We start from the raw sequence: 71,692 nt of genomic DNA on the forward strand, positions 1-71,692 counted from the left end.
TCTATAATGGAACCTGACCAGGGAGAAGGCAGCTGGGAGGGCCAGCTGGGCCCTCCAACCAGCAGTGTCCACCATCGACCAACTGCCCTAGAACTACACCATGCTGGGCATTTGGGACACTGTTATGAGCAAGAGTTTCCATTTTTCTTCTCATGGGACCTTCATGCTAGTGGCAAGAGACTTTTTTTTTTTTTTTTGAGACAGAGTTTTGTTCTTGTCACTCAGGCTGGAGTGCAATGGTGTCATCATGGCTCACTGAAACCTCTGCTTCCTGGATTCAAGCAATTCTCCTGCCTCAGCCTTCGGAGTAGCTGGGATTACAGGATTGCACCACCACATCTAGCTAATTTTTGTATTTTTAGTAGAGATGGGGTTTCACCATGTTGGCCAGGCTGGTCTGGAACTCCTGAGCCACTGCACCCAGTCAAGAGGGAGATTTTAAATCAATAGGGAGAATTGTGATGAATGCCAGAAGGAAGAATGTGTGTGACGGGGAGGGGACCTAAGTTATTGTCTCACATTTTAACACTTTCATAGGCAATAACTAAAAATGTAGAAGCTTAAAACAACACACACCTTAAAGCCAATTTTGGCAAGCTAGGAGTTGAGCCTATTTAAGCGGGTCCTGTGCTTGGGATCTCATGCTAAGCAGCTGGGCTGCATCCTCATCTGAGGCTCCCCCAGGGCAGAATCCATTTTCAGGTCTGCTGAGGTTACTGGCAGAATTCATTTCCTCAGACCCGCTTGGCAAGGGGCCAGCTTTTTGCTTCCTTGCCTACGGGGCCCCTCCAAAGGTCTTTCTCAGCACAGCATCTCCCTCCAGCAGCACCTGCAGGTGGAACATTTCTCTCTAGTGTGTGAAGGTGATGCACTGTGACAGTGACATCCCATTGCTTTTGCCAGGGCCTATGGCTTAGAAGCCAGTCACCGGTTTTGCTCGTATCTAAGGTCAGGAAGACTATGCAAGGGCATAGGTCATTGGGGGGTCAGTCGCTTTAGGGTGTGGCTGCCACCACAGAACTTGGTGAGAATTTAAGGGTTGGTAGGAGCTGGCCAGGTACAGGGGTGTGGGTGTGTCAGGCAGGGATGAGGGCATGGAGGGGGACGCAGAGGCCTGCACCCTGGAATGTCCTTTCACTCCCTGAGGTTTTGTTCTCCTGATCCCTGAGTACATCCCAGAACACGGTGGGGCCCTAGCAGGGGAGAGGTAGGGAAGCCTGTGTTGTTCATCTGGGGACCTTGTTAGGCAAATCAGATTAGGGGCCAGGCTTTCAGTGGTGGGTGCGAGCGTGGGAGTGATGAGTGTGCAGGTGTGTGTGGGAAGAGCGATGGGGATGGGGTCAGCCCCAGCCACCATGAAGACCTTAACCGTGCATCCACCCATCCCAGCAGCCTCCCTGAGTGAATGCCTTCAGGGTGCAGGTCCTGTTTTGCACATGGAAGTGAATCAGAGTGGGACACTGCCTTGCCTTAGAGAGGTCACACTTCTCCTTCTTCTTCTTCTTTTTTTTTTTTAATTTGCAACAGAGTCTCACTCTGTTGCCCAGCCTGGAATGCAGTGCTGTGATGTTGGCTCACTGCCAGCTCTGCCTCCCAGGTTCAAGCAATTTTCCTGCCTCAGCCTCCTGGGTAGGGTAGCTGGGATGATAGGCACGCATTACCATGCCTGGCTAATTGTTGTATTTTAGTTTCACCATATTGACCAGGCTGGTCCCAGTCTCCTGGCCTCAAGCAATCTGCCCGCCTCAGCCTCCCAAAGTGCTGTGACTACAGGCGTAAGCCACCACACCGGGCGAGAGGTCACACTTCATGCCAAGTGGGTGGCAGCGACTCAGACAGCACCCCAGCTGGTGCTGGGAGTGAGGGGTGCTCAGCGTCCTAGGAAGGCAGAGGGCTGCATGAGAGGTTCGGGGAGGAAGGACTGGAGGAGGATTTGAGATTTTCACCTGAGCAGCTGGGTGGATGGAGGGGCTGTTTACAGAGAATCACGAGAATGTGGATGAGCAGGTTAGGGCACTAATAAACCACTCTGTTTTGGCCGCGGACAATTTGAGATGTTTCCCTGTGTCCAGCTGGGGCTTTGGGAAAGGTCAGGGCTGGGCATCTGACTGGGATGGATGTCTCTGGCAGGCAGCAGAGCATGTGGATGGTTTGTGAAGCCCGGAAGGGCATGAGATTTCCTGTGGCAGTGCCCACTGCAAATGGAAGGGCATTTGGCCTGAGCCCAGACACATACAAGTTTGGCAGAGTAGCTATGGAAGTACAGGAAAACCAAGGGTGTGGGGGCACATGAAGCAGGAAGCTCAAATAAGATGAGGAAAGAAGTTTTAAAGACGATCAGGGCTGGGGACAGTGCTTCATGCCTGTAATCCCAACACTTTGGGAGGCTGAGACGAGAGGATAGCTTGAGGCCAGGAGTTTGAGACCACCCTGGGCAACATAGGGAGACCCCATTTCTATAAATAAATAAATTCCATTGGTACTTGGCATTTCAGGCGGGGAACAGCAAACATATGAAAGCTCTGAGGCAGGAAAGGGAAATGATTAGTGCTCGCTCCTGGTTCCATTATCAGGAGCATAAAGAGATGCAGAGACATTTCAGGTACTCCTTGGCCGAGCTCCTTCAGGGAAGGCCTAAGTTCGCTTCTACTTCCCATCTATTAATTTTTTTTTTTTTTTGGAGACAGAGTCTCACTCCGTCCCCCACGCTGGAGCGCATGCAGTGGCACCATCTCAGCTCACTGCAACCTCCACATCCAGGGTTCAAACGATTCTCCTGCCTCAGCCTTCCCAGTAGCTGGGACCACAGGTACGCGCCACCACGATCGGCTAAGTTTTTGTATTTTTAGCAGAGATGGGGTTTCATCTTGTTGGCCAGGCTGGTTTCGAACTCCTGGCCTCAAGTGATCCACCTGCCTCGGCCCCACAAAGTGCTGGGATTACAGGCGGGAGCCACCGCGCCCGGCCCTACTTCACTCCTAACGCCCACCATACGTGCTTCCAAATGTTTGCTGAATGACAAGGTGAAGGAGTGAATGGGACTATGTGACTTCGGGCAACAGGCAATCCTATTCCTTGGACCTCAGTTTCACTTTTTGTAAAGCAAGCCTGTCTCTCGCTGTCTGCCTTAAAAGCCTGAGTTCTGGGCTTGAGATGAGCGCGTCCTGTAGAGCAGACTGCAGGTGGACGTTGAGCTGGGTCTTCTAGGGGGCCAGGATCCGGCCAGCTCTTGGGTCCGGTCCTCCCGCGGGACCTCGCACGCCCAATCCCAGCGCCACCCCGCCCAACTTCCCTTTGTTCCCCCAGGCCCCGCCCTCTCCGCGCGGCTTGCTCCCCATTGGCCGGAGGGGGCCCTAGGCGCCCGGCTCCGCTGGGGGCGGGGGGCGGGTCCGTGTGCACCTGCATGGTGTGTTTCCTGGCCGCAGCCCCGCGCCAGCTGCAGCTCCTTGATCCGAGCTGGATCCTGAACGGGGAACACGGGCTGAAGCGGCGCGGCGGCCCCTCCCCGGGGCTCCATTGTTGAGGCTGCCGCGTCTCTGTCGGCTGCTCAGCTGCGCTCCAGTGGGCCCAGGCTCCGCGGCGAGGAGCGAGCGATGCGAGGCGGCGGCCTGAGGTGAGAGGGCGCGACGGGCGACGGGTTCTCCGGACCGGGCGGGGTTCTCTGCCCTGGGCGTGGCGGCTCCGAGCTGGGCTCCGCAGAGTCCGAGTTCGGGATCCGGAGTCCTTGCGCCTGGGCTTTGTCTCGGCCTCGTGTGGCACCGGGGGCTTCGCGCCTGCTGCGATAAAGCATGGGCCCGCGCGGCGGTGCCGGTCGCCCTGCGGGTGGGAGCCGGTCCCATGTAAAAAATGCAGTAATGGACGTCCATGTAAATAACATTCCCATGCTTTAATGAAGCATAATTTCTTGACATTGCAGTTTCTAAGTGCCCTGTGTTGAGGTCGGGAAAGCTAAAGGGCAGTCAGAGGTCAAGGTCAGCAAAGCACCACCTTTGACATTTGAAATTCAGCAGCAGGTATCACAGTGAACCCCATTCCAGCATCCAGGAAGTTTCTCTGCCCTGCCTCTCCTCCAGCCACCTCGGAATCTGTGTCTGCAGTGTTGGTCCTGCTTTCCTCTCTCTCCTCTGCCTTTTCCTTCTCTTCACCAACTTCTACCGAGTGCCTCTGGTGTCCCAGACAGTGGCAGTGGGAGGACAAAGACTAATAAACCCCGCCCTGGTCCTCAAAGAATTGATGTTTTCTGTGCAGACATTAAGTTACACTGTCATATATAGTGCTGACAGACATTGATACAGATTTCCTGTGAAGTGCAGAAGCACCATCCTAGAAGCAGCGATGCAGAGGCAGCACTGGTGACTCACACATGGAGAGCTGGAGTTCTTGGTCTAGTGGGATAAACTGACCTGGACATCATTTCAGTGCAGCGGAGTGAGTGCTGGGATGGGCTCCCTCGGGGCATCCGGGGCTGGGTTTGTCTGGTGTTTAGTCTCCTGCTTGGTACTTAGAGTTTATCAGTAAGATGAGCATTGGGAGGTTTCTAAGTGAAAGGAAAGGCAATCACTTACCTGAAACCTGAAATTTGTAGGTGTTCTGGGCCATTTATAATTCACTGAATCTGTTTTGTCAGAACAAGTCTATCATCTATTGTTTTGGATGGAGTGTGGCCAGCCCTGTCTTGCGATGTAAGGAAGTTCGGAAACACCTGTCAGGTGTCAACACGGTGCCAGACACTCTTCTAGGGGTTTCCACGTAAATCACTGTATTCATTTCTGTTGCTGCTTTACCACATTTCCACAAATTTCGGGGCTTAAAACAATTGAAATTGTATCATCTCACAGTTGTGTGGGGCAGAAGTCTGACGTGGGTGTCACTGGGCAAAAATCACCATGTGGGCTGGGCTGCATTCCTCACTGGAGAATTGTTTCCAAGCGCTTTTGGCCAAACAGTTCCTTGTGGTTGCAGGACTGAGGTGTCTATTCCCTTGCTGGCCATCTGTTGGGGGCTGCCCTCAGCTCCTGAGGCCTCTATCTGGTCTTTGCACGTGGTCCCATCAGCTCAGGACTAGCTAGGCCAGGGACCTGGTCAGGCTCTCCAGTTCCCCTGTGTGCATTTCTCTTCTTCCACTCGGAGAAAGTTCTATGCCCTATTTAAAAATTTTTTTTGAGATGGAGTCTCACACTGTTGCCCAGGCTGGAGTGCAGTGGCGTGATCTCAGCTCACTGCAACCTCTACTTCCTAGGTTTAAGTGATTATCCTGCTTCAGCCTCCTGAGTAGCTGGAACTACAGGTGCCCGCCACAACGCCCGACTAATTTTTGTATTTTTAGTAGAGATGGGGTTTCACCATTTTAGCCAGGATGGTTTCCATCTCTTGATCTCGTGATCTGCCTGCCTTAGCCTCCCAATGTGTGGAGATTACAGGCATGAGCCACCGTGCCTGGCCAGTTCTATGCTCTTAGAGGCTCATGGGATTAGATTGGACCTCCCTGGATAGCCCAGGATACTCCTCCTAAGGTCTGTGGCAAAGCCCTTTTGCTGTGTGACATAGTCACAGGTCTCAGGGGTTGGAATCTCCCATCACAGTTACTGATCCAGTTACTACAGCAGCCTGGGAGGTGCTTTTCATTGCCTCTGGTTAACAGATACCAATTTTTTTTTCATTTTTGCAAATTGGCAGGAACATGAAGATCATTTTTTTTTTTTTTTTTCCCCAGACGGAGTCTCATTCTCTTGCCCAGGCTGGAGTGCAGTGGTGCAATCTTGGCTCACCACAACTGCCACCTCCCAGGTTCAAGCAGTTCTCCTGCCTCAGCCTCATGAGTAGCTGGGACTACAGACATGTGCCACCAGGCCCGGCTAATTTTTGTATTTTTAGTAGAGACAGGGTTTCACTATGTTGGCCAGGCTGGTCACAAACTCGTTAACTTGTGATTTGCCCACCTTGGACTCCCAAAGTGCTGGGATTACAGGCGTGAGCCACCACACCCAGCCATGAAGATCCTTCTTAAGTGAAAAAACCGTTCCTCTGACTTGATGTGAGGCTGTTGGTAAGATTGATAGCAATGGAGACAGGTCCATCAGAAATGGAGCTAAACTTTGTGTTTTGGAGTATTTTGATGGCCTGCCCTGATTATGTAAGTTTTGCTAAGAAGTCATTAAAGTAATTCCTCTACTGGAAGAAACACCCATATGGGGGATTTGGGACCTTGCCTTTTCAAGTTTTACACAAAGGACTCTTCATGGGTGAAAAGTACGTGATTCCAGGTCTATTTCTAGAATGGAAACAGCTGCATCAACCCAACAGCGACTCACATTCCTGAGTTTGAGAGAATCTGACTATTTCAAGGCTGAAGCCAAAAGCCCAATAAACAATGTTTGTACCTTTATTCATAGTTAGGACTTAGGTGCATCCTGTGGTCAAGAAAACAACTGATGGTGGTCAAGTAGTTTAAAACCAAGCAGGACCTCATTTTATCATGTGGGTGTTTTTGATTTTTTAAATGAAGTTTTTATTTTCCTGTGCAACAAATGACAAGCTCTGACTTGAAATACATTTCCTTTAATAAACCAGAATCTGGGGCTGGGCGCGGTGGCTCACGCCTGTAATCCCAGACTTTGGGAGGCCGAGGAGGGCAGATCACGAGGTCAGGAGATTGAGACCAACCTGGCTATGGTGAAACCCTGCCTCTATTAAAAATACAAAAAATTAGGCGGGCATAGTGGTGGGCCCCTGTAGTCCCAGCTACTCAGGAGGCTGAGGCAGGAGAATGGTGTAAACCCATGAGGCGGAGCTTGCAGTGAGCCGAGATCATGCCACTGCACTCCAGCCTGGACGACAAAGCGAGACCCTGTCTCAAAAAAAAAAAAAGAAAAAAAAAAGAAACCGGAATCTATAATCCTAACGTTTTTAACCTGGCTTTCAGAAATTTATGAAGTCCCCAAAATCCTGTGCAACAATTTTGTGTATATGCATCCATGTGTGTTTATGGGGAGATGATTTATAGCTCTCCATACATTTTCAAAGTGGTTGGATTCCAAAAAATTTTAGAATACGCCACTTGGGCCTGGTGTAGTGACTCACATCTGTAATCCCAGCACTTAGGGAGACTGAGGCAGTAGGATCCACTGAGATCAGGAGTTTAAGACCAGCAACATAACGAGACCTCCACCTCTACCAAAAAAAAAAAAAAATGCTGGGCGTGGGGGTGCATACCTGTGGTTCTAGCTGCTCGGGAGGTTGATCACCTGATCCCAATAATCTGAGGCTGTGGTGAGTTAGAATTACACCATGGCACTCCTCCCTGGGCAACAGAGCAAGACCCTCTCAAACAAAAACAAAAAACTGTATCACTTAATATACTATTGTTGTTGGTCAAGTATCAGATTTTGTTTAAAAATTAAATACTCTTTCTTTTTTTTTTGAGATGGAGTCTCGCTGTGTCACCCAGGCTGGATTGCAGTGGCATGGTCTCAGATCACTGCAAGCTCTGCCTCCTGGGTTCGCACCATTCTCCTGCCTGAGCCTCCTGAGTAGCTGGGATTACAGGTGCCCACCACCATGCCTGGCTAATATTTTGTATTTTTAGTAGAGATGGGGTTTCACCGTGTTAGCCAGGATGGTCTCGATCTCCTGACCTCGTGATCCACCCACCTTGGCTTCCCAAAGTGCTGGGATTACAGGTAAATACTCATTTTTGCAAAGTTGTACAGGCATACAGCTCTAAGAGTCAGAAATTAACAAGGCTTACAACAAAACCCAGCAATCCCCCACCTTACCCTTCTCCACCCTGATCCCTGCTCCTTGGAGGTTACTGTGTTTATGTTTTAGCTGGTTCTTCTAGATTGTGTGGAAGACAAGGATTCAGGTTGCTTACCCTCTCCCCTCCTCCTGTTGCCCACGTTTTTCTCCCCCATCCTCTCAGTATAATTATTGTGATAGTGAGGCCAGGCATGGTGGCTTGTGACTTATCCCAGATTTTTGGGAGGCCGAGGCAGGCAAATCACTTGAGGCCAGGAGTTGAAGGCCAGCCTGGCCAACACAGTGAAACCCCGTCCTACTAAAAAATACAAAAATTCGTCAGTTGTAGTGTCGCACACCTGTAGTCCTGCTACTCAGGAGCGTGAGGCACAAGAATTGCTTGAACCTGGGAGGTGGATGTTGCAGTGAGCTGAGATCGCATCATAAGCTGTATACACCACTGTACTCCAACCTGGGCAACAGAGGTCGATGCTGTCTCAAAAATAAAAAGTATCGTGATAGTGGGATACATAGTACAATAGTGTATATATTTAGTATTCTTCCTGGTTTTTGGCCCAGAGCTTCTAAAACCCTTGTAATTTCCTGAGTGATAGGAACATCATTGGTTATAATATTTGGTCTTAGGTTTCAATACCTGACACAAGAGCTTCTAAGACTTTTGGAATCTCTGGGGTGATAGGAGTGTCTTTTGTATGATAATGAGATGACAGGTGGCTTCGGGCCCCTGGACAGGATCAGGATTGGGGCTGGTTGCCAGAAAGATGAGTCATGAGTAAAGAGTTGGACATACCAGCCCCACCCCTACCTCTGGGAGGGGAGATGAGACAGGCTGGAGATTGAGCTAGTCACGGTTGGCCAAGGACTTCATCATGTCTATGTTATGAAAACTCCATAAAACCCTCTAAATACTGGGTTTGGAGAGCTTCTGGTTTGGTGAACTCATTTGGTGCTGGGGAGGTGGCACTTCCAGGGACGGCATGGGAGCCCCGACCTCTCTGCCCTGTGGTGTGCCCTGTGCATCTCTTGCATTTGGCTGTTCCTGTGTTCTTTTCTTTGTAATAAACCAGTAAGAGTAAGTAAGTGCCAAGCACTTTGCGTCTGTCACCTCTCTTACTTTTTCAGCAACACTGTGTGGCGGATAATGTCCTCATTTTGCTGGTGACAAAATGAGATTGATGCCTTGAGTAACTTGCTCAAGGTCACCTAATAAGTGGAATTCAAGCTCTGACTCCGAAGCCTGTGCTTCTAACCAGCATGCTGCATAGCCGCCTGTTTATTTGTTAGTTTTGGTGTCTTTAGGGCCTGACACCAAGTTGGTCGTTGTGGCCTAGAGCTGTTATAAGGGAGCTTTTAGCAGCCCTGCTGAGAACAGAGCCAGCACCTCCGGATTGGCAGGGCAGGGGCTGTTCCTGCTGGGAGCTGCAGGCCATTCCCTGTGGCCCTTGGCTGATCTTGCTCATCCACTCCCTCCCTCATTCAGTAGGTCCTGAGTGTCTCCTCTGTGCGGAGGAGAAGGAGGCAGCCTTCCAGCCCAGGTGGGGCCTGCAGGTACACACAGGGAGAGGCAGCTGTGCACTGAGCTGGCTGTCGGCTGGGACAGTGTGGCTCCAGAGGTGGCGATAGAATGCTCTGGGACGGCAGAGGGAGCACGTGCTTGTGAAAGGGAGGAAGGGGCAGGCACCGCAGAGGAGGTGTACTTGAGTTGGACTTTGAGGGAGGAGTTGCATTTCCACAGTGGAACCGAGCAGCTGAGGCTTTCTCAGCAGCTGAAGATTACAGCCAGCCAGCCTCAAATGTTCAGCTTTTCCTGAATTCTCTTCTTTACAACACTGCAGTAAGTTTTCAACAGAGATGAAGCAGTCACCTCCATGTCATTAATGTTCTGCAAATCCTGTGTGTAGTTTTCAATGCTTAGCAGATGGGGGCAGTCTGGGCCATAAGAGAAGAGCCTGTGTGTCCACCTATTGGGACAGCAGTCAGGTGTGGCACAGGGCAGTGATCACTGCCTGCCCCTGAGGAACTCAGTTGTACTTTTATGTGGAGAGGCCAAAGAAAGCTGTGGTACAGGGGGCAGGAGACATTTCACCTCCAAACCAAGGCACAAAATACATAGTCTGTGCCCTGCATGAGAAACCGAGCAGAACCGTGTGCTGATTCCCACCCCTGCCTCCCCTCCTGAGAGCGAACCGTCCATTGTACTATGGCGGAAGGCATTTCTGAAGCCTCTGCAATCGGAGTGATCTGTCACTTGCCCATTGAGCCTTAGGGGCAGCAACCAAGTGGTGTGGCTGAAACACAGGCCTTGGCCAGACCGGGTTGGATATGTTGGTTCTGCCACTGATTGTGAATTACAAAACCTTGGAGAAGTCATTGTCTTTCTCTGTGCCTCTCGTGTAAGATGGGGAACACTGCGGCCATTGCAGAAAAGCAGATAGGTGGAGCGAGTATGAAGTGCTTTGTGTGTGTGTCACACGGTGAATGAAATGGCACTGATTGACATTATTGATAGTAATGACAGGATTCATTCAGGAACAAAACCGGTAAAGTAGGCCAGGTGCAGTGACTCACGCCTGTAATCCCACCACTTTGGGAGGCTGAGGCGGGAGGATCATGAGGTCAGGAGTTTGAGACCAGCCTGACCAATATGGTGAAACCCCATCTTTACTAAGAATACAAAAACTAGCTGGGTGTGGTGGCATGCCTGTAGTCCCAGGTACTTGGGAGGTTGAAACAGGAGAATCATTTGAACCCAGGAGGCAGAGGTTATAGTGAGCCGAGATGGCGTCACTGCACTCCAGCCTGGGCGACAGAGTGAAACTCTGTCTCGAAAAAAAAAAAAAATCTGGTAAAGTGTTTTACCCAGCCTAGGTATGTGTGGCAGAGCCAAATGAAAGCTTAGAAAAAGATGACTTGAGAACTAGCCCAGCAGAAGAATCAGGCGGGATGTGTTGTTACTGAGTAAGTGAAATTTGCACCTGCTTTCTCCCAGGCCTCGTTGAGTTGTGTACAACAGAGAGCTCAGGTGTTGGGGGCAGTTGACCGGTTGAAGAATGCATTGCTATCATGTGAGGAACATTGGGCTTTGAAAAAGCAGAACTGGATCCACGTTCTTGCCTGGTAACTCTAATTATCATCTAGTTTGTAAAGGGGAATGCAGTTCACTGAAAAATTCGTATGACAGTGGGACAAGGATTGGGCCTCTGCATTGGTTTGTGTAATATAGGTCACATGAAAGAGCATTTAGGCTGCAGGGAGACTTTTCATCTCTATAACTTTACTTTCACAGGACAATTCCATCATGATTTGAAGATTTTGGAGTCAAAACTTCATGGTTCTGGTATGTGTTTCGGGGCAAATTTATGCATACAATTTGCTTAAATATTTCAGATGATACAAGAATATATGTGTGGTGTAAAAAGCTGAAATTTGCATTCCCCCTTCTCTAGAAGTAACCATTGTGAATAGTTAACTCTGTATTCCAGCTATTTTGTATATTATAAATACACTGTGAACATTTGAGTGTATATATACATGTATGTTACACACATTTTTAGAGATGGAATATTGCTGTGTTGCCCATGCTAGTCTCAAACTCCTGGGCTCAAGGGACCCTCTCGCCTTAGTCTCCCAAAGTTTTGGAATTACAGGCGTGAGCCACAGCGCCTGGCCTGCATGAGTATATTTACTAATTGCTAAGTTACTCTGTTCAATACGTGTCTATTGAACTCCCCATGTGCCAAGCATTGTTCTGAATACCTTATATGCACCAATTCACTTAATTTTTAGAGCAGCTCTATTATTGTGGCCCTTTTACAGTGAGGAAACTGAACCACAGAGAGGCTGGGGACGTTGTCTAACATCACACAGCCAGTGCTGTTGGAATTGAGGTTTGAACCCAGACAGCTGGCTTCAGATCTCTTAGCTGTTATCATAGATGGCACACCCAAACCTTAGGGCCACCTCCCAAGCCTTGCCTCCGATACGGGCTTGCCTGAGCTCTGCAAGAGCCATGTACGTGAGGTTTCTTTCCTCTTTAAGAACACAAGTCTTGAAATTGTCCCAGACCCTGGAAGGACCTCTTGAGGACCAAAAACAGGGATTCTTCAAGCCTGCCCCAAGGGCCAGATCTCTGATTTAGCTACTTGGAAGGTAGATGTAGAAGAGAGTAATTTTGCCAGAACAAAATGTCAGGATGCCTGGGCTGACTCGGCCAGATGCAGTGGCTCATGCCTGTAATCCCAGCAATTTGGGAGGCCAAAGCAGGTGGATTACCTGAGGTCGGGTGTTCGAGAGCAGCCTGGCCAACAAGTTGAAACTCCGTCTCTACTAAAAATATAAAAATTAGCTGGGCGTGGTATCGGGTGTCTGTAATCCCAGGTACTTGGGAGACTGAGGCAGGAGAATTGCTTTAACCCAGTTTACAGAGGTGGTAGTGAGCTAAGATTACGCCACTGCATCCAGCTTAGGTGACAGAGTGAGACTCCGTTTCAAAAAAAAAAAAAAAAAAAAAAAAGAAGAAGAAGAAGGGGGAAGGAGAATGGCTGGGCTAACTCATAGGGTAGAGACCCTACAGCGGCCGTAGGACCTTGGCAACTTGGGTGGAAAAGAAGGAAGGAAGAGCTTCACCCATGGCGGTGACCTGGACTGCAGAAACCACACTAAATATCCACATCCTGGAGCCTGGCCACCCCATTTGCTTCTCTTCTCCTTGGGTAGAGGGTGTGGGGAGCTTTCTACCCTGGAGGCTGAGCAGCGCAGCTTCTAACCAGGGTAGGCGTTTGTCTGTCCCTGGGAATACAGACAGCATTCTCATAAGCAGCCCAAATACTCCTGAACAGCTTTTTGTAGGGTGGGGCGGGGCGGGGCAGAGGGTGATTTTGACTCATAGGTACCTTTTCCACTTTCACTGCTGATAACTGTGTTACAGATTAAAGTTTTGTTTTTGATACTGAAGAGGGCTTAAGAGAGTGAGCTATTATGGCACATCTAAGTCTGCTAAAATAGAACCACGGGGTAGAGTAGGAAAATCTCTTCTAAATTATGGATCATATATGGTGAACATTAGAAGCCATGTGTACCTAAGTTGAAAAATCAAAACATGTCTTGTATTTGGGTGACCCCGGTAAGTCTGGATGCCACTGCGCCTTGTGTGAACACAGGATGCTGAGGTGTAGGGACCAACAGGCTTTTTCTGGACATCTTGTGCTTCTCCCTTGGGGTAAAGTGGGGCGGCAGTAGGAGCACACAGCTGTTGGGTCCCTAATATTTGTCAGCTGGTTTACATGTGGGATTCCATTTAATGCAATCTTGGAGGTAAAATGATTTTATTGAAGATGAAGATAGAGGCTTAGAGAAGTTAAGAAAATTGTTCAATGTCAAGTCATTTGTTTTGTTTTGTTTTGTTTTGTTTTGAGGCAGAGTTTTGCTCTTCTTGCCCAGGCTGGAGTGCAATGGCGCGATCTCGGCTCACCACAACCTCTACTTCCCAGGTTCAAGTGATTCTCCTGCCTCAGCCTCCTGAGTAGCTGGGATGACAGGCATGCGCCACCACGCCAGGCTGATTTTGTATTTTTAGTAGGGACGGGGTTTTTTCATGTTGGTTAGGCTGGCCTTGAACTCCCAACCATGAGTGATCTGCCCAACTCGGACTCCCCAACTGCTGGGATTACAGGTGTGAGCCACCACACCTGGCCGAGGCCATGTAATTTCTTAAGTGGAAAGATGAAGTAATTGATGAACTCAGAAGTTTGACTTCAAGGCCCTTCATCTTTCCATAACACGTGGTTCCTTCCCTGGTTGGTGGGAGTGACTGAAGAACTCAAGGAAGCTGTGTTTTGTGGAAAGAAGACCTGAGGGGTGTATGGTCTTTCCAGGCTTGGAATCTGCCATGCTGGGCTTCTGAATTGTATAGCTTGGCCATATAGAGAGAAGCCCCTCATTTAAGACTTATTCTTTGGGGGAAATAAAGGAAGGCCGCCCGCATGAGACAGGCAGAGGTGATTTTCTCAGAACTGCTGTGGCAAGAGAGTCGGCACCATTACTTGCGTGTGGCAGAGACTGACATGCAAGTGAGTGGCTGATGAAGAGTGGAGAAATTTCAGGATGGAAAAGAACGGCTCCCAGTGGAGGCTGTTGTGGGGACTGGAGGCGGCTGTGCAGAAGTGGGTTGTCCTATGTGATTGGTTAGGGGCATATTTGGCTTTCTCTGAATGATCCTAACTGGAAACAGGGGCCAAAATTAGGGTAGCTGTCAGTTTTGAGTCAAGTCCTGGCCACATGGACAGAGTTGTGGTTTAGTTTCTGGGTTGTGGAGAGAGAGCAGTCTGGCTTCCTGTCTGATGTGCTAGCCTGGCTGGCCTCCTGGCTGTTGACTGTAGATAGGGGATTGGTTTCCTGGGTGGGCAGCTACAGGTTGTGGTCTGAGTTCTGTCTTTATACATATGATCAGGCATGGTCTGTTTGTATATTCAGTCCCTCATTTTTCTTGTCAGTAAAAATATCAAATGACAAATTGGATACATTGGGAACTTTTTAGATGTCTGTGTCCCCTGGAGGAAGTTTTCACGTTCACATTTAATCAGAATGAATATATACAATTGGGCCATTGATCTTGAAGATTTAAAATAGGAAATCTTCAACAATACTACCTCGTTGCCATTGCCTCTCTGTCCATTGTTAGGGAATGTGTGTTTTTATCCACCGCCGGCTCATCGTCCACCAGTTTTGTGGTTGATCCAGTTCTCTATATGTCTTGTCTTGTGTGCATCTCATTGTTTGCTAGTGTTAGCTTTCCCTTCGTCAGTGTAGTTTATTTGTGTAGCATCTGTTGGTAGGAAGTTATTTGTGGAATTTGTGAATGGAAGGGACCTTGGAGGTCTGCTAGGTCAGCCCAGTGATTTTCAAGATAAATGGAATTACAGGGAAATGTTCCAGCTTTTTTGGTGGCAAAACCAGGAATAGAAAGCAGTGTTCTTTGTGCCACAATGTCATTGAAAGACAGCTCAATGTGGGTCTAAAATGCAGAGTAACTAACTTTCATTTATCTCTGCTTCTGACTCTTGTTATCAGACATTTTAAATTGACCTTAATGTATTAGCAGAAATATGAAAAGTCCTGACTTGTTTACATATAAGGTACTTCTTTGCCTACTCATTTGGTTGTTTTTTTCAACAGGATTGAAAAGACATTGTTCTAAACTGAATGTTTATGTCTCCCCCAGATTCTTGTACTGGAGCCCTAACTTCCAGTGTGATGGTATTGGGGGTAGGACCTTTGGGAGGTGATAAGGGTTAGATGAGGTCATGAGCGTGGGCCCTTGTCTCACAGGATTAGTGCCCTTAGAAGAAGAGAAACCAGGCCGGGTGTGGTGGCTCACACCTGTAATCCCAGCACTTTGGGAGGCCGAGGTGGGCAGATCACGAGGTCAGGAGATTGAGACCCTCCTGAAACCCTGTTTCTACTAAAAATACAAAAATTAGTTGGGTGTGGTGGCACGTGCCTGTAATCCCAGCTACTCGGGAGGCTGAGGCAGGAGAGTTGCTTGAACCAGAGAGTCAGAGGTTGCAGTGAGCTGAGATTGTGCCACTACACTCCAGCCTGTTGACAGAGCGAGACTCTGTCTCAAAAAAAAAAAGAAAGAGAAAGCAGGCAGCTCCCACTGCCCTGGTGTGAGGAAACAAGAAGAAAGGTGGCTGTCTGCAAGCCAGGAAGAGGTCCCTGTCCCGGAACTGAGTTGGCCAACACTTTGATCTTGGACTTCCAGCCTCCAGAGCTGTGAGAAATAAACTAATGTTTAAACCACACAGCCTATGGTGTTTTTTATGGTATTTGCCTATGGTATTATGGCCATCTGATTTGACTGATACAGAGATGGTTCCAGAATACTGCAGCCTGTATCTAAGTTGGTGATACCATGAAAATAAATGTGGTAGTTCATTCCTTTATATGAAGATAGCGCTGTGAGCCCAGGGCCTTTGTTCATGTCTTAGTTGAGTCTTCTTTTCTTATAATAGCTTCCTAAATTCTCTTTTCCCCCTCTAATTTATATTATATATCTGAATTAATTCATATATGGTATGATTTTATACTTCATGTCTATACAAACTTTTAGTGATTTTATTTCATTTGATTTGATTTTTGAGACATGCCCTTGCTCTGTTGCTCAGGCTGGAATGCAGGCGTGCCATCACAGCTCACTGCAACCCTAAATTCCTGGGCTCAAGTGATCCTCCCGCCTCAGCCTCCTGAGTAGCTGGGACTACAGGTGTGCTATCCTTAGCAGTCCTCTCGCCTCAGCCTCTCAAAGCACTGGATTACAGGCATGAGCCGCCACACCCAGCCCAGTGATTTTTCATTGTTAAGATCAAGGACGGGTTCCCTGGCTTGGCATTCAAGGCTCATGATCAGGGCGTGATATGCAAGTTTGGGTTTCAGTGTTTCCATTCCCACCATCAGCCTTGCGTTCCAGCTTCTTTCCTAAGCCCTGTTCTAAAGCCCAGCCTCAGAGCTGCACTTAGAATTTATACCTTCTCATCTCTTCATCGTCTTCGCCTATGTTCTAATCTCCATCTGGGACATCGTCTTCGCCTATGTTCTTATCTCCATCTGGGACATCATCTCCACACTTCCGCCTCTTTAAATCTTCTCCATCCTTCAAGACTTGAAATACTCACTTCCTTTACATGATCCCTACTCTGACATCCAAGCTAGAATTAATCTTTCTTCCTTTGAACTCTGATAGTGCTTAATATTTTTCATTCTTTAATTATACAGCAGTCCTGTGTGTTAGATATTCTTATTCTCCCAGGTTTTCATAGTTTCTTTGAAAATATTTGCTGTAGTCATGTATTTTGAATATGTAATGTGAGTGACATTCAAAAGGTCCTGGAGAGTGAAAGGCAGTCCTACTCCCATCACTGCCCTGTGACCACTGTTGCCAGTTTTTGTTTGTTTGTTTGTTTTTCCAAGGCAGAGTCTTGCTCTGTCACCAGGCTGGCGTGATCTCAGATCTCTGCAACCTCTGCCTACCGGTTTCAAGTGATTCTCCTGCCTCAACCTCCTGAGTAGCTGGGACTACAGGCGTGCGCCACCACGCCCAGATAATTTTTGTATTTTTCGTAGAGATGGGGTTTCACCATGTTGGCCAGGATGGTCTGGATATCTTGGCCTCGTGAGCCACCTGCCTCAGTCTCTCAAAGTGCTGGGATTACAGGCGTGAGCCACTGCGCCGAGCCTATGTGTCTTGTTTTTAAAAACACAGATGTTGGCATAAGATAAACACGGTTGTCCGCCGGTAAGTATTTAGGTTGTTCCCAACCGTTTGGATTAATCAATGCTGAGTTGTACATAATTCTTGCATATTTGCGTGAATATGTTCATAGGATGCATTACTAGAAATGGAATTGAGGGATCCAGGGTTCTGCGCATTTTAAATTTTGATGTGTGTTGCTGGATTCCCTTCCGTTAGGGCCATACCGTTATCTCACTGTCAATGTGTAAGGGCGCCTATTTCTATTTCCTCGCCACAGTTTCTTCTCAGCTGTTTTCTTTGACATCACACACACACAAATACCCCTTGTTCCAAAAACATGGACATTTTACATATCTACTTAAAGTGTGCATACACTGATTGAAGCTCTGTGTTGCAGTGATATGTGCTGCTAGGATTGTGGCTCTGTTTCGAATCTGCTAGCCAGGCTATGGCTTTCCAGTCAGGTATTTTTTGTTTTGTTCATGCTGTTGCTGTCATTGGGCTGTGTGAATTTCCCTCCATTGCCCATCCAGATTTCCTTTCCGGTGGGCGGGCTTAGTGTCTAATCTGGCAGCCCTGTTTCCTAGTGACCTGGGCCGAGTGTCTCATTCGGCAGCCCTGTTTCCTGGTGATCTGGGCTGAGTGTCTCTTTCGACAGCCCTGTTTCCTGGTGATCTGGGCCCCATGTCTCATCCAACAGCCCTGTTTCCTGGTGATCTGGGCCGAGTGTCTCATCCGGCAGCCCTGTTTCCTGGTGATCTGGGCCAAGTGTCTCATCCAGCAGCCCTGTTTCCTGGTGATCTGGGCTGAGTGTCTCCATGAGAAGTTGCACCCATCTTCTCCAGTAGTGCATCTTTTCACAGCAAGCAAAACATTTTCACCACGTTTCCAGTGGGACAGGCACTAGCTCTTTTCTGGGCATCAGGAGACCTGGCTTTGTTCTGGTTCAAGCAACAGCTGGTGAGTTACCAAAGACAATTCGCATCTGGCCCCTGGTCCTTTTCTTTATAAGTAGAATCACAGTCCGAGTGGGCATCACTGCCCTGGTCTCTATGCGGTGCTGAGTGTTGTGGGGATGATGGCTAAGTGTCAGGGTGCATTTCCACCACTAGGGGATTACAGGTTAGCCAAAGACACAGGAGGAAAGCTAACAGCCCCGGGCAGGTACACAGAACCAGAGGAGTTTGGAAGAGTGGTTCCAAGCTCCTTGGTGTGATTGATGTGATCACAATAAACATTTTATCTCTAAGTCTTGGGCCGTTGGACCAAGAGAAGAGAGAGCTGGTGTTGAGTTGTAGTGAGAGGTGCGTGGTTCCTGTACCTGCTGAACCTGGCTGGGACTCAATTCCATTGAGTCCCATTCCATTTAACCTTCTGTTTACACATTTTTCATGCTCCTGCTTGTTTCTCCAGAAAAAAAATGCAATAAATTCCTTTCAAAAACTTTACAAAAGCCATAGACGCTTATTGAAAATAGTTCAAATGATATGGAAGTCAGAAAGATAGTGAGTGTTTTTCTGTTGTGTGTTTGGATGAATGTGTCTTTGGGGTAGTCAGTATTAACACTGTGTGTATTTCCTTCCAGATCTTTTCCAGTGTGCCTACAAATATGTATGTACACATTGTAAAAAACAAAATAGTACCTGATCAACATTGAATTCCCCTGTTCTCACTGCGCAGTCTACATGGACATCCTTTCATGGTGATACGATGAGTCCTGATCGACTCCTTTTGTTCGCTGGAGTGGCAGGTAATAATAGCTACAGATAACTCACCTTCAGTGGGCATTTACCACGTGACAGGGTCTGTGCTCCAGGCAGGCTACATGAAGTGGCTCTTAAGGCTTTTTACAACAATGCTATGGGTGAACACAGTAATTGTTAACATTTTGCAAATGATAGAATTGCAGTAGAGAGAAGCAAAGCTGCTTGCTCAAACTCATGGCACGATTCCTGAGAGAGAGAGAGAGAACACTTTTAAAACAGTTGCTGTTATAGTCAGTTGATTTATGATCATTTCAAGAAATAGTGCATTCAGTGAATACATTTCAGGGTCTGGTACATTCTGGGAGCTGTTTCTGAAAATGCTCTGCGCTAGAGGTAAGGGAGCGATCCATTGGCCCTGGGCTCCTAGTGCAAGGAGGGAGGTCCCGGGGAGAGGGGGCATGGAGAGGAGGTCTCTGAACAAACCTTGCAACATCCATTTCTGCTGAGTCTGGTCCGAGGTCTGGTTCTTGACATGTACACTTTTCAGAGATACTTGGTTTTGATTTTTATCATGGCTCAGCTGAGCAGCCATGGTTGCAAACTGCCTGGAGATGTGGTCTGGCAGGCCAGTGCTATGCCCATCCCTCCCGCTCCTGCAGGAGGGGAGTCATCCTGGGACTAGAGGGCTTCGCCTGTAATCAGCTATCTCATAATAAGTGGATTTGATGCTGGTTTCGCTAGGTCAGGAAATTTCCCATTTAGAAGGAAAACTGATACTTGTTTTTGGGTTTTGCTGAGGAGCCACAGGGTTTAGAGCAGGGACTGGAAGTTTGTTGAGACACACGTGAGTGCACTCAAACATCTTCCATGAAACGTGGAAATAAAGACAGTGTTCCAGAGAGGTCCCTGGCTTTGGGATATAAATATTTCTCTAACAGAACGGCACTGGCTGTCTGCTGTATTTTTTTCTCTGCTATTTTGGCAAGTTTTATTTGGGTGTGTGTCTCCTGTACAGAAGGTATGACATCAGTTTTTGCCACCAAGTATTTACAGCCATTGGTACCTCCTGTGTGGGTCACTTTTGTGCCGTGGTTTCTTTGGGGAAATTGTAGGTCTCCTACCCAAAGCACATTGCCCATTTCAAGGTGCTCCTGGTTTCTGAACACCTGTGGCAGTGCCTTCCATGTGGGTGAAGCCAGCCGAGAAAGTACCCCTCCCCAGGAGGTGGGGACTGGTGATTGCCTGAGTGAGGAGGCCAGGGATGAGCCCTGGACTAGAACTTGTGACCGGCTGCTTTTCCTTCCCCTCCTCTCCGTCCTATTTTGCCACCACCCCCACTTTTGAAAAATTTCTTATTAAAAATTAAGCAACTATTTTGGTTTCCTTTATTCGCTATTTCTTGCTAATCATATGCAGAGTGAGCCTGGGACAGTGGAAAGGAAAGTTGTACTTAGCTTCAGATGATCCTACCAGTCCCGCATTGAAGGGTTTCTGCCAGGCGGCATTGTCAAGTGGCGTTGTGGAGGTTCTCCTTTCAGTCCTCAGCATTAACCAACAGAGGCAGGTGGTACTTATTCCTGGTTAATGTTGAGGAAGTTGAGCTCAAATTGGCTAAGGGAACTTCCCAAAGTCACATAGGAAGTAGCAGAGTAGAACCAAACACAGATTGTCTCTGAATCAGGCAGGTTGTCAGATTCCAAAATAGGCTCTTAATTTTTGGAGGTCAAAAAGCTGAACAGACACAGATATTTCTTTTTTCTTCTTCTTCTTCTTTTTTTTTTTTTTTTTGCGCTAGGGTTTCGCTATGCTGTCTAGGCTGGTCTACGCTCAAGCTGTCCTCCTGCCTTAGCGTTCTGAGTGCTGGGCTTACAGGTTTGTGTCACCACACCCAATAAAACAGACATTTCTTTAAAGAAGACATACAAATGGCCAAAAAATATGTGAGAAAAATGCTCAGTATCACTTATAATCAGAGAAATGCAAATCAAAACCACAGTGAGGTATCATCTCACCTGTTAGGATGAGTATTATCAAAAAGACAAAAAATAGCAAGTGCTGGTGAGGCTATGGAGACAAGGGAGCTCTTACACACTGTAGGGGGGTGTGCACTAGAGCAGCTGGCTGGGCGCGGGGCGCACGCTGACATCTCAGCACTTTGGAAGGCCGAGGTGGGCAGATCACCTGATGTCAGGAGTTTGAACCAGCCTGGCTAACATGGTGAAACCCCGTCACTACTAAAAACACAAAAATTATCTGGGAGCGGTGGATCACACCTGTAATCCCAGCACCGTTGGGCAGCTGAGGTGGGTGGGTCACTTGAGACCAGGAGTTCAAGACCAGCCTGGCCAACGTGGTGAAACCCCATCTTTACTAAAAAATACAAAAATTTACCAGGTGCAGTGGTGGGCGCCCATAATCCCAGCTACTCAGGAGGCTGAGGCATGAGAACTACTGGAACCCTGGAGGCGGATGCTACAGTGAGCAAGCCGAGATTGCACCACTGTGTTCCAGCCTGGGCAACAGTGAGACTCTGTCTCGAAGAGAAAAAAAGAAAAAGAGTAAGAGTAAGCTACGGCACCCACTATGGCAAACAGTATGGAGGTTCCTCAGAAAACTGCAAATGAATTTACAGTGTGATCCAGCAGTCCCACTACAGTGTAGATACCCAAAGAAAAGGAAATCAGTGTCGGAGGGGCATCCGCACCTCTGTTTCCTACAGCACTGTTCACCATAGCCAAGATAAGGAATCAGCCTCGGTGTCCAACAGCAGATGATGGATCGAGAAAATGTGGTATTTATACACAGTGGAGTACTATTCAGCCATAACACAGGAAGAAGTCCTGTTATTCTCAGCAACGTGGATGGAACTGGAAGATATTATGAAATAAGCCAGGGACAGAAAGTTACACAGCACATGTTCACTTATGTGGAAGGCAAAAAGGAGTGGATCTCATGGAATTTGAAAGTAGACAGAGGATCCTAGAGGGTGAGAAGGGTCGGGGAAGAGGCAGATAGGGAGAAATTTGTTAAAGAATACAAAATTATAGCTGGATAGGAAAAAGTTCTAGTGTTCTATAACATAGGATGACTATAGTTAACAAGAATGTATAGTTTCAGGCTGGGTGTGGTGGCTCATACCTGTAATCCTAGCACTTTGGGAGGCTGAGGTGGGTGGATCACCTGAGGTCAGGAGTTTGAGACAAGCCTGGCCAATGTGTAGAGAAACCCCGTCTCTACTAAAAATGCAAAAATTAGCCAGGCATAGTGGTGGGTGCCTTGTAACCCCAGTTACCAAGGAGGCCGAGGCAGGAGAATAGCTTCAACCTAGGAAGCAGATGTTGCAGTGAGCTGAAATCACACCACTGCACTCCAGCCTGGGCAACAGAGCCAGACTTTGTCTCAAAAAAAAAAAAATATATATATATATATAGTTCCAGATAATTGGAGAAAGGGCATTGAACGTTCCAACACAAAGAAATGATAAATGTTTGAGATGGTGGATATGCTAATTATGCTGATAACATACATTACATGTATTATAACATCACTATGTGTACTTCATACATATGTACAGTACACAATTATGTGTCAATTAAAAAAGAAAAGCTGAACTTAGATTGGAATGGCTATGAAGTAGCTAGGTTTTTCATATTTTTGATATAGACCCTAGGCATTTATTTTAAGTAAACTACAGTTGGCTTCAGGAAGTGTTTAGTATTTGAATTGTAGCCTTGCATTTTATAATACGGAGAAGTAAAACTGTAGGCTTGCTTTAGATACAGTCACAGGGGTTTGCCGTGATGACTTTTTTATGTAATAAGGGGGAAATGTACCTTAATTAATAGGCATATATGATCATTTTTCTCCCTCGTACACATTTTTAGTTGTTGTCCAGGCATTGTGATACTTATGTAAACAGTATGCGATACCTTAGGCAGGAATCAGAATTTTAAGGTAAGAATACTTAGAGTTATATATGTTTCAACCTTTCAAACTGGACATTTTACATGTCCATTATATAACTGTAATTAAATTTTCAAAAAGACAATGTGTGTCTTTAATATGGGTGATGCTCTAGCTTTTTTTTTTTTTTTTTTTTTTTTTTGGAGACAGGGTCTCACTTTCTCCCAGGCTGGAGTGTAGTGGTGCGATCACGGCTCACTGCAGCCTCAGCCCCATAGGCTTGAGAGATCCTCCCACCTCAGCCTCCCAAGTAACTGGGACCACAGGTGTACAACACCATGCCCAGCTAATGTTTAAAATTTTTTGCAGAGATAGGGCCTCCGTCTGTTGCTCAGGCTGGTCTGGAATTCCTGGATTCAAGTGATTCTCCTGCTTCATTCTCCCAAAGTGCTGTGATTACAGGCATGTGCCACTGCCTGGCCCCATATAAGTGGGATGATGACTTGAGCCTAGGAGTTCCAGACCAGCCTGGGGAACATGGCACAAGACCCTGTCTCTACAAAAACAAACAAAATTAACTGGTCATGGTGGCACCTGCCTGTGGTCTCAGCTACTCCAGGAGGCTGAGGCAGGAGGATAACTTGAGCCCAGGAGTCGAGGCTGGAGGATAACTTGAGCCTAGGAGTCGAGGCTGCAGTGAGCTCTGATCCTGTCATTGCATTCCAGCCTGGGTGACAGAGTGAGACCTTGTCTCTTAAAAAAAAGTTACTGGCTACCTGATTATTCATGGGAAAAAAACCTGAACTCTGATCTAAACCTCATACCTCGTACAAAAATTAACTCAAAATGGATCATGGACTAAAATGTAAAATGCAAAATAAAGATGAAAAGAGGAGCTAGAGACTGGGAGAAACTATTTGCAAACCACATGTCTGATGAAGGACTCATATCTATAATATATAAACAACTATCCAAATTCAGCAGTGAAACCAAGTCATCTAGTTTGAAAATGAATAAAAAACCTGAAGAGACATTTCAGATAACATATAAGCACATGAAAAGATGTTCAACATCATGAGCCATCAGAAAAATGCACACTAAAGCCACGTCACTACACACCTATCAGAATGCCTAAAATAAAAAGTAGTAACAAGAGCAATGCTGGTGAGGATGCGGGGAAACGGAATCACTCACACTTGGCTGGTGGGAATGGAAGATGGTACAGCCATTCTGGAAAACAGCTTGACAGTTTCTTAAAAAACTAAACGTGCAATTGCTGTGGGAGGCAGCACTCACATTCACGGACAGTTATCCCAGAGAGATGAGGTCTCATGTTCACACAAAAACCTATATGTATCTGTTCATAGCAGCATTATTTATAAAGTCTAGAAACTGGACACAGCCCGGAGACTGCTCAGCAGGTGAATGGTTAAACAAACTGGTGCACCCAGGCCCCAGATACCACTCTGCAGTAGTTAATGACGTCCTTGTTCATCAGTCTTTCAACCTCGAAACCACCATCATGCTTAATCCCCTTTTTTCCATCCTGGGTCTGAGTGGACTTCATTTTGCATTTCTTTCTGATGCATTTTCCCTCTGTCCTTTCTGCTTGAGCCTCATGCCACATTGGAACCATTGTAAGAGCCACCGAATTGTTTCTCTGCCTCATCATGGAATCCTTTCTACACTTCATGCCCCAAATTGCCATTGGAACAATCTTTCCAAAACATGAACAAACTAACTTAAAAGAAATATCCCAGGTAGCCTTTCAAATAAGTATAAGTTTTCTCTTAGAAGTTTCACTTCTTGTCTATAGGGAACCCCAGGACTGTAGAGAGACGGATTTGCTGTCTGCATTTTAAGATCAGGCAGAAATCCCTGGAGGGGCCCATGGGGAATAGTGGCACAAATACTGGTTCTAGAATCAGAAGCCCTCATATCCTGGTTCTAACACTAGCTGGATGTTCTTGGGAAAGTTTTGGTTTCAAACCTCAGTATGAGGAAGCATCCTCAAGGGATCACACAAGGCTGCTGGGAGGAGCGGATGAGGGCCATGGTGAACATGCTGTGTAATCCGTGAAGCACGTCGTATGTGTGAGAAGTGGAGCTGTGTGGATAGCGGTTCTGGAATCATTGTATGAAAACGATGGAAAGCACATTCGTAGTTCTGCCTGATGATACCACTGGGCACCTGTGTTGTACATGCCTGCAACATGGGTGAGGCCCGGGTCAGTACAGCTCACAGTTTGGTTTTCATGCAGTTAGAAAGGCCCGAGAGGACCCTTCCCCCCTCCAGCTGTAGGAAGGAGGCGGCTGTCTCCTGCTTATATTTGGTGGGATTGTCTGTGGCTCCTTGGGGACAGGAATGCAGGGAGTGGGGGAAGAAAGCCGGCTTGACTGCTCGCTAGTCAGCCTTCCCCCAGGGAAGAGTGGAGGGGTCATTTCGTGGTAACTTGCCAAGTCTTTCTTAACCCATCTGCTCTTAGAAATGACCAGCATGACAAGTAAAAGACCCATTAGAGACAGATGGGCTGTGTGTCCCGTGCGTTTATGGCTTTGTGGTCTCAGAGCTGCCAGAACTCGATAGCTTTCTGGGGAATGCTGAGTCAGCCAAGGGGCTGAAAATAGTGAGAGGAAGAAAATTCCCCCTCGCTGCTCTGGTCTGGGAGTGATTAGTGAGTGGAGCGGCATGGAGGGCCCAGCCGTGGGGTCCCTCTCAAGCACACCCTCACTGCAGTGGGAACGCGGGTCTCAACCTCCCTTGTCCTCCGTGATTTTCGTCTGTCACATACTCACCTCCAGCAGGGATGTCTATGGTGATGAGATGAGGGAGCATCCTAGCACATGTGGCACTTAGTAGGCTTGCGGTGAGTGGACGCCGGCATCAGTGGAACAGGAGACTGGGCGCTGCGTGTGGATGCACTCACGTACTGGTGGCATGGGTGGACAGAGGAGAGAGGGATGCTCTACAGTTCTCCTTTTGGTCTGTCACCCCCGCTGTTGTGAGTAGAATCCGTGAGTGTATTCTGTTGCCCCAGTCAACTTGGTAGGCTGATTGCTCAATTTTCTGCTTCCACTTTTGATTTCTTAAGAATGGGAAAACGAATACTTCAGATACTTTTCTGGTTGATGCTATACATTCCTTGATATCACCTTAATGCTTTTTAATTTCTATGTATTTTGGATGTTGGAGCTTGCCTGACATCTGTGCTTTTATGTCTCAACCTCTCGCGTAACTGTTGGCCACACCAGAACCAGAGAGAAGTGAGTAGACCGATTGGTAGCAGGGCTAGGACTGGAATTCCCCAGCCTTTTGGCGCCCAGCAGGCTCTGTTTTCTCTATTGCACTGCTCTTCCCTATTTCGACTCCTGTTAGGACAGTGGATGTGAAATGTAGCTGGGTGCTTTTGGGGGTGTGCTAGGAGTGTGGCAGATGCCTCAGACTGGCATTTTCCCCTGATTCTGAATTCTCATGGCTCAGAGTCAGTCTGTAGGCTACTGACTGGGAAGATGCAGGAAGTTGTTTTGTATGACAAACTATGCCAGGGCATTTTTTTCACCCGGCAATTTGTTTGGTTTGGACTGGAATAAATCTCTGATCTTGGTTTCTTTGTCTATATTATTAGGGAGTGGAGCCTGACTTGTTAACTTAGCCCAATTCATAGTGCTTAGAATCTCAGTGAGTGTGTGTTGAACTGAGCGGAAGTGTGAGAGCGTCTTGGACAGTGGTTTGCAAACCTAGCTGCATCTGGGGGGCTGTGAAAAAAGCATGTGTGCTTACTCCAGACCAGTTGAAATAGAATCTGCAGGAATGGAGCCTGGGCAGCTATAGTGCTGTTAAAAACCCCCAGGTGGTTCTGATATACTGTAAAGGTTGAGTAAAGGTTGAGATCCACTGATCCACAGTGAATTGGAGTCCTGGATCATAGACATGCCTTATGCTTTCACCAGCTTAGAATGGTTCTTGTGCTTTAGAACTGTGAAAAAGTGTTATGCAAACAAATGTGGAAACAGCCTAAATGTCACATCCTGTCACTCCCTGTCATGAAGTATATTTACCGGTTACTCACTCTACTCTGATCTCTACCCATTCCACCTTTTCTTCATGGAACAATAATTTGACAGTTGGTTATGCAGAACCAGAGTAAGTCTAGTTTGATTGGCGGGAAACGATTTTGGGTATGAAGTACTCTTTAGGCATTTATTGAACTCTTGTTTGTACCACCGCTGTGCTGGACAGTTTATATATATTACTTCTTTTTTTTTTTAAATTTATTTATTATTATTATACTTTAAGTTGTAGGGTACATGTGCATAACGTGCAGGTTTGTTACATATGTATACTTGTGCCATGTTGGTGTGCTGCAACCATCAACTCGTCATTTACATCAGGTATAACTCCCAGTGCAATCCCTCCCCCCGCCCCCCTCCCCATGATAGGCCCCGGTGTGTGATGTTCCCCTTTCTGAGTCCAAGTGATCTCATTGTTCAGTTCCCACCTATGAGTGAGAACATGCAATGTTTGGTTTTCTGTTCTTGTGATAGTTTGCTAAGAATGATGGTTTCCAGCTGCATCCATGTCTCTACAAAGGACACAAACTCATCCTTTTTGATGGCTGTATAGTATTCCATGGTGTATATGTGCCACATTTTCTTAATCCAATCTGTCACTGATGGACATTTGGGTTGATTCCAAGTCTTTGCTATTGTGAATAGTGCTGCAATAAACATACGTCTTCATGTGTCTTTATAGCAGCATAATTTATAATCCTTTGGGTATATACCCAGTAATGGGATGGCTGGGTCATATGGTACATCTAGTTCTAGATCCTTGAGGAATCGCCATACTGTTTTCCATAATGGTTGAACTAGTTTACAATCCCACCAACAGTGTAAAAGTGTTCCTATTTCTCCACATCCTCTCCAGCACCTGTTGTTTCCTGACTTTTGAATGATCGCCATTCTAACTGGTGTGAGATGGTATCTCATTGTGGTTTTGATTTGCATTTCTCTGATGGCCAGTGATGATGAGCATTTTTTCATGTGTCTGTTGGCTGTATGAATGTCTTCTTTTGAGAAATGTCTGTTCATATCCTTTGCCCACTTTTTGATGGGGTGGTTTGTTTTTTTCTTGTAAATTTGTTTGAGTTCTTTGTAGGTTCTGGATATTAGCCCTTTGTCAGATGAGTAGATTGCAAAAATTTTCTCCCATTCTGTAGGTTGCCTGTTCACTCTGATGGTAGTTTGTTTTGCTGTGCAGAAGCTCTTTAGTTTAATGAGATCCCATTTGTCAATTTTGGCTTTTGCTGCCGTTGCTTTTGGTGTTTTAGACATGAAGTCTTTCCCCATGCCTATGTCCTGAATGGTACTACCTAGGTTTTCCTCTAGGATTTTTATGGTATTAGGTCTAACATTTAAGTCTCTAATCCATCTTGAATTAATTTTCGTATAAGGAGTAAGGAAAGGATCCAGTTTCAGCTTTCTACTTATGGCTAGCCAATTTTCCCAGCACCATTTATTAAATAGGGAATCCTTTCCCCATTTCTTGTTTCTCTCAGGTTTGTCAAAGATCAGATGGCTGTAGATGTGTGGTATTATTTCTGAGGACTCTGTTCTGTTCCATTGGTCTATATCTCTGTTTTGGTACCAGTACCATGCTGTTTTGGTTACTGTAGCCTTGTAGTATAGTTTGAAGTCAGGTAGCGTGATGCCTCCAGCTTTGTTCTTTTGACTTAGGATTGTCTTGGAGATGTGGGCTCTTTTTTGGTTCCATATGAACTTTAAAGTAGTTTTTTCCAATTCTGTGAAGAAACTCATTGGTAGCTTGATGGGGATGGCATTGAATCTATAAATTACCCTGGGCAGTATGGCCATTTTCACTATATTGATTCTTCCTATCCATGAGCATGGTATGTTCTTCCATTTGTTTGTGTCCTCTTTTATTTCACTGAGCAGTGGTTTGTAGTTCTCCTTGAAGACGTCCTTTACATCCCTTGTAAGTTGGATTCCTAGGTATTTTATTCTCTTTGAAGCAATTGTGAATGGAAGTTCATTCCTGATTTGGCTCTCTGTTTGTCTGTTACTGGTGTATAAGAATGCTTGTGATTTTCGCACATTAATTTTGTATCCTGAGACTTTCCTGAAGTTGCTTATCAGCTTAAGGAGATTTGGGGCTGAGACAATGGGGTTTTCTAAATATACAATCATGTCATCTGCAAACAGGGACAATTTGACTTCTTCTTTTCCTAACTGAATACCCTTGATTACTTTCTCTTGCCTAATTGCCCTAGCCAGAACTTCCAACACTATGTTGAATAGGAGTGGTGAGAGAGGGCATCCCTGTCTTGTGCCAGTTTTCAAAGGGAATTTTTCCAGTTTTTGCCCATTCAGTATGATATTGGCTGTGGGTTTGTCATAAATAGCTCTTATTATTTTGAGGTATATTCCATCAATACCGAATTTATTGAGCGTTTTTAGCATGAAGGGCTGTTGAATTTTGTCAAAAGCCTTTTCTGCATCTATTGAGATAATCATGTGGTTCTTGTCTTTGGTTCTGTTTATATGCTGGATTATGTTTATTGATTTGCGAATGTTGAACCAGCCTTGCATCCCAGGGATGAAGCCCACTTGATCATGGTGGATAAGCTTTTTGATGTGTTGCTGAATCCGGTTTGCCAGTATTTTATTGAGGATTTTTGCATCGATGTTCATCAGGGATATTGGTCTAAAATTCTCTTTTTTTGTTGTGTCTCTGCCAGGCTTTGGTATCAGGATGATGTTGGCCTCATAAAATGAGTTAGGGAGGATTCCCTCTTTTTCTATTGATTGGAATAGTTTCAGAAGGAATGATACCAACTCCTCCTTGTACCTCTGGTAGAATTCAGCTGTAAATCCATCTGGTCCTGGACTTTTTTTGGTTGGTAGGCTATTAATTATTGCCTCAATTTCAGAGCCTGCTATTGGTCTATTCAGGGATTCAACTTCTTCCTGGTTTAGTCTTGGAAGAGTGTAAGCGTCCAGGAAATTATCCATTTCTTCTAGATTTTCCAGTTTATTTGCGTAGAGGTGTTTATAGTATTCTCTGATGGTAGTTTGTATTTCTGTGGGGTGGGTGGTGATATCCCCTTTATCATTTTTAATTGCGTCGATTTGATTCTTCTCTCTTTTCTTCTTTATTAGTCTTGCTAGTGGTCTGTCAATTTTGTTGATCTTTTCAAAAAACCAACTCCTGGATTCATTGATTTCTTGGAGAGTTTTTTGTGTCTCTATCTCCTTCAGTTCTGCTCTGATCTTAGTTATTTCTTGCCTTCTGCTAGCTTTCGAATGTGTTTGCTCTTGCTTCTCTAGTTCTTTTAATTGCGATGTTAGAGTGTCAATTTTAGATCTTTCCTGCTTTCTCTTGTGGGCATTTAGTGCTATAAATTTCCCTCTACACACTGCTTTAAATGTGTCCCAGAGATTCTGGTATGTTGTATCATTGTTCTCATTGGTTTCAAAGAACATCTTTATTTCTGCCTTCATTTCGTTATGTACCCAGTAGTCATTCAGGATCAGGTTGTTCAGTTTCCATGTAGTTGAGCGGTTTTGATTGAGTTTCTTAGTCCTGAGTTCTAGTTTGATTGCACTGTGGTCTGAGAGACAGTTTGTTATAATTTCTGTTCTTGTACATTTGCTGAGGAGTGCTTTACTTCCAATTACGTGGTCGATTTTGGAGTAAGTACGATGTGGTGCTGAGAAGAATGTATATTCTGTTGTTTTGGGGTGGAGAGTTCTATAGATGTCTATTAGGTCTGCTTGCTGCAGAGATGAGTTCAATTCCCGGATATCCTTGTTAACTTTCTGTCTCGTTGATCTGTCTAATGTTGACAGTGGAGTGTCGAAGTCTCCCATTATTATTGTATGGGAGTCTAAGTCTCTTTGTAAGTCTCTAAGGACTTGCTTTATGAATCTGGGTGCTCCTGTATTGGGTGCATATATATTTAGGATAGTTAGCTCTTCCTGTTGAATTGATCCCTTTACCATTATGTAATGGCCTTCTTTGTCTCTTTTGATCTTTGATGGTTTAAAGTCTGTTTTATCAGAGACTAGGATTGCAACCCCCGCTTTTTTTTGTTCTCCATTTGCTTGGTAAATCTTCCTCCATCCCTTTATTTTGAGCCTATGTATGTCTCTGCGTGTGAGATCAGTCTCCTGAATACAGCAGACTGATGGGTGTTGACTCTTTATCCAGTTTGCCAGTCTGTGTCTTTTAATTGGAGCATTTAGTCCATTTACATTTAAGGTTGATTGTTATGTGTGAACTTGATCCTGCCATTATGATATTAACTGGTTATTTTGCTCGTTAGTTGATGCAGTTTCTTCCTAGCCTCGATGGTCTTTACATTTTGGCATGTTTTTGCAATGGCTGGTACCGGTTGTTCCTTTCCATGTTGAGTGCTTCCTTCAGGGTCTCTTGTAAGGCAGGCCTAGTGGTGACAAAATCTCTAAGCACTTGCTTATCTGTAAAGGATTTTATTTCTCCTTCACTTATGAAACTTAGTTTGGCTGGATATGAAATTCTGGGTTGAAAATTCTTTTCTTTAAGAATGTTGAATATTGGCCCCCACTCTCTTCTGGCTTGTAGAGTTTCTGCCGAGAGATCTGCTGTTAGTCTGATGGGCTTCCCTTTGTGGGTAACCCGACCTTTCTCTCTGGCTGCCCTTAAGATTTTTTCCTTCATTTCCACTTTGGTGAATCTGGCAATTATGTGTCTTGGAGTTGCTCTTCTCGAGGAGTATCTTTGTGGCGTTCTCTGTATTTCCTGGATTTGAATGTTGGCCTGCCCTACTAGGTTGGGGAAGTTCTCCTGGATGATATCCTGAAGAGTGTTTTCCAACTTGGTTCCATTTTCCCCCTCACTTTCAGGCACCCCAATCAGACGTAGATTTGGTCTTTTTACATAATCCCATACTTCTTGCAGGCTTTGTTCATTTCTTTTTCTTCTTTTTTCTTTTGGTTTCTCTTCTCGCTTCATTTCACTCATTTGATCCTCAATCGCAGATACTCTTTCTTCCAGTTGATCGAGTCGGTTACTGAAGCTTGTGCATGTGTCACGTATTTCTCGTGTCATGGTTTTCATCTCTTTCATTTCGTTTATGACCTTCTCTGCATTAATTACTCTAGCCATCAATTCTTCCACTTTTTTTCAAGATTTTTAGTTTCTTTGCGCTGGGTACGTAATTCCACCTTTAGCTCTGAGAAATTTGATGGACTGAAGCCTTCTTCTCTTATCTCGTCAAAGTCATTCTCCGTCCAGCTTTGATCCGTTGCTGGCGATGAGCTGCGCTCCTTTGCCGGGGGAGATGCGCTCTTATTTTTTGAATTTCCAGCTTTTCTGCCCTGCTTTTGCCCCATCTTTGTGGTTTTATCTGCCTCTGGTCTTTGATGATGGTGATGTACTGATGGGGTTTTGGTGTACGTGTCCTTCCTGTTTGATAGTTTTCCTTCTAACAGTCAGGACCCTCAGCTGTAGGTCTGTTGGAGATAGCTTGAGGTCCACTCCAGACCCTGTTTGCCTGGGTATCAGCAGCAGAGGCTGCAGAAGATAGAATATTTCTGAACAGCGAGTGTACCTGTCTGATTCTTGCTTTGGAAGCTTCCTCTCAGGGGTGTACTCCACCCTGTGAGGTGTGGGGTGTCAGACTGCCCCTAGTGGGGGATGTCTCCCAGTTAGGCTACTCAGGGGTCAGGGACCCACTTGAGCAGGGAGTCTGTCCCTTCTCAGATCTCAACCTCCGTGTTGGGAGATCCACTGCTCTCTTCAAAGCTGTCAGACAGAGTCGTTTGCGTCTGCAGAGGTTTCGGCTGTATTTGTTATTGCCCTGTCCCCAGAGGTGGAGTCTACAGAGACAGGCAGGTTTCCTTGAGCTGCTGTGAGCTCCACCCAGCTCGAGCTTCCCAGCAGCTTTGTTTACCTACTTAAGCCTCAGCAATGGCGGGCGCCCCTCCCCCAGCCTCGCTGCTGCCTTGCCGCGAGATCGCAGACTGCTGTGCTAGCAATGAGGAAGGCTCCGTGGGTGTGGGACCCTCCCGGCCGGGTGTGGGATATGATCTCCTGGTGTGCCTGTTTGCTTAAAGCGCAGTATTGGGGTGGGAGTTACCCGATTTTCCAGGTGTTGTGTGTCTCAGTTCCCCTGGCTAGGAAAAGGGATTCCCTTCCCCCTTGCGCTTCCCAGGTGAGGCAATGCCTCGCCCTGCTTCAGCTCTCGCTGGTCGGGCTGGTCCGGCACTCCCCAGTGAGATGAACCCAGTACCTCAGTTGAAAATGCAGAAATCACCGGTCTTCTGTGTCGCTCGCGCTGGGAGTTGGAGACTGGAGCTGTTCCTATTCGGCCATCTTCTAAATATTACTTCTTTAAAAAAGGCCTATGGAGTCAGGCTGCCTGGGTTTTGCTAACTAGCTGTGTCATTTGGGGCAACTTTTTAAGCTTATGTAAACCTGACTTTCATCTATGAAATGGGATGACAAGGGGTCATGATCATCTCACAGGATCGTGCAAATGTGTGTGTAAAGTGCTTAGTTTGGTGCCTAACACATAGTAACTACTCAGTAAAGTTATTATTACACCATCATCATCATATTTAAATGTAAATATTAAGAGCTAATAAATTTGTAAAAGGTACTATACCTTTACCCCTTGAACCAAAGACTACTTTAGTTTTAAGTGGTTGGGTTAATTTATCACTTAAATATTGGCCTCTTGAATACCTTGAATTTCAATGGAACGTAGCCAGAGGATTTCATAATTGGACCGTTGCCTCTGGAAGTTGGAGCTTTGTTTGTTTGTTTGGTTTCACTTCCTACACTAAGCATGTGGCTGTGCACAACTTTATGATGACTTTTGGTACTGGGGAATCAAAGCTTCATTCGCTTTTTGGAGGAGATGACCTTATGCTGTATGAAGCACTCAGACTTCGTTAACTATGTACCATCCAGACAAGACCAGGTGCTTCCCATGGCAGCCTGTCCTTTTCTTATCTCTCTCATCAATCTAGCATGTTCCTTCTATTCCTCTTTATATTAGAACTTCTCTTTGAACAAGGAATGTTGTTTTGTCACTGCTAGGTCCCCAGCAATTAGTAATGCCTAGCACATACTAGGTGCCTCCTGAATGGTAATAAGTGATAATCTAGCAGTACACAAGATAAATCCGCAGGTTGAGATTTAGGCTGTGTGGTATGAAGGCTGCATTGGCAAACTTATTAAATCAATTTTGTTAATACAAGTTTAACATATCTTAGTAACTGACTTAGTTCAGGAATCATTTGCTGAGTGTCTTCTAGGCCAGACATTGGGGACAGAAAGGTAATAATATATGATCCCTGCCTCATGTGCAGGAAGTCTAGTGCGATGGACAGATGCGTGCTAATGGCTGCCATGGAATATGGTGAGTATTAAAGGGGCACCCTGTGTGTCCTTGGAGCATAGAGCAGGGCTTGTGTTCTGGGAACATGGGCTCCATGTGAAAACACAATTTAAATTCTCTTTTTTCTTTCTTTCTTTCTTTCTTTTTTTTTTTTTTTTTTTTTGAGACAGAGTCTTGCTCTGTGGTCCAGGCTGGAGTACAGTGGTGTGATCTCGGCTCACTGCAACGTGCTCCCCCCAGGTTCAAGCGATTCTCGTGCCTCAGCCTCCCAAGTAGCTGGGATAACAGGTGTGTGCCACCACGCCTGGCTAATTTTTGCATTTATAGTAGAGATGGAGTTTCACCATGCTGGCCGGGCTGGTCTTGGACTCCTGACATCAGGTGATCCTCCCGCCTCGGCCTTCCAAAGTTCTGGGATTATAGTCATGTATGTATTCATCCTTTTAAATATCTGCGGGTAGCATTTAACTTTAAATGGGTACTAATTAAACTATTGAATGACTTTAGTATGGATTGAATGACTTTGCTTGGGCCTCGTTTTTAATTTCCTTCATTAGAGAAAAAAAAAAAATGCAGGTTGAATATCCTGCTTTGAATATCATCCAAACTGCTTGGAATCAGAAGTGTCTCAGATTTTTTTCCTTTTTTGGATTTTTGAATATTTGCATTATACCTGCTGGTTGAGCATCCTGAATTCAAAAATCCAGAGTCTGAGCTGTTCCAATGAACATTTCATTGAGCATCACCTCGACACTCAAAAGTTGAGGATTTCAGAGTTTCTGGTTAGGGAGACTCATCCTGTATGGGTGCTGGGTTGTTGCAGGAGTTTTGGACCAGAGGTTGGGTGACTAGGCTTTGGTTTTCTCTTTGTTATTAAACAGGCTGTTTTATTCCATAATCTCAGCTTTAGATCCCCCGGTTGTCAAAGAAGGGAATGGGCCATCTGATGTTTAAGGCCTCTGTTCTGACTTGGAGACACCTGGCTTCAGTTCATCTTCCTTAGGAGTGGACAAAGAATATGGGGATTTTGAAATCGTTAGTCAACATCTACAGGGTCGTTGCAGCCTGGTTTTGGGTAAGGTCATCTTTAGTGAGCCCAGGGAGAAACAGTGGTTTAGCTGTCAGCTGAGAGGGGTAAGCGGTCCTATTAATTTTCCTCTGTGTTAGTGAAAGCATTGTTAAGGGTCACAGCGTTAGTGGAGCTGGCTGGAAAGAGGAGGGGAACTCACTGTTACAGGTTATATTGAATGTCTTTTCAGTCGCTAAATGCTTTTTATGATATGTTTTTCAGGATTTCAGTGTTGTATGATTTCTCTGTGTTAAGCACAGGAAATTTAACATCAGCAAAAAAGAATGCTCTTTCTTTCTTTTTTTTTTTTTTTCTTTGAGATGGAGTTTCGCTCTTGTCGCCCAGGCTGGAGTGCAGTGGCATGATCTCAGCTCACTGCAACCTCGGCCTCCTAAGTTCAAGCGATTTTCCTGCCTCAGCCTCCCGAGTAGCTGGGATTACAGGTGCCCGCCAGCATGCCCGGCTAATTTTTGTATTTTTAGTACAGATGGGGCTTTGCCATATTGGCCAGGCTGTTCTTGAACTTCTGACCTCAGGTGATCCTCCTGCCTCGTCTTCCCAAATTGCTGGGATTACAGCCATGTGCCGCGATGCCTGGCCTTGAATGTTCTTTCTATGGGAATCTACAAAAGCCAGCTTTTGAGTCTAGTGGCAGAAAACCTCTTCACTGTTTACCTGTGCTGTGTGCTGGGCTTCAAGCCCAGCTGAAAAAGCTGTAGTATTTTAGGTCAGTTGGCTGTCTTGGAGAACTTAATGAACAGTGGGCTGGAGTGATACTGTCAGAGTTCATGAGCGGTTTGAGGCTCTCAAAGCCTAGATACTGGGGTTGCACAAATACATCGGCTGGACTCACTATTTCTCTCGGGAGTCGGGAGGTGGAAAATGCTGTGATCTTACCTCTGCTCTTAATTTTACAGAGCTGTTACTAATGGTAAGAATGATTTCATATTTTTGTATTTTACTTCGTAATTCACAGAGAATTTTAAAATCCATGATCTGATTTTATTCCCTCAGCAGTTCTGTGAAAAAGGCAGAGCAGTTTTCATATCTTCTGTTTTCGCGTGATTCTCTTGTGGCTCACAGAAGCTAAGAGCCTTCACCAAGGTCATAGGGTGAATGAGTCGCAGAGCTGGGAGTAGAGGCTCAGGCTTCTAGGGACCCTGTTTCTTCCTGGAAGAGCTCGCTCTCCTGGCGCTATGCTCAGGTAACTGCGCATGCTCGGTTTGGTCTTTTGTAAATCCCTGCCCCATTTCGGGGGAGGTTCTTGGGAGGCTTCTATTCGTTTTGGAGCATTTAAGTATCTTGTCCTCTCTCCCTCTTCCCAGATGCATGGGCATTTCTGCAGGCCCCCAGGCTGGCCCTTGTGCGTGGGGGCGTCTCCTGCCTCCACGTTGTTTGCATGCCCCCTTCTGAAGGTGCTCTTCCCCGCATGGAGCCCCCTCGTGCCTGCCTCCACACTGCAGGCTGTTCGGTAAATGTTACTGACTCAGCATCGTTGTTTTCTAGAAATGGGACGGGGTATGGATGCCACGTTCTTTTCTGTGTGAAGTCTGCGATTGTATCCTCTTGCCTTCTCCGTGTGTGCTCCTTGAGGGTGTCGCTGTGCTGAGGTCATCTGTGTTCCCTAGGGCGCCTCCCTTGCAGTCTGGGCCGTAGCAGACATGCAGCCAGTGCTCATGGCCTAAATGAGAGGAAGACCAACAGAGCCATTAAATCTAGAAAATGACAAGTGAGGGGAAGGAATTTTTATTTAAGGCATGTGAAAAAGAAAATTTTTTAGAAAAATTGACCTGTTTCTCAACTGGAGTTGAATTTCAGCTCAGAAAAGCAGCTGTGTGCCCAGAGGGCTTTGGGATTTCAGTTTGTGACAGATGAATTGAATTTGTTGTTGTATGAATGTATTATCCTTTTGTGGTTTTATTAGGCCTTTCTCCCAAATGGAAATGATTTTTCTATAAAAGTCACACTTCCTTTTTGAGAAGTGTAACACTAATTGTATGGGATGGTCTCCCAAAAGATTACCTGCCAGGAACCAAACACACTGTCTCAGACTCACCGCCCCTAGTTTCTGCCTGTGCAGCTGCAAGGCAGAGAGGCACGCTCAAGCTGAAATCAAGACACATGTCTGCATCTTCTCTTTCTTGACTGCTGTTTCATCTCTGAGCTGGCCTGCCTTCAACGTCTAGGAGCTTGGTGGGTGTAGACACATTACGGTATGGAGGAGGGATATGGTGTTGCCACAGCCAGGAGGCTCGCTGAAGTCTCTGTTCTCTTCCTGCTCACTGCTCTGACTTTGTATAAGTCACATTTGTAGGGCTGTGCACAGCGGCTTACACCTGTAATCCCAGGACTTTGGGAGGCCGACCTGGGAGGATCTCTTGAGCCCAGAGTTTGGATCCAGTCTGGGCAACATGATGAAACCCCATCCCTAGAAAAAATAAAAATTAAAAAATTAGCCAGATGTGGTAGCTCATGCCTGTAATCCCAGCTACTGGAGAGGCTGAGGTGCGAGAATCACTTGAGCCTGGGAAGTCGAGGCTGCAGTGAACCATCATCATGCCACTGCACTCCAGCCTGGTCAGAGCAAGACCTTGTCTCAAAAAAAAAAACAAAAACAAACAAACAAAAACCCATTTGTAATAGTGGCAGTGGTTAACTTTTGAAAGTTTGGAGAAAAGTTCCTAAATAACCTGTGACCATGAACAACTTACTTAGCCTTTCTATGCCTCAGTTTCCTCATCTATGAAAAATGAGAGAATATGGTACTGATCTTACAGGATTTCAACGAGAACCAAACGAGATCAAACTCAGAGCCTGGCACCTCGTGAGTGCACACTCAATGTTATTATTTCAACAGTTTAGAGGAAAAAGAATGCTAATGGGTCATTATGACTAAACATAGTCTATCAGTGGCGTTACTCATGGCATTGGAAGGAACTTGAATTCCATATAGATAGTGTGATGGAGAAAGTATTTTGGGCATTGGCAGTATTGATTCAAAGAACAAAGGACGTGTCTGTCCTGTGTGGAGAGCCGTTTCCGCTTGTTTCTTTAAATGCTATGGGAAAAGCAGTCGACCTTGTGCTCTCTGCCAGACAGCTGCAGTCTCCGCGTATTGATTTGGCCAATGGTCGCTCTCCTGTCATCATGGCAACAGCAGTGGAAGGGACAGCTTGTCTTGATTTGCATTTTCGTGTGTTTGTGCTATTATAGACAATTACGACATGGAAGCCTGTTTATGGCAAGCTGGCAAATTCAGCAAAACATGGAAAAACCTGTTAGCACAGTTTGCACGTGTGCGGGCACAGAGCAGCCAAATAAACATACATGTTTTCCTGTATTTTAAAAACTCTGGGGAAAAAAAAAAGGAAAAGACATTAAACCATTGCCCAGATGGCTTATAGAGCTAGAGCTTTTTCCTTGAAGTACCTGAGTATGGCTGTCAGACATCTGAAACCCCAAGCCGTCTTAAAACATCATTTGGATGCTACCCCCTACCCACCCTTTTTTTCCATTTGTAAGGGACAAGGATCCAGGAAGGAAAGTATCAGCTTACAAAGGCTTTTGTTACAATTAGTTGTTCATGTTCTTTCTTTTGGTATCTTATTCTCTGTTTACATTTTATTTTTATTTTTATTTATTTTTTTTTTTGAGACAGAGTCTTCCTCTGTCACCCAGGCTGGAGTGCAGTTGCGTGATCTCGGCTCACTCCAACCTCTGCCTCCCAGGTTCAAATGATTCTTGTGCCTCAGCTTCCTGAGTAACTGGGATTACAGGTGTGTGCCACCACGTCCAGCTAATTTTTATGTTTTTAGTAGAGACAGAGTTTTGCCATATTGGTCAGGCTGATCTTGAACTCCTGAACTCAGGTGATCTGCCTGCCTCAGTCTCCCAAAGAGCTGAGAATACAGGTGTGAGCCACCGCGCCCGGCCGCTGTTTCCATTTTGTAACACTAGCGTCACCCCAGTGTAGGGTGGCTAGGGGTATTCTTCTTTCCTGTTTCCTGGTGTATTTTCCTCTACAGCATCGATCACTCTTTAACATACTTTTTGGTTGTCTGTCTCTACCTACAAAAATATATGTTCGCTGTTATATCACCAGTGTCTGGCATGTAGATAGTCAGTCAATATTTGTTGAATGAATGAATGAATGGGCTGAAAGAACCTTATTCTTCTTTCTTCTGTCACTTCACACCAAATGCTTTTGGAAAATGCTATGTGAACAGGGATCGTAAGCAGCAGAGGTTACACACATGGCTGTGGGATAGCCCATCATCCTCAGATACTTGTCTGGAAGGAGGTGGAGTACTTGAGTAGAAATGATACAAGATAACTTCTTCAGGAAATCAGCCAAGTGTCACAGCTTTTCACATAGGCGTGTGATGTTTGTGTATGTGTGTATGAAGAGCTGTCGTGGCCTAGAATCACAGGCCTTTAGATCCTTTGTACAGATAGAAAAGTAAAGGCCGAGGCCCAGGAGTGCTGCAGGCCACCGAGGTAGAGTCCCTGTCTGCCCTTCTCAGTGTCCGGTCACTTCTCACTGCACTCCCCTCTTTACTGCTAAAGCCACCTTCCCTGACTCTGAATGTGTAACCACGAGGGAGAAAATGTCCTCCAGGCTCACAGTTTGTGGAGAAAAAGCCCAGCAGCTGAAAATAATGTTCACAAAGTTTGTACCTAGAAAAAGTGGCCATTTCTATCATGTCTTTAAATTTCCCTGTTTCTCATACATTTTATAAGCAAGACAGTAGAAGGAGATTCGGGAACAGCAACTTTAGAACAAGGGGGGAAAAATCAAACCTAGAGCATTCAAGTTTCTGTTTTCTTCTCAGTTTAGGGCTGAGGCACTTTAGCTTCCTGTCTAAGGGACTACTCAAATCTGATTAGAAGCCATTGTGGGCTGGTAATTATCCATATTTTTAGGAAGACAAATGCAGCACCAACTCTGTTCTCTAATAGCAGGCTTATTAATTTTAAATTTACATGGCAGGAGAAGCAGATGTCGAGGTGGGATAAGAGTTCAGATGCTTGGTCATTGATAGCTTTTTACTTCCACGTATCACATGGGGATTTGGGACTCGGGAAGCCCGCTGAGAACTGATGACTATCTGTCCCCTGAACAGCTGGGTTCTTTTTCATCCTGAGCTCAGAAAGATCGCTCCTACTGCAGCCAGGGAAGACAGGTTGTTGACTGGTTAGAAATCATGGCAGGTTATTTTCTCGACCCGCAGTTCGCAGTTGGAAAGCAGAGCTATCAAAAAGTTGTCTTCTCTATTGTATTTCAAATCTGGGTGTTTAAAAAATTATGTAGGCAAATTAAGCATTTCTTTAATGGTAGTTGTGTGTGTGCTTGATGCGAATGAGAGGTGCATTCCCTTGTAAAATCCCTGGGACTTAATAGGAAGATGTGAGCCTTAGAACAGAAGTTGGTTTTCTAGATGATCACGTAGACATGATGCTGAGCACCAAAGATGTTGATTGAAACGATTTAAAAAGAAATTTGTCTGAGTTCAGATTTTACACCAATATTTAGAAAATCAGCAAAAGAACTTGGAGGAATGTTCTCAGGCATCCTGTTCAGCCCCCTGCCCACATTGTCATAAAATCCGAGTGTGCGTACAGGGAGGCGCATTCCTTTCTGTTCTCATGACAGGTCCTTCCCTGGCTCTGCACCTGCCTGTCATGCGTGTCCCTGTGAAGAGACCACCAAACAGGCTTTGTGTGAGCAATAAAGCTTTTTAATCACCTGGGTGCAGGCGGGCTGAGTCCGAAAAAGAGAGTCAGCGAAGGGAGAAAAGGGTGGGGCCCTTTTATAGGCTTTGGGTAGGTAAAGGAAAATTACAGTCAAAGGGGGGTTGTTCTCTGGCTCTGGCGGGCAGGAGTGGGGGTCACAAAGTGCTCAGTGGGGGAGCTTTTTGAGCCAGGATGAGCCAGGAAAAGGAATTTCACAAGATAATATCATCCCTTAAGGCAAGGACCGGCCATTTTCACTTCTTTTGTGTTAGAATGTCATCAGTTAAGGTGGGACAGGGCATTTGCACTTCTTTTGTGATTCTTCAGTTACTTCAGGCCATCTGGGTGTATACGTGCAAGTCACAGGGGATGCGGTGGCTTGGATTGGGCTCAGAGGCTTGACATTGCCCTTTTCCCTACCTCCCCTACCTTTTCCCTCCTGTGTGGTTCTCTCACAAAGTGAATGGCCTCAACCACAGCTTCTCTGCAGCTGCATCAGACTGTGGGGACAGGAGTGGTGGCTGCTGCAGGGCCTGCTGTCCCCACGGAGCCCAGTCTTGCTTGCCGCTGCAGGCTGGTGATCATTTTGTACCTCAAGTATGTAATTCTACAGAACGAGAGCCAACATGCTGGGGATGGAGGCGTCTTTATCACGGTGCTCTGCATATTTTAATCTTGGGTAGAAAGTATGGAAAAGTATGGGATACATGTGGTTTGATGTCAGAAGGACGTTGTGAACTTGATGTGGACTGAGGATATTCAGGTGCAACAGGCACCGCGGCTTCATTAAATGAGACTTCTCCATCTCCCTGCCAGGCACGCACAGGTGTATGGCCACATCTTATGTGTTATCCTTATTCTAGAGTGCGCCTTGTCGTCATGCTTAAAGTTACATGATGATATTCTGCCTCATAGAGTAGGTCCCAAACCTCATTCAACACAGAAATGTACTCTTGCTATTCTACACAGAAAGCACTTTCATATACCAAGTGGGAGAGCAGTCCTAAAATCTGGGCTGGAATCACAGAAGGAAGGCTTTGGGAAGCAACAGATTCCCTAGTCCAAAGCTGGTTTTTGATGAACCTAGAAACAGGACCAAGAGAAGTGAATTTGCCTAAGGCCCTGACAGTGTCTCAAGGTAGCATTTGAACCTAGCAGTTTCTTGACCTATTTCTTTAAATGATTAGTCATGCTTCCTCTGATTCCTATATAAACGTATTCCTCATTCATTCTTTTGTTTCAGTGAATTATTGCAGTGCTACCCCATGACAGTATTTGAGTCAAAATGTGGCAGTGTTTATCCCTTTCCAAGGTTTTTAGTTGCACAGGTTTTCAAAGTTGTGCTAACAGTTTCTTGTTGGTTGCAAGGTGTCCTTTCAGAAGCCAATTGTGTGGTGTATTGATGTTGATTGTTGGAGGTAGTTTGGTTAGAACGTACTTCGAGTGGCTGGTGTGGGCCTGGGGGACAGTGACAGCTGCCTGCTTCATGGGCAGAGATGAAGTAATTGCTTCCTGGGAAGTACCATCCTCCTGGCCACACTCTCCAGCCCATTTCAGTTGTGTTGGTTTCCTCGCATCTGCACGTTTCTGGCTTCATGTGAGTCTCATTTATTTTAGCCTATGACTTCAGGCTGTGGGGAAGAATGGCCATTTTAGCACAGAGATGCACACAAAGGAACAACTGGCTAAATGTGAGAGAAGACATTCTTGGGGGGGGTTTCATTTCTTTTATTCTGTAACAGGCAGTCTGGGGAGCATTCTGGACACGTGACCTGCGCTGTCACAGTTCCTCCTTGCAGGATCGCAGATGTTTGGAGATTGTAGTGATAACTGTTATCATTGAGAATGTCATCCTCTCAGGCTCTAATAAGGCAGGATTTATTCAGTGTTAATTTGTTAAAGACAACTGTATTTCTAGCCAAATCCATGGTAGACGTTTCTCCTGGCAGTGTTGCTGGGGGTATTCCCGTGGCTTAGTCTTAGGGAAGCACACGCCTTTAAATACTGCTGAAGAGAACCCAAAGCGCACCGGAGCACTTTTGCCTTACGGGGTGTTAGTCACTGATACACATCTCAGTCAGACCTGATGGATTCTTGACCCCTTCCTTTCTTAATTTTTTAATTTTATTTTTAATTTTTGTTTTTTAAGAGCACAACCCCTCAGGTGGCCACCATGAATCTCTGGTGTTTTCAGCTGGTTGAAGCCTATTTGCCATGTCTCGTTCAAACATATTCGAAACCTGATGATGCTTCCCTCGGTTGTTCTGCTGTGTGACCTCCGCGCCCGCAGGGTTCAAGAGTGTCAGAGCTGGGAGCCGCCTTCACAACTACCAGGGTTTCCGGAACCTCCTTTATCTAGCCCTGGTGACGGAAGAGATGTCATCAGAGGTGAAGGCTTATTGGTTTACATGCCATTGATAATGAACGAGGAGGTTTTCTTTTATATAAGGGGAGCTTCTTATAATGTGCTTTAGTAGGGTAAAGAAGCTTTTGAGGTTTGCTTTCTCTGGAAGGATAATTTGTGATCCTGCCCTTGCTTTCAACAAAAATATAATTTGCATACCAGTGCATGTTGTGTTACTGAGCACTGGCTGACAAATGGTTCTTAACTCGTCATTCACTCAGTCATTCTTTCTTGAATGGCATATGTATGCCAACCGTAGTAGGAACTTGCTAGGCTCTAGGACTAACCCTTATGAAACGGGGGTCCTGGGGGAAGCAAATGCATATAACTATAAACATTTGTGGGGATATCAGAGGGGGTGCCTATAGGTGCAATACTTCGTTCATTCATTGTCCCATCTAGGAGATTTTGTGTCTTAGCAGCGTGTTCCACAGCAACACATCCCTGTATCAAAACATTCACCATATTATTTTGAAATTCTCTGCTTAGGTATGTATTTTTCCCACTAAGTTTAGAACTGGTTAAGGACAGGCTATGGGGTACGTAATATATGTACTCACACACACACAGATATATATATTACCATAGTAAATATACAATATAGATTTATATATACACACACGTATATATTTCTCCCTCTCTATATATACACAAAACACACACACACACATATATACACACACACATATATATGAAATACACACACACACACACACACTTCTGCCAAGCACAGAAAGTCAAAACTAGGCAAGGGTTCTTTAAGTGTTCATGAAAAAATAGATGTGCTTAGCTAAGAGCGTCCTTAAGTTGCCAGGGGAAATACAGGATGGATTCACAAAGGGAGATTTTTTTTCTTTCTTTCTTTAACTCTTTTTTTTTTTTTTTTTTTTTTTTAGACTGAGTCTGGCTCTGTTGCCCAGGCTGGAGTGCAGTGGCCGGATCTCAGCTCACGGCAAGCTCCACCTCCCGGGTTTACGCCATTCTCCTGCCTCAGCCTCCCGAGTAGCTGGGACCACAGGCGCCCGCCACTTCGCCCGGCTAGTTTTTTTTGTATTTTTTAGTAGAGATGGGGTTTCACCGTGTTAGCCAGGATGGTCTCGATCTCCTGACCTCGTGATCCGCCCGTCTCGGCCTCCCAAAGTGCTGGGATTACAGGCTTGAGCCACCGCGCCCGGCCTCTTTCTTTAACTCTTGAATTCGAAATAATCCAGACTTATTGAACAGTTGCAAAAATAGTACAGAGAATTCCCGTATCGTCTTCCCTCAGATTCCCCAAACATTTCACCCCATTTGCACTTTCTTTTTCTCTTTCTGTGGATATAATTTTTTTTTTTCTGAAATGTTTGAGAGTGGAAGGTAGAATGCAGGGCAGGGTGAAAGGCGGAAGGAGAGAGTTGGGTTGGGAGGCTGTTTTTTTTTTAACCTTCTGAGATGGAGTTTCGCTCTTGTCATCCAGGCTGCAGTGCAATGGCACGATCTCGGCTCACTCTAACCTCTGCCTTCTGAGTTCAAGTGATTCTCCTGCTTCAGCCTTCCGAATAGCTGGGATTACAGGCACCCACCACCATGCTCGGCTAATTTTTTGTATTTTTAGTAGAGGGGTTTCACCATGTTGGCCAGGCTGGTCTTGAACTCCTGACCTCTGATGATCCACCTGCCTTGGCCTACCAAAGTGCTTGGGATTACAGGTGTGAGCCACTCTGCCTGGCGATTGGGAGGCTTTTACAGTAACCCAGAGCGCTATGATGAGGGCTGGACGTGGTTGGAAATGATGAGGAAGGTGAGAAGGTGAGAAGGTCTGGCATTTATTTTGAAAGGAGAGTCTCTCTCTTGGATGACAAGAGAGAGAAAAAGAAGTTTTAAGGATGATGTCAAGGATTTTGGCCTGAGTAACTGGAAGGCTAGAGATGCTGTTATTGGGATCGGGAAGACTATGGGAGGAGTGGGTTATAGCAGGAGGAATCAAAAGTGCATTTTGGGCATGCTAAATTTGAGGTCTAAAAAGAGATGTAAAGAAGTGTTGGCTGGACGCGATGGCTCACCCCTGTAATTCCAGCATTTTGGGAGGCTGAGGCGGGCAGATCACCTGAGGTCAAGAGTTCGAGACCAGCCTGATAATTATTAAAATTGATCATTGATGTTTACTAATTAATCATATTATTGCTCCTAATATCGAGGGAGTGTACACCTACCTGTGATGTTGTTCCTAATATCCAGGGACAGAGAGCATGATCTTAGTTTTAATATCGCAGTAGGTGTACACTCACACTGTGACACTGATCCTAATATCCAGGGAGTAAAGTATGACATGATTCCCAACATAGCAATGAATGGACAGTCACCCGGTGATATTGCTCCTAATACTCATGGAAGAAGCGTATGATATTACTCCCAATATCACAGGGAGGGTACAGCTCTTCTGTGATATGGTTCCTAGTATCTGGAGGGGGAGAGGATGATAATAATTCCAGTATCGTAGGCAGTGTTCACCCGCCCTGTGATATTGTTATTAATATCCTGGAAGGGAGAGGATATGACTCCCCATAGAGCAGGAGGCGTACATCCTGGGATATTATTCCTAATATCCATGGAGAGGAGAGGCTGATATTACTCCCAATATGGCCGTGGGTGTACATCCATCCTGTGATATTCTTCTTAATATTCCAAGGCTGAGAGGTTGATATTACTCCCAGTATCGCAGACACTGTAGACCCCCGTGTGATACTCTTCCTGCTACCCGGAAGGGGAGAAGATGGTATTAATCCCCATATCACGGGAGGTGAACACCCACTCTGCTATCTTTCCTAGTATGCAGGGGGAGAGAGGATAATATTATTCCCAATATTGCAGAAGATGTACACGCCCCCCCATGATATTGTTCTTAATATTCCAAGGCACAGAAGACGATATTACTCCCCATATCACAGAAAGTATACACCCCCCAGTGATGTTGTTCCCATGATCCAGGAGGGAAGAGGATGATATTACTTTTTTTTTTTTTTTTGAGATGGAGTCTCGCTCTGTCGCCCAAGCTGGAGTGCAGTGGCCGGATCTCAGCTCACTGCAAGCTCCGCCTCCCGGGTTTACGCCATTCTCCTGCCTCAGCCTCCCAAGTAGCTGGGACTACAGGCGCCCGCCACCTCGCCCGGCTAGTTTTTTGTATGTTTCAGTAGAGACGGGATTTCACCGTGTTAGCCAGGATGGTCTCGATCTCCTGACGTCGTGATCCGCCCGTCTCAGCCTCCCAAAGTGCTGGGATTACAGGCTTGAGCCACCGCGCCCGGCCCTCGGATGATATTACTTTCAACCCCTGCACCCTGCAATGCTCTCACCCTGCAACACCAACACCCAGCTGAACCTGACATGGAACCAGAGGTGCTGGCTGGGGGTGTTCATTGCTTCTCTTTTCTCCCTTGCCAGACTCAGTAGAGGAAGCTGAGACCGAGCAGCCACAGGAACAAGGTGGGTTTTGCGCGTGGCTCAGGCTTCCTCTGGTTGTGAGCTGGGCCTTGGGGTAACGCGGGGGGTGGTGACAGAGCTGAGTACGGTGGGCATTGGATGCGACAGTCACCCCTCTGTGGTGTGGGCTGGGGGCTTGGAGGATGTCGCCTGAGGTGGGCCTGAACCTCCCGTCTACTCTGGCACTGGAGGCCGTGGGGTCCCACACTTCTTCCAATGAACATGCTGACCCCCGCCTGGTCCCCGACCGAGGTGGGGCATCCTTTCCACTGCTGGGGCCCACATATAGCTGTGGGTTCCTTCTTCATGACCTGGAGAAGCTGCAGTTCACCCTGTGCTCTGCCTCAGAGATGGGAGGCCACACTGCCCTCAGCGGGTAGCAGAATTCAGAGCCTTAGGTTGCAGGGGCCTCAACTGATGTCCCTGAAAGGTCTGCTCCTTCCTGAGGGGCTGATTCAGGGAGGCCCTCCCGTCTCCCCTCTGCGGCTCTGTCTCTTCCCCTCAGGGTCCACATGTGGACAGCCTGGTGATGTGGACCCACCAAGGGCTCTTGGAATTTCCCGGGGAATGGGATCCATCCCAGTACATTTGGGATGCAGGCACAAGGTTCCAGAGGAGGCCCGGGAAGCCAGTGGGGAAGGGAAGGTTGTTGTAGGTTTGCCTCAGGGAGGGGGTGGTTCCACCCTCTGCCAAAGTCTCTGGAGCAAAGGCACGTGGCTCTCCAGCTGCCCCGGAGGCCAGGGTAGTGGCTGGGAGGGGCTGTGTGCAGAGTGTGCCAGGCCCCACCCACAAATGGGGCTTGTAGGGTCCTGGGGTGGCAGAGACTGAGCGTAGGAATGTGAGCTTCAGGCCACAGAAGCCACAAAAGGGTGAGTGGCGTGATGGTGGGGCAGCACTTGGCCCCGGGTTAGGGAAGTCTCTTTAGTCTAGAACCAGAGGGTTGAGAGGATTTAGTCAACTAATAGGTGGTGGCTGAGGGGCTGGTGGTGGAGGGGGGGCTGGTGATGTAGCCTGTGTGAAGGCCCAGGGTTGAGGGAGTGGGGGTGAGTGAGCGAGGATGAGTGGGGTGTGAGTGCTGGTGAGCGGAGGTTTGATGGGGTGAGTGAATGAGAGTGTGAGCGGGGATGAGTGGGGTGTGAGTGGGGGTGAGTGAATGGGGTGTGAGTGAACAGGAGTGTGAGCGGTGATGAGTGGGGTGAGTGAGTGGGGTGAGTGAGTGGGAGTATGAGCGGGGGTGAGTGAGCAGGGCTTATGCAGGGAGGTGCAGAGTTGAGAGCGGGTGGGTTGGGTGCTGGATGGTGAGAAGCTCTTCTGGAGAGCTAAGCAGGGCCTGGGGCCTCAGGCTGTGGCTTGGCCTTTTCCCCAAGAGCACTGGGGAGCCATGGGGTGCTATCGAACAGTCACTGCAGACTGAGCAGTGAACGGACAGTAGGTGGGCAGGGCTGTCCAAAATCTAGGCCACAGGGGATAGATGAGGAAGTTGAGTCCAGGGAAATGGCTGAGTCGAGGGATACTGTTGAGTCCCCTCTGCCTTGCAGCGCTTTGTCATGGCATAGTGAGACCACTCAGAGGTGCCTCCTGTGGCCTGGACCAGAGCCCCAGGGGCTGTGACCAAACCTGCCCATTTCCCAGCACAGGCCTGGCACCCACTCCTGGCCCTAGGAGGGATGAGATTTTGGAAAGGACCGTGTGAAGGGGCCCTGGTCCCACATATCTGCCCAAGGAGGGGTGGGGGGTTCTGACCCAGGCTTCTTCCCCAGGGGCATTCTCTGACTGGAAGGAGACCCTCCAGGAACCCAGCGCCCCAGCCCCCACTGCAGCCTCCGGTTGCTCCTGGCACAACAGCCTGTGACACCTCCTCCTACGAGGCCCTCCCCGGGGTGCTGGGGGATTCAGACTCGGAAATGCAGGCCAGGGAACGGGGACCATGCTTCCCTGTCTCCCCACCCTGCGCTGAACGGTCGAGGAGACCGAGGGCGGCGCTGATACCCCACATGCTTACTTGGGGTCATTTTTGAGTCACTTTCAGTAGTTTGTGTCCTTCTAGGAGTGTGGCTGTTGTGTCTGGATGGTCTGATTTCTTGGTGTACAATTGTTCGTGGTGTTTTCATGGTATCCTTTTATTTCTGTCAGGTCAGCAATAATGTTTCCTCTTTCATTTCTGATTTTAGAAACTTGGGCTTTTAATTATTTATTTATTTATTTTTATTAAAGATGGGGTCTCATCATGTTCCCCCAGGCTGGTCTTCAATGCTGGCCTCAGCGATCCTTCCACTTCCGCCTCACAAAGTGCTGGGATGACAGGCGTGCGCCATGGTGCTCAGTCTCTGATTTTAGTCATTTGTGTCCCATCTTTCTTTTCTTGGTTAGTCTGGTGAAATATTTGTCAATTTTGTTATTATTTTCAAAAAACCCACCTTCGGTTCTGTTGATTATGTCTTGTTTTTCCATTCTCTGTATTTTTACTTCCCATCTCCACTCTCACGTTTATTATTTTCTTCCTTTTATTCACTTTGCGTTTAGTTCTTTTTCTAGTTTCTCAGGGCGGAAGGTTAGGTTTTTGATTTGAGATTTTTCTTCTTTCTTTGAATGTAGACATTTGCAGTTATAAATTTCCCTTTCAGCACTGCCTTAGCTGCATCTTGGAATTTTTGATACGCTGTGCTTTTTTTTTTTTTTAAGACAGAGTTTTGCTCTATTGCCCAGGCTGGGGTGCAGTGGTGCAATCTTGGCTCACTGCAACTTTTACCCAGATTCAAGCCATTCTCATGCCTCAGCCTCCCGAGTAGCTGGAATTACAGATGTTTGTGCACCACCACCCCCCCCCCGCCTAATTTTTTTTTTTTTTTTTTTTTTTTTATAGAGACAGGATTTCACCATGTTTCCCAGGCTGATCTCAAACTCCTGGACTCAAGCGATCCTCCCGCCTCAACTCCCACAGTGCTGGGATGAGAGGCGTGAGCCACCGCGCTGGCCCGGGCTGTACATTTGTTTGCATTCTTCTCCAATTAGTTTTCGGTTTCCCTGATGGTCTCTTTGACTCACTGGTTGTTTAGGAGTGTGTAATTTCCACATATTTTTGAATTTCCCACATTTCCTTCACTGTCGATTTCGAGTGTTCGTGCCAGTACAGCTGAAGAACACCTCTGCTTTGGTCTCAGTCCTTCTCCATTCACTGAGGCTCATTTTGTGGCCTGGCACATGGTCCGTCATGGGGAATATCCCATGGGTGCTCGAGAGGACGGTGTATTCAGCTGTTGTTGGGTGGCGTGTGTGACAGATGTCCATTCGGCGTACCTGGTTTCCTGTATTAATCTCCGGAACGTTTCTCACACTAGAAAATCAGAAGCTTTCCACTGTTCCCAGCGCCCTGGCTTTGGGAGAGGCCAGTGAGCCTGTGGCTTGGGAGCCTGGTTGCATGAGAGAAGCATGTGTGGGAACGCCAGGGGCCGGCTTTGAACCCCATTCCCCCAACATGATGCCGTGTGTGGCAGACATGACGCTTGGCTTTGCTCTCTGCGAGTTCCATCTGTGACAGGGGCTACTTGTGCCCCTGGCCTCATCAGCTCAGGCTGAAGGTGGCCCTGGTCCTGACCAGAGGGACTTTGTGAAGCAGAAATAGATGGCCTGGTGCAGGGGCCGAGCCTGGCCAGGATCTCAGCCCTGGGAGTTGTAAAGAAGGCCGGCCTGTACCATGAGCATCTGTACCAAGCTGTGCCCATGTCACGGTGTGCTTGGCATCTGCCCTTGCACAGGTGCATGGCCTGTCTGCGCTCAGGCTCCCCGCCTATGGGACCCAGGCTCACAGAGGTGAAAGAGGCAAGCATGGCGCAGGGGCCTCCGAGAACAGCCAGCCTCGCTTCAATGCTGGGAGACTAACATCTTCCATTTTGTCTTCTGCCCAGGCCAGCTGCGGGCCGTCCAGTGGCTGTGCTACTTCTACAGCGTCATCATGCCCAGGAAGGCCCAGTGTGTCATCTACCACAAGCTCCAGCTCTCCCTGACCCACAAAGTGGCCGACAAGGTGCTGGAGGGGCAGATCCTGGAGACCATCAGTCAGCTCTACCTGTCGCTGGGCATGGAGTGGTAAGGGCTGGCTTTGCAGTGGTGGAGGTGGGGGCGGGCAGGGCAGGGAGGGGGGCACAGGGAAGCTGGCTCAGGGCGCCATCAGCCCCTCTCCTTTTGATCATTTGGTTCTTTGGCATCAGATGCTTTGAGCTGGTGGGCCTGGGGTCGTCCCAGGACTGCTGCTGGCCCGTGAGTCCCAGCTTGAGCCTCCCTTGTTGGGTCAAAGGTCATCTCAACCCCAGCAGAGGCAGTACATGCACTCTGGGCTGTTCTTCCTATTATGGTGGCTTTTGTCATCTGATCTTTGCCTGCCCTGAATCTTCACTCCTGGCCTTCATCTGTCCCCTTAAATGTGACCACAGCAGCCACCTGTGGCTTCTCTCCCACAGAAGACAAAGCCAGTTGTGTCACCTCCTTCCCTGGGGCAGGGTTTCAAGGTCTCACGTCCCATATGTGGCCTACTCCCCTTCCCCCAATCATCCTGATCTGGTGGGGTAACCATGGCCCTGGCCACCCCACCCATAGGGCCCAGTGACATTGCTGCAGTCACACCCCCTCGAGTGTTGGACTTACTGAGAGAGCAGGGAAGGAGCCAGATTCCATGGGGACCTGGGAGACTGGCTCCAGTCTTGGCCTCAGGTTCACAGAAGGAAAATGGGCCAGTGTGCTAGAGCTATGCTTCGCAAAGTGTAGTCCCTGGACCAGTAGAGCAGCATCCATGTCACCTAGGAGTTTGTGGCAAGTGGGAGTTCTAGGGCCTGCCCCAGGCCTGTGGAGCCGGAAGCTCTGGGGGCAGGGCCAGCAAGCTATAAGGACAGGCCTCCGGGTGACTGTGATGCCTGCACACCTTGAGAATCATCGGCCCAGATAGCCTCTGAACACTAACGGCTCCTGGTGCATCTGGAGAAGACACAGGCCATGTCTGGGAGGCAGGGGAGATGGACTAGCACACTCCTCCTGCCACAGGGCAGCATGATGCTTGATTCCCTCAGAAGGATGTCCTTCATCTTTTCCATGCCGTGTGTGTTCACCCTGGCCCTCCCAGCAGCCTGGGAAGGGCAGAACACTGCACACACAAGAGGGCTGTTCCCAATCTGCACATTCCAGTTCATCTGTCGCCAGACCCACGGGAGGAGGCAAACTGGTTCCAGGAGGATGAGAGCCCTTGTTCTGACACCTGCGTCTGATTCCAGGGCCTACAAATCCGCTCTGGACTACACCAAACGAAGTCTGGAGATTTTCATTGACCTCCAGAGGAAAGAGGAGGCGGCGCATGCCTGGCTGCAAGCAGGGAAGATCTATTACATCCTGCGGCAGAGCGAGCTGGTGGATCTGTACATCCAGGTGAGTGACAAGGGATGTGGGAGGACCCCTGTGCTGTTCACTCTCTGTCCATCCACCCATCCATTCATCCTTCCATCATCTATCTGTTTACCTGCTCATCCTTCTATCCATCAATCCATCATCTATCCATCATCTTCCCATACACCTGTGGGTCCTTCCATCCATCCATCCATCCTTCCATCATCCATCCATTCACCTGTTCATCTTTCCATGCAACCATCCATTCATTCACCTCTCCATCCATCTATTCACCTGTTCGTCCATCCATCCATCCATCCATCCTTCCATCTTTCCATCATCCATCCATCATTCTTCTGTTCACCTCTTGGTCCGTCCATCCTTCCATCTTTCCGTTATCCATCCAACCATCTTCCATCCATCCATGATCCATCCATTCACCTGTCCGTCCATCCATCCATTCATTCATCATCCATCCTTTTATCATCCATCCATCCATTCACCTGTTCATCCATCCCTCCATCCATTCTTCCATCCTTCCATCATCCATTCACCTGTTCATTCTTCCATCCATCCATCATCCATCCATCTTTCCATCATTCATCCACTCGCCTGCTCATCCTTCCATCCATCCATCCTTCTATCATCCATCCATTCACCTGTTCATCCTTCCATTCATCCATCCATCCGTGCATCCATCATTCATTCATTCCTTTATCATCCGTTCATTCAGCCACCATCCATCCACCTGTTCATCCATTCATCCATCCATCCTTCCATCATCCATCCATTCACCTGTTCATCCTTCCATCCATCCATCCATCCATCCATCCATCCATCCATTCAACCATATATCCATCCATCCATCTACTCATCTCCTGTTCATCCTTCTATCCATCCATTTATCCATTCATTCATCCATCCTTCCATCCATCCGTCTTTCCATCATCCATCCATTCATCTGTTCATCCTTCCATCCATCCATCATCCATCCTTTTATCATCCATCCATTCACCTGTTCGTCCATCCATCCGTCCATTCATCCTTCCATCAACCATCCATTCACCTGTTCATCTTTCTATCCTTCCATCCATCCACCATTCATCCATCCACCATTCATCCATCTGTCCATTTATCCATTCATCTGTTTATCTTTCCATCCATCATCCATCCATCTGTCCATCCCTCCATCCACCATTTATCCATCCTTTTATCCATCCATTCACCTGTTGTTCCATCCATCTGTCCATCCTTCCATCATCCATCCATTCACCTGTTCATCCTTCCATCCATCCATCCTTCATCCATCCATCCATTCAACCATATATCCATCCATCCATCCACTCATCTCCTGTTCATCCTTCCATCCATCCATTTATCCATTCATCCATCCATTCATCTGTTCATCCTTCCATCCATCATCCATCCATCCATCCTTTTATCATCCATACTTCATCCATTTATCATCCATCCATTCACCTGTTCATCCATCCATCCGTCCATTCATCCTTCCATCAACTATCCATTCACCTGTTCATCTATCCTTCCATCCATCCACCTGTTCATCCTTCCATCCATCCACCATTCATCCATCTGTCCATTTATCCATTCATCTGTTCATCTTTCCATCCATCCATCATCCATCCATCTGTCCATTCATCCATCCGTCCATCCCTGCATCCATCATTTATCCATCCTTTTATCTATCCATTCACCTGTTGTTCCATCCATCTGTCCGTTCATCCTTCCTTCCATCCATCATCCATCCACATATCTATTTATCCATCATCTATCCATGCTTCCATCATCCATCCATCCACCTGTTCATCCATCCATTCTTCCATCATCCATCCACCCACCTATCTACCTATTAATCCATCCCTCCATTCATCTATCTGTCCATTTGTTTATCCATACATTCGTCTATCCACCATCTATCCATCCACATGTACATACATCATCTATCCTCCACCCATCCATACATTATCTACCCACCCATACATACATACAGACATACACACATCATTCCATCCATCCATCCATCCATCCATGCATCCAAGCATTAATCTAGCCACACGCCCATCCATCCATCCATGTGTCTACATCTTCTCATCCATTCATTCATCCATCCACTCATTCCTAAACCACTGCTGAGCACCTGTTGTGTGCCTTTTCCCTCCCTCCAACTGGTTCCCTCACATCCTCCCCCAGTGGCCAGCATCTTTTCCCTGAGGGCAGAGGCGTGGCCCCTCACAGTGCACAGCATCTGCGGGTATACAGCACATGCTCAAATAATGCGACCACTCAGTTAACACACAGAACTTGCTCCAAGCGACACGTGGCACATCTCCTTACAAAATGAATCTATCATAGTGACTGTTTTCAGAGGCTTTCCCAAACACAGTGTGATCTGGAACAAATTGTGAAGCCCACGAGCCTGGTGAAGTTTTCATTATTGAGCACCTGCTGTATACCTCCTTGAGCTGAGGAGAAGGATCAAGAGCTCATGGCCAAGAGGGGACCAGGCCCACCCACAAACACTGCGGATGTGGCAGGGATGTGGCAACGCAGAAAGGAACCAGGGGCTGGGCTCCCAGCAATCTGGGGGCCACGGAGACTGGTTTGAGTGCAGGGGGAGTGGGCTAGGGCTAGCCCTGGTGGTAGGATTCACAGGTATCGGGCTCCTGGGCTGCAGCTGCTCTGTCACCTCCTGGCACTCAGGTGCATCAGTTCATTGTCCTCATGCCAGTGGTGGGGGCAGCCCTCATGCACAGGGTCTGAAAAATGCTCAGGTGTACCTGTAGTGTGTGAGAGGAAGGAGGCTGGCAAAGGTGCGCGTAGCCACCTCGCTAGGTGTGGGTCTTGAGGGAACTTCTGTCTCCTTTCAGGTGGCACAGAATGTGGACCTGTACACAGGCGACCCCAACCTGGGGCTGGAGCTGTTTGAGGCAGCTGGAGACATCTTCTTCAATGGGGCCTGGGAGCGGGAGGAAGGCATGTCCTTCTACCGGGTGAGCTGGCCTGTGGGCTGATGTGGGTGGGCCTCAGTGGGGCACCTGGAGGGCTGAGGCACAGGTGTGGCAGGGTAGAGGTCTCCCACCTGGAGGCAGGGCCACCCATGCACATGATGACTTTCCAAGTGGTCTCACCGGGAATGATATTGACCATGCCCCTGCCCGAGACAAACGCTCGGGGCCTGGACGTGACAATGGTTCTACCCTTGTACCTGATGACCTCAAGCAACCATGAGTGAGAAGTCCTGTCCCCATCTTCCAGATGAGGAAACTGAGGCTCAGAGAGGCACAGGGACATGTCAAAGGACACACAGCATCAGTGGGAGACCCAGGTCTGCATGTACCCCGAAGTGGGACGGCTTCTCCCTTCCTCTGAGCTCACAGTGTTGCTCAGCCCTGGGCACAGATAAATGTGGTGTTTTTAGAGCAGAGAGGAGTGCTGGCTCCCCCCAGTCAGACCCCCGGTGCCCAGGTGGGAGAGGCTGGTCTGAGGCTGTCAGGTGTAGCTGGATGGGCTTCAGGTGACTCTTCAGCCCCCAACTTGGTGTCTGAACTGTGTGTTATCCCAGAGCACAGAGCTGTGTCGAGGTGCAGGGGTAGCTGGGGCATGGGAAGCTCCAAGTACATGTTTGAGCTCTGAGGAGGGCGCTGGGCAAGGTGGGTGCTGTGGGAAACCTGACCCCACCTGCCTGTGTGGTAGGACCAGGCCCTGCCCCTGGAGTGACTACGGGCAACCGCAAGGTGGAGCTGCAGCTTCAGCTGTGCAACAAGCTGGTGGCACTCCTGGCCACACTGGAGAAGCCCCAGGAGGTCTTGGAGTTTGCCTACATGGCCCTAGCACTCAGCATCACTCTGGGTAAGTCCCCTGAGCCCCCACCCTGCCAGGACCCACACTTTGCCAGAGCCCAGCCTCCAGGTCTGCAGGCCAGGAGCTGAAACAGCTGCTGGATTTTCCTGGTCTCCTGTCCAGGCAGGCAGATCTGCCCAGCTGGCTTCCCCGTCCGGCTGTGGGGCACAGCCCAAGGTCTCTCACGCAGTGCAGAGCTCCCTGCCTGCCTGAGCTCTGCTTCCTCTGCCTGTTTCTGCTGCTGACCACAAGGGCCGCCCAGTGTGCCCTCTGCCTTCCAGACATGCCAGGCATCTCATTGGTCCCTGTGCCAGGCTGAGTGGCACATTCCCTTTCTCTTGTGCCCTTCCCACCATCATCAACCACACAGCTCTCTGGCTGATAAAATCCCAGTTCCCCTTCCAGCAGTCTGCCCCTTAAGGCCGGGCATCCCCTGGTGCTGTGCCAGGGTCGTCTGTCCCCCTCCAGAGACAGGGAACCCTAGGCAGGCCACATGCCCCAGCGCCTTGTGCCCCGTGGCCCATTACACAGTAGGTGAGCAGCTGACTCCCCAAGGTAGGGGGCTCTGATCGTGCCACACCCAGGAGGAGTCGGATGTCACGTCTGTGGGTTGCCTGGAGCCGGGTAGCCCAGGAGCACCTGGACTGCATGGCTTTTGGGTTCTCCTGGTTAAAACCAGTGAGCAAAGGCAGGTGGCTCTGTGTAGACACAGAACTGGGCCATCCAAGTCCGACTTTCCAAAGCCTCACAGTAGACAGGGGCAGGTCTTATTAGTTCTGCTTTGCACAAGGGAAAGTGAGTCTGGGAACCTGGAAGGGACTGGCCAGAGCTGCCCAGGTGACCACAGGTGCCTGGAGGCAAGCCAGGCATGCAGCCCAGGGTCTGCATACCTGCTCCTGAGGGGCCTGAGCCCTCCCTGCCCCAGGGAGCCACGTCCTCACACCTGCACCTTTGGCCTGCACCCAGGGGACCAGTGAACGAGCGCATGGCCTACCACGGCTGGCCGCCCTGCACCACCGGCTGGGCCATGGCAAGCTGGTGGAGCACTTCTACCTCAAGGCCCTGTAGCTCTGCAACTCACCGCTGGAGTTCGACGAGGAGACCGTCTACTACGTGAACATGTATCTGGTTATCGGTGACATCATCTTCTATGACCTGAAGGTGGGTGGCAGGGGTAGGGCACGGGGTGTTCCCAGACCCCTTGGAGTGGGATCTCCACCCACACCCCAGAGGCCTGGGTTCCAGCCTTCCTTAGGAATGGCCCAGTGGCCTCCCTGGAGCTCTGCACCCAGCTGGAGGAGCCGGCAAGGTTAGCAGATACAACCAAGCTCCCAGGATGGCCAGGCCCCACCCTCAAGAACTCAGTCTCAGCCAGGGAGGCTGACACATGAGTGGGCAATGGTGGCCTCTGGGTAAAGAAGGAGGATTGTAGTCAGGGGTGCCCTCCTGGAGGAGGTGACACCAAACTGAGTCTTGACAGTCAAGTGTCAAGTTGCATTTAACAAAGAAAACAGGGTCGGGAGAAGGACATTTCAGAGGACGGCATCATCCTCACATTGAATCCACGTTGCAAGATCCAACCCAAATCCTGGCGCCTCCTCTAGGAAGCCTGCCTAGGGTGCCAGCCTGCACTGAGTAACTCCTTCCTGGAGTCCCGAGACACTTTGAATCTTCACACCACCCAGGAAGGGTTGGGTGGGACCCCAGTGTCTTACCATTGGGTTCACAGACAGGGAAACCCCAGCTTAGGGCAGGTGTAGTGGGGCGGGGGCCCAGCCAGCCAGGCTGAGACCTTGCTGGGTCGGGTCTGTCTTGAGGGGAGGTGCTGTGCTCCCTCTGCCCCCAGCCCTGCAGGGGTAGAGAGCTGGGACTGGCAGACTCAGACCTGGGGTGTCTCCACCCCTCTGCCCAGCAGGCACCACCCCTCCTCAGCATCGCACCGGCACCTCGTCAGTGCTCCTTAGGGGCTGAGAGGCCAGGGCACTCCAGTCCAGGGGCCAAAATCTTGGGGGCCTTAGAACAACATGAGGAGCTGGGGCAGCCCTAAGACCCCGCCCCGTATCCCCCACCACAGGCTTGGGGCTGCCCGGGAGGCCCTTGCCCAGTGCTGGCGACACCTGGTGATCAGAAGTGGTCCCTGTGGCCTCCCAAGTCCCAGCCAGACAGGGAGGTGCCAAGTGTCAGACCCAGAGGGACACTGCTCACTGCCCAGGGGCTCTCCTGGGACCCAAGGGGACCGACCTCCCAGAAGAGGCCTTTATCTCACTTGGTCAAGCCTGCCGCCCACTCCCCCTGTCCAGGAGAAAGGAAAGGGCCAAGTAGTACCTGAGAGGCCAAAGTCCACGGTTGAGGTCGAGGGGCAGAGGCCTCCTTCACCTCCTTCCCATGCACAACCTTCCTTCACCTCCTTCCCATGCACAGCCCTCTGGGCCTCATCGTGACTATGCTGTCAGCGCAGGCCAGCTTCCCACAGGGAGGCCCCCTCAGAATTCCCCAAGGGCGGCTGTCTTTCCAAGGCTACACCCTCCTCCTTGTATAGGAGACCCTGGACCCAGGGCCCAGAGGAGTGGGAGAAAAAGCCCGGCTGCATGGGGCCTGGAAGGCTGGCAGAGAAGCAGAGGTAAATGGGCATCTTTGCCGATTGCCTCTAAAATGGGGTCCCCTTTAGTCTACACGTGAGGGTGAGCCCTGGAATAGGGTGGATTAGATGTGTCCTGGCTCAGCCTGCTGCTCATTAGCTGCTTCACACACTACAGGCACATGGAAATGCACACGCAAATGCACATGCACACACAGGCGCCCACACACAGACACGTGCACACACACAGGCACACAAACACGCACAGGCACACACACAAGCACACGCAGAGACATATGCTTTGGCTGGCTCCTTCCTGTTTAGTTGGGAAGCCCCCACCCCTTCAGGCAGCCTTTGCCTTCCATCCCTGGCTGAGTCTGGGGTCTCCTGGGCTTCCCTCTGCCACAGCCCGGGCCACCCTGTGTGGTCAGTGTTCACTCCCAGGTCCCTCAGACTGGGATCAAGGACGTTAGGCTCAGCCACACACCCAGCACAGAGTCCAGTGTTCGGCTGGGCGGGGGCCATTGGATGAGCAGTGGCGGTGACTCGGGACCTTCTCACGCCCCTGCTCTGTGTGTGGGGCGGGGCAGTGAGGGAATGGACTGCTGCATCTTGGACTTTCTCATTGGCCCTGGGAGCCATCTTGAGATGGTAAAGAGGAACAGGCCAGGCATGGGTCTTAGAGAGGTCCCTTGGGTGACCCCCATGTGGAAGAGGTGCCGGGTGGGGGATGGGAGGGTCAAGGAGGAGGTCTGGGAGACGGCATCCCAACCCAGGGATGGTGAGTTTGAGCCAAAGATGCATTGAAAACAGGAGTGGATGTCTGGGGAGTCACACTCCATCAATATTTCAGGGAACATTGCCAGGGAGGACACCTGTGAGATGGTTTTGTACCTGGCCTGTCCCGTGGAGGGCCTGGAAATGGTCAGTATGGACAGGGGCCAGAAGGGAGCCTGGGTCACTCAACGCTGTGCCCCTGCTGTGGCTTGGAGCCACGAGTCCTGCATGGAACTGTCAGAGCAGGCAGGATCTGCCCTGACCTCAGCCCATGGGGAAAGCAGCCACTGCCTACAGAGAGGGTGGGACTGGGGCAGGAGGCGTGGGGTGAGTGGGGCATAGGGACAGTCAGGAAGGCTTCCAGGGGTGTCAGGGTCATCCCCACCTCCTGCAGCTGACACCACAGCAGTGTCACAGGCTTCAGGGCTCATGGGGTGAGCCAGCATTGGCTGGACATGTGGAATGACCTGGAGACAGGAACGGCCTCTGGGAAGACGGGCTCCGAGTCCCCCTTTTGCTGAGCATGGCCTGTCCCCTTCAGGACCCGTTTGATGCAGCCGGGTACTACCAGCTGGCCCTGGCAGCCGCCATGGACCTGGGCAACAAGAAGGGCACAGCTGAAGACCTACACGCAGCCGGCCACCATCTCCCACAACTTCCTCCTGGACCGTGAGAAGTTTATCCTCTTCTACCAGAAGGCCAGGACCTTCACCACAGAGCTCAACATCTGCAGGGTCAACCTACCTCCTCTGCCACTCTGCGGGTGGGTCCTCTGGTTGGCCCTCAGCCACCCTCGCTGAGGACAGCATCCAAGGGAATGGGTTTTGTGCAAGGAGGATGGTCTCCTGCCTCTCCTGGTGTCTCCGTGGCTCATTTTCTGGGAAATGGAGGCATGAAAGCAGGGTTCAAATAGCAATTAATGTTTTTTTTGCAATAACATACCGAAGTCCCCAGGGCATCCTTCTCTGTGTGCTTCCTGGGCTGTGTCTAGGGGCCAGCTCCTTCCCTGGTGACAGCTCTCTGATCTTGGGGATGAGAAGGACCCTGAGTCCAACAGACCTGGCCAGGTCACCATGAGCCTCGGTTTCCTCAGCGGCCAGACGGGAGATGGTGGTGGAACTCCCTGGGCAGCTCCCTGCTCTCCCTGCTCAGAGCTCTTACTGTACGTCTCGTGCCGCCATTGCCTTTAACCTTCAGGCCACTGTGATCGGATGTGGGGGCTGCTAGTGTCCCTGTTCACCATTGAAGAAATAGAGGCACAGAGAGGTTAGGTGTCTGGCCCACCGTCACACAGCAGGTAGGGGCAGACACGCAGAGCCCAGTACACTGACCACCACACCACCCTGCCAGCCTGTAGCCTGGATGGTGTCCCCCATTGGGACCCAAAGTCAGCTCCTGGACCTCTCTTGTGTCAGGAGAGCCACAGGCCAGTGAGGGTGGCGAAGGGGATCCCTCACTCAGTGTCCTCTGCTCTCAGATTTGGTTGGGCCAAGCCTGGCCAGTCCCACCTCTGGCCACTGGTCAGCCCTGCAGGAAGTGAGATGCAGGGATCTCTGCCTGTGTAGACGCTGCTACCCAGTATTGAAAGCCTTATCTGGGCTGACCCCAGCCATCCCCACATGCCCCTCCCCTTCCGGCCCCTGGCCCTCATCCTAGTCCCAGAAATCCCAGGTTTTCCTTCTTGGAATCTCTTGGCCCCAGGGAACACGGCTCACACGGTCTCTTTGCCAGTTTACGCAAGAAAACCGAGGTTCAGAGACTATGGGTGTCCCACGTGATTCTCACGTACACTGCACTCTCCCAGGCCCCTTTTTTACACACTTTAAATGAGGTGACTTTCACATCGCATGCAATTAACTATTTCAACGCAATTAATGTGGTGGCATTTGTGCATTCACAGTCTTGTGCAACCACTCTCGCCATCTAGTTTCGAAATGTATTCATCTCCCCAAAAGAAACCTCCCATCCTCACTAAGCAGTTACCCCTCCTTGGTATCCCCCAAGCCCCTCGTTTAACGGAAGGGGAAACTGAGGTCCGGAGAGAGACTTGCCAGTGGGCGGAGCTCTGATAATAAGGAATCAGGCACCCATCTGCTGGTTCAGTCCTGGGTTGGTTTTCCACCCAGCAGAGGTGACAGAATCAAGAGGTTCTGGGACCCCATGCTTGCAGCCAGAGCCCTACCCTGAGCCTCCCCACCAGGGGGCAGCAGAGAGCTTTCCAGAACCAGCCGCGGGGCTGGCGGGAAGCAGCAGCTCAGAGCTGCTGACAAACCTCATGTAGACCCCAGATCGCCGTCTCTGTGGGTTGGGCTTGGGAATTGGAGAGGGGGCCGCATGATTGGAAACGTGAAGACAGCACGGCCTGGCTGGAGCAGCTGGAAGCGCCGTCACGTTGACTGAGGACACAGACCTCCTGCCTACTGGGCCGGGCCTGCAGCCATTCTTCTCGGGGTGGGGCCCCCAGGTCCGGGTTGCTCTTGGTCCCCGACCTGCCTCAGAGTCTGGGGAGCTTTGGAACTCCCATCTCCACCCACCCTGACTGGTGCCATGAGGGGCCTGGATCCTGGGATCCTGTTCCTCTTGGGCAGCAGAGACTGGGGGACCAGAGGAGATGATGGGTCTTCAAGCCCCACATTCAAACCCCAGCCCACCACTGACAGTCTGGGGGTTCGGGATGAGGGAATTGATGTCTCTGAGCCCCAGTTTTGTCTCCACTAAAATGAGGCCGACATACTGGGGCAGAGTGCCAGTCCCCGGGCTAACAGAGACCTGTTTCCTACTGAAAATACCTCTTACTTCTAGGAACAGCTCCAACAACCACACTAGAGAACACTCTCCCCAGGCCAACTTGTCAGAGGCAGGTGAACCAGAGAGACTCCATCTTGAATGGGGGCTGGGTAAAGGGATGCTGAGACTTACTAGGCCGCATTCCCAGGAGGCTAGGCATTCTTAGTCACAGGATGAGATAGGAAGTCGGCACAAGATACAGGTCATAAAGACCTTGCTGATAAAGCAGTTTGCAGTAAAGTCGGCCAAAGCCCACCAAACCCAAGATGGCCACAAGAGTGACCTCTGATTGTCCTCACGGCTTATTATATGCTAAATATAATGCATTAGCTGCTACAAGACACTCCCACCAGCGCCACGACAGTTTACAGATGCCATGGCAACATCTGGAGGTTACCCTACGTGGTCTCAGAAGGGAGGGCAGAAACTCTCAGTTCTGTGAATTGCGCACCCCTTCCCTGGAACACTCATGAATAGTCCAAAACTTGTTTAGCATATGATCAAGAAATAACCATGAAAATGGGCAACCAGCAGCCTTTGGGGCCACTCTGCCTATGGAGCAGCCATTCTTTCTTTTCTTTTTCTTTTTTTTTTTTTTTGAGATGGAGTCTTTCTCTGTTGGCTGAACTAGAATGCAGTGACATGATCTTGGCTCACTACAACCTCCACCTCTTGGGTTCAAGCGATTTTCCTGCCTCAGTCTTCCTAGTAGCTGGGATTACAGGCACCTGCCACCACGACCAGTTAATTTTTTGTATTTTAATGGGGACAGGGTTTTGCCATGTTGGACCAGGCTGGTCTCGAACTTCTCACCTCAGGTGATCCACCTTCCTCGGCATCCCAAAGTTATAGGATTACAGGAGTGAGCCGCTGCGCCCAGCCAGAGTAGCCATTCTTTTATTCCTTTTCTTTCCTAATAAACTTGCTTTCACTTTATGGACTCGCCCCGAATTCTTTCTTCTGTGAGATCCAGGAAACCTCTCTTGAGGTCTGGATCGGAACCGCTTTCCAGTAACAAACTTGCTTAACCTCTCAGACCCTTCGTCTCTTCATCTGTAACCAAAGACAAAGCCTCCCACGAGGTTCCAAAAGTGTGGAGAGAATGCATGGGAAACGAGGGGCACAGAGGTGGTGTGCAGAACCATATCACAGACTGGGTGTCAAGCCACTGTCATACTGGAAGTAATATCATGCTCTCCCCCACAAGTTATGAGGAACAATATCATAGGGGGGTGTGTACCTTCTCCGGTAGTGGGAGTAGTATCATCATCTCTTCCTTTAGATGACAGAAACAATATCACAGGTGAGTGTACACCCCGTGTGTTTTTGGAAGCAATGTCATTCTCTCTTCTTCTAGGTTTTACGATTCATATCACAGGTGGGGTGTACACCCCTTGTTATATTGAATGGAGTCTCATCCTCTTTCAACCTGTATCTTTAGAACAATATCTCATGGGGGTTGTATATCTCTTCAATATTGTTAGTAATACCATCTTCTCCTTTCCTGGATATAAGAAACAATATCACAGGAGGTGTGTACACCCCTTGCAATGTTGGTAGTAATATCATCTCTCCCCTGTGGTTATTAAGGACAAAATCCCAGGGTGGCTGTACGGTTCCTACTTTATTGGGAGTAATATCATCCATTCACCCCCTGGATATCAGGAACCATATCACAGAAGAGGTGTCCACCCCCTTCGATATTATCACCCATGTCATATTCTTCCCGCCTGGATATTAGGAACGATACCCCGGGGTTGGGGGCGGTGTACACCCACTGCGATATCGAAAGTAAAATCAGCCTCTTTCCCGCTGGATATTAGGAACTCTATCACAGGTGTGGGCGCACCTTCTGGGATATTGGGAGTACTATCAGGCTCCACACTGCTGCATATTAGGAACAACATACAGGGGGCAGGGTGGTTACACCCCCTGTGATATTGAGAGCAATATTCTGGTCTTACCCCTGTACATTAGAAACTACATCACAGGGGTCTGTACACCTTCAACGATATTGGGATTCATGTTACCCTCTCCCCCACGGAATGTCAAAAACGATATCACATAAAGGTGTACACCCCCTGCGATATGGCCAGTAACATCATCGTCTCTACCTTTGGATACTAGGAACAACATCACGGAAGGTGTGTACACTCCACTGCAATATTGGGCATAATGTTATCCTCTCTTCCCCTGGATATTAGAAACGATATCCCTGGTGGAGGGAGATGGAGTACATTAAGAACAACATCACTGGATGGGTGTACTCCCCCTGCGATATTGGGTGTAGTATCATCCTCTCTTCCCTAGGATATTAAGAATAATATCACAGGAGGGGTATACAGCCACAGTCCCTGTGTTATTGGGAGTAATAGTGTCTTCTCCCACTCTAGATATAAGGAAAAATATCCCAGGGTTTGTGTACATCCCTTGCGATATTGAGTATATTGTCATCGTCACCCAACATGGATATTAGGTGCAGTGTCTCAGGGGGGTGTACACCTTCTTCGATATTGGGAGTAATATCATCCCCTCCCCACAGGATCGTAGGCTAAATATCGAAGGGGTTTTACCACTGGTGCGATATGGGCAGTAATATCATGCTATCCCCACCTGGATGTTAGGAACTATATCACAGGCGGCTATACACTTCTTGGCATATTGGGAGTCTTATCATCCTCTCCCATTTTGGATATTATGAAAAATATTAGAAACGAGGTGTACACCTGCTGAGATATTGAGAGTAATATTATGCTCTCCTCTTTGGGATATTAGGAACAATATCGCAGGAGGTGTGTGCAAACCCTGCGATATTGGGAGTAATATCATTCTCTCCCCTTGAATATAAGAAACAATATCACAGGAGGATGTACTCCCCCTGTGATACTAGGAGTCATATCATGTTGTTTGGAACAATAGCACAGTGGGTGTGTAAAATCCCTGCGATATTGCCACTAGTATTATCTTCTCCATCCCAGGATATAAGGAACAATATCACAAGGTGATGTACACCCCTGTGATATTGGGGGTAATATCTTCCTCTTCCCTGCTGGCTTTTACTAATATCTTCCTCTCCCCGGCTGGATGTGAGGGAAAATATCACAGTGGAGGTCCACGCCCCTTGCGATATTGGGAGTAATATCATCCTCTCGTACCCTAGATAGAAGGAACAAGATGATCGAAAGGATGTACACACACTGCGGTAGTTTCAATAATGTCATCCTCTACCCCCTGGTTATTAGGAAAAACATCATAGAGGAATGTACACTTTCTGCAATATTGGGAGTAATATCATCTTCTCCCTGCCGGATATGAGGAACAAGCCTATTAATTATTAATATATATAATAAAAATTAGTAATCATCTACATTAATAATGACAAAGATACTAAATATTAATACTGATTCAGAATATTAACGATGAGTATTAATAATATTAACACTATTAATAAAATGATATCAACAATTAATCTTACTTAAATCAATACTAAGTGATGCTGGCAAAAAACAATAATATTAAAAATTAGTAACATTAATAAATGATATAATTATTAAAAATTAATTTTTGTCATCCAATATCTATTTAAAATAATTATCCATATTAATGGTAAAATATTAATTAATAGTATTATTGATAATTATTACAATCGATTCTTGATGTTTAAGAATTATATCACTGTTTCCTGAGCAATACACTGAAGGTGTACACCCGTCTGTGAAAGAGTTCATTATTTCCAGAGGGGGAGACGATATTACTCACAATATCTTAAACAGGCTATGAGTCTACCATGGCTCCCAATAGCCAAGGGGAGGAGAGGGGGTGGCTATTGGGCCCCACCTCGCGGGGCCTCTGCAAAGCCTCTACCTGGGCTTCAGCTCCCACCCCGGCACCCTCCAATCTTTTCACACAGACTGGAGAGCTATCTATAAAAAACATTCATCTGATCCATTGAAAACTCTTTGCTCACTTCAAGTACACGTCAAGCCTTTCTCGAGATTCCCTGCTCCGCCTGGTTCTGACACCAGGTCCCGCTCTAGCTCCAGCCACCCCAGGTCCTCCTGGGGCCTCTGGATATGCTGGCCGCTGTGTGCATCACATTCAGGCACAGTGATGGGCGGCAGAGCGACCCCCAAAGGAATCCCGGTCCCAATCCCTGGAACCTGGGACTGTTCCCTCATGCGGTGATAAAGGTGAATTCTGAGGACAACCCAGGTGGGCCCTAAGTGCCACTACCTGCATCGGCAGATGAGGGGTGCAGAGGCTGAAGGCCCTGGAGCAGGATGCTGCACACCCACATGGGAGGAGGCGGCGCCAGGGAACAAGGCGTGCAAGGCCCGCATCTCTGCGCACCTGAATGGGCCACGAGGGCCTCTCCTGGAGCAAACACTCTGGTCTCAGTCCATGGCTCCTGCCCTCCAGAGCTGTGGGAGAGTTAGTATTATTTTCCAGCCCCAGGTGTGTGGTCAGGGTCTCAGCGGCCACGGGACACACACAGGCACCTTCCTCAGCTCTGACCCAGAGGGAAATGTCATTTCCTCAGGAAAACGCCGCCTGGTTTCTAGGAGTGCAAAGTTCCCTCTGTCAGGGGCTCTCGGGGCACCCCATGTCCTCTCTTCATAGAAATCAACCCGGTGTCTCTCCCTGCAGTTACCTCGTGGTTATTTCACTTGCAGTCCGCACTAGGCTGCAAATTCCATGAGGGCAGGAACTGTGGGCTAGGCTTACACCACTGCACCATCAACAGGACCCGGCCGAGCCCAAACAGCAGGCGCTCAAGAAATACTTGTCTCTGAATGACATAAGCACAGTATTCCTCAGCCAGTCGTCTGTCCGTCCGTCCGTCCGTCCGTCCTGGTCAAGGGCTGATCCTGCAGGATTCCCTAACCGGCCTCCATGGGACTCAGCCAAGAGTAAAAACATGAAGTGGGGGTGTGGACTTGAGACTGGGAGCCACATGAGAGTCTGTGCATGAAAGTTTAACACCCACTGGGAAATTTTCACTTGAGTACCTCGGATGAAATTTAAAAGCGCACTTTGTTGAATAAACATAGGCTTGATTAAACCATTCCAACCTATACTTCGTTTTTTGACAGATTCTTTTCTTCCCAAAATAATTGGTTGATGTATTCAAAACTGAATACGGGCTCTAGTTAGAGGGCCACTTTGCATTGTGTAGAAGCCGAGATGGGGAGAGAAACAGGCAATGGGAAGAATTCCCGTCTTTGTGCTTAGGAAGCACGGAGGACAGAAACCCGTCAAGGGTCCAAAGAGCCCACAACTGCCTTCTTGAAGGGCCAGTGTAGAATTCTGAGGGTTTCACTGTTCCACCTGTACTGGGTAGGTCTCTAATTGCGATCTAAGACTTAAGATGCCGTAAGGCTTTAAGACTTGCCCTTTGTCTTAGAGAATCCTGGGCATGGGAAGGAAAATGTGGGTGGGGCATCAGGATCCCCAGAGGCACAAAGCCTCATGGGTTATTTTTCCAACTGAATCTCCCCCGCAGCCCATCCTGAGGTGGGGAATTACTGTCACTCATTCAAAGAATGACATCCATCGCTTAATAGCAAAAGAATTCTGCAGGCAAAGCAGCTCTCCCAAGAGGCTGATTTGTGCCCGAGAGTGTCTGAGTTCTGGTCCCGCCAGGCTGCTGCTGTGGGTGCGTGGAACAGCGCAGCCCTGACACCTGAGCCACGCCCACGACCGTGTGCTCCTCTCAGTGTAAACGCAGTGACAGCTGTGATGGAAGAATCCGCCTTTGCTGGAGCTTAGATACAGCTTTCCTGAACTCTCTCCTCATTACCTAGATGGCATCTGAAGCCTGAATTAGCTTCTAAAAATAGCAAGTCACTCCAGCTGTGCCTCGGGCAATTAGTCAAAGTAGCACTGACAAGAAAAAGGCCGATCCCAAGCATGGCCCTGCGTGGACAGCAGCTGTGAGTGGCACTCGTCAGGCAGAGCCTGTGACCTCAGCCATTCTTGCCACACAATGGGATGCGCCTGGCAGATACAACCCCCTGAAAGGGCACACACACGATCCTGCTAGGAAATTCCCCAAGGAGTCCCATGGGAGCGAGAGCCCCAGGCTACAGTTCAAACATCACCAGCACTTTGCTCTGTGGGTGTAAAGAACTATAAATTGGTGGTGAAAGATAAGGTGGCGTTTGCTACAGCGTTAAGGTAGAAAAAAGCCACTGACTTCTCTGTGAGAACCACCTTGCTCTGTGAATCTGCAGGGAGACCAGTTTTCCCATGACTGGTATCCCTCACGACAGCCGAGCCTCTACTGAAGTCGGTGGCCAGACGGGGCAGGGGGTGGGGGTCCCGCCCCTGCTACAGCAAGGGACCTGCAGCAAAGCACAGCCGCTGGCCGGGGTAGTGCTGCGCCGCATGTGTGGACATCTACAAGGTGCTAAAGGAGAGCGAAGCCAGCGATGGCTGGAACCCAATGGCATTCAATGAACAGGGGTCAAGCACGGGGCCCAAGAAAGTCCAGGGAACGAGTCGGGGCCAGCCTCTGCAAGGGAACTGGGCCAGCACAGCACCAGGGAACGCAACAAGGAGAAGTCCAGGAGAGAGATGGCCCTCAGCTCGAGCGTGAGGCACAGGAGGCTGCAGCCGACCTCACGGCCCCTCTGCTCCCTTCCCTGCACTGGAAGTCAGTTCTGAAGAACCCGGAACAGAACTGCTGTTTTCCGAGGTTCTGTGCCAAGCTGAACTAAGGAGTCTCCAACAGGGCTGGGAGTTTTCACCGCAAACTCCGGAGGTGGTTTGGACGTGAACATCTAAGGTAAAGGCCAGCGGCTGCTCTTCAGAAGGCACCAGGCAGCCAAGCCACTGATACGACCCTACTTGCCAAGATGGCCACCGTCCCGTCTGCAGCTGAGTGAGGACCCTCTCTGCAGCAAAGGCCTGTGGAACTCCCACAGGTCCTCATGTCCAGTTCATGACCATAGAGGTGGGTCAGCTTATCAGGGACCGGAGGGGCCACCATGCGGGTGTCAGCACCACGCCCATGACTGGCAGGATCCACTCCTCCCAAAGCACATGTTGGTGAAGCTACCTGCCCAGGAGGGCTTGCTTTCAGCTCTCTCAAGAACCTCTCGTCTCACCAGGAAGGCTGTGGTTCCAGGCAGCGGCCCCCAGTGGACACGGCTGTGTCCCAGAGCTCGTACATACCAGGCACTCAAACCCCTTTCTGCGGGCTCCCACAGCTGGCCCTGCAGCCTCGCTAGTCAACGCAGGCAGGAGAGGCAGGCTCCAGAGAAATGGTGCTCACCGCTCCCCTAGTCTAGGTGCGATAGAGACAAGACCCCGAGGACTGAATATATCATCTCACTTTTAATCAATAAAGACAGATTCTCCCTAAGGCAGAGAAGCTACAAAATTTACCCTGTTCTGTCCAGTGTGACCGACATAAAGTCAAGCTAATAAAGAGTGGGGGTGGGGGGTGGAGAAGAGTAATAATAAATCTGGCTCATTCTTAGCACAGAAGAAACAAATTGCTAAAATAAGTGAAAGAAAGCAATGGGAGGAAACGGGGTTCTCTTACCCAGACAACAGCATTCAGGCCAGTGTCAGCGCCCAGGCTTATTTCTGTGCCCGGGACATTGTTGCTGATCGTGGCCGGCACCACACACAGGGGGATGCAAAGCTCCTGGCGGCGGCCTCACACCTCGGCCATGTCGCACGCACTTTTGTAAGCCTGAAGCAGCAGTGCCAAGCGGTTAGCGGGGGGTGCCAGGTGCTCACCTGCCAGCCCCAGGGCCTGCGCTGTGGTCCAGGAAGGGACAGAAGGGGCCTGAATCACCAGGGGAAGCCGGTTCATGCGGGTCAAGGGGCCGAGGGGAGCTCTGGAGGCCGTGCGGTAGCAGGACAGGCCTCAGCGACACAGGGGGCTGCCTGGGCACAGCCCAGGTCCTCGTGAAAGGGGAGGCCTGCAGGCAGCACAGCAGGGTGGGTGTGAGGCAGGCAGCGGCGCAGGTTGTAGGCAGTGGCGAGTTAGTCACGAGCGGGACAGCTCAGCTCTTGGCATCTCATCGTGGGTAAGGGAGGCCAGGGCGATCAGCAGGTTGAAAGGCAAAGCCAGTCCTATAGCTTTCTGCAGGCAGGCCACGACCAGTGGGATGGGGCCCACAGCTGTAAGGACCACACCAAGTGACAGCCTTCATCGTGCAGAGGCAGCCTCCACGCTCAGGCAGGGAAGGAGGCATGCAGCTGGATTACCGGCGGGCCACACTCAGCCCCACGCCACATCTCTGCTCACCAGCAGGAAGCCACACACAAAGCCACACAGGCGAGCAAGAGCCCGAGTTGCTGCTCTGGGGTTCCACTGGGAAATGGGTTCTGGTGTCAAAAAGGGGAGCGGTTCCGAAGCCCATGTGCACCGGGGTTTTCCAGACTCCACCTCAACGTGATAACCAAGGTAACAGCAGGACAGGTCTACACGCTCACTGTTCCCACCTCCAAGCAGCCCCACACAGCAAGGTATTTTTGTCATCCACTTGGCGGCAAAACCAACTGTTTGTGGACTTGGACTTGTCCCTCTTACTGTGAATATCCCCACATCTGCTGCAGAAATGCTACTGTTGGGATGCAGGGCCGGGCCCACATTGCCCCAGGAGAGTTGAACAGTGAGTGACCCAGGCTCTGCAGCCCTGGTGCAACCCAAAGCATTGTGGGCCGAGGGCTTCGGACAGTGGGTGGAGATCTGTGGCAGATGAGTTCACAGCGTGGTGGGTAGGAGGGTAAGGTGGATGGGTCAGTGCTGGGCGACCACGAGGTGAGCTGTGAGCAGGGTCCCCCACACCCCATGGCATGGCCTCCACGTCCTCCCAGGCCCAGCACATGCCCAGCTCTTGGGCTGCTCTGTACAGGCTCTGCCTTGCAGGCTCTGGCCATGGCAGTTTGTGCAGGACTTCAATCCAAATGCCAGCCTGCTTGCCAGCCAGAAACACTCATCTGGGGGATACTCCCTGGTCTGGTGCCCAGGATGTGGCCCCGTCAGCACCACCAACCATGTGGGGGGCTCCTTAGGCTTTTCAGACAGGTGATGTCACTCCTTTCCTGGGGAATACCCTAGCTCAGGACTGACCAAGACTGGCTGCGGGGAGCTGGTTGCGTCTCCAAGAAGCCCTCACCGGAAGCCGGAGGGTGTGTGGAACCTGGTGCCTGAGGCACACAAGAGGGCAGGTGGGGGAGGTCTCGGCTCCTTAACTCCACATTGAAATCTGTGGGAATGGCCACATTGCTGCAAATCCTCTCTCCCCTCTTCCCTATCGCTCCTCTTCTCCTTCCTTCAGTCTCCAAAAGAGGAGAGGGAAGCTTCAAGACAGGGGAGACCCTGCCCAGAAAAGCATAAAACTCTCAAGACCGAACACAGCCGGGCCCCTGGGTCCGTGGTGGGGCCACTATGACAAGGAATTACTCACAAGGCTGTGGTCACCGTCACCGTCGTGACACCTGACAGCAGCGTGGCACCCACCTACTGTGTTTCTGATGTGACCTGATCAAGCTTACAGGACAGAGTAATGCACCAGCCAGTGCTAGGGAATGAAAGGAGTCCAACAGAAACTCCCTGCAGCCATATCCTGAGAATGTGTAACACCTGCTCTGAGGTATTTCATTCATTCTGT

At 48.6% G+C, this 71,692-nt stretch overlaps 2 long non-coding RNA genes across 2 annotated transcripts; both read left to right on the forward strand.

Moving 5' to 3' along the window:
• The first annotated feature begins 3,417 nt into the window (after positions 1 to 3,417).
• LOC144339693 (uncharacterized) lies at positions 3,418 to 52,450 on the forward strand. The gene is made up of 2 exons (XR_013415012.1): positions 3,418 to 3,613; positions 50,593 to 52,450. It is a non-coding gene; the product is annotated as an uncharacterized LOC144339693 (long non-coding RNA).
• Positions 52,451 to 56,839: 4,389 nt separating this feature from the next.
• LOC114675909 (uncharacterized) lies at positions 56,840 to 61,141 on the forward strand. The gene is made up of 2 exons (XR_003726771.2): positions 56,840 to 57,079; positions 59,815 to 61,141. It is a non-coding gene; the product is annotated as an uncharacterized LOC114675909 (long non-coding RNA).
• The last annotated feature ends 10,551 nt before the right edge of the window (positions 61,142 to 71,692 follow it).

The sequence above is a fragment of the Macaca mulatta genome, chromosome 3, assembly GCF_049350105.2.
Source record: "Macaca mulatta isolate MMU2019108-1 chromosome 3, T2T-MMU8v2.0, whole genome shotgun sequence".
Classification (NCBI taxonomy): Eukaryota; Metazoa; Chordata; class Mammalia; order Primates; family Cercopithecidae; genus Macaca; species Macaca mulatta.